Raw genomic sequence first — 72089 nt, forward strand, 5'->3', positions numbered from 1 at the left:
GCAGTATAAGAAATGGCAACCAATCACAGCGCAGCTTTCATTTTTACCTCAGCTGTGTAAGAAATGAAAGCTGAGCTCTACAACTAATCACAGCTCAGCTTTCATTTTACCTCAGCAGTGTAAGAAATGGCAACCAATCACAGTGCAGCTTTCATTTTACCTCAGCAGTGTAAGAAATGGCAACCAATCACAGCGCAGCTTTCATTTTACCTCAGCAGTGTAAGAAATGGCAACCAATCACAGTGCAGCTTTCATTTTACTTAAGCAGTATAAGAAATGAAAGCTGAGCTGTGATTGGTTGCTATTGGTAACAAAAATTACAAGGGAAGTCGGGGAGTTTTTGATTTTTAATTCCACTAGTATTGGTTGTCTGGTGCTGAAGAACGTTCATGCAAAATGTCACCCAAATCGGACCAGAACTGTGGATTTGTATACGACTCAAACAAACAGATTGTGCGTTTTATGTATAAGATACCAATCTGAAATCTATAGTGTGTAGATGTATTGAAAATCCACTTAAACATAACTACGTCTCACATTGTATTTCCACTTTGGATTCTATCTAGATCCTTCTATGTACGGGATAGTAGAAGACATAATACACTGTTTCTGTAATACTGCTTCCACATAGGTGCTTCTTTATTCCCGTGTGCACAAACACAAGGCAGACATTTACTCTACGACTACCTAATACATCGGACTTGAATTGAGCAAGTGGATTTCCACACATATATTGCATTTCCCAAAAGCCAAATAACACATTTTACATCATGCATGTTTTACAAAACCAACTTCTTCTGCGGCTCCTGAAGGAATGCATGAATCCATTCTCACTGTAGCTATTTTTCATCAGCTATTATACCTGATAGTGACAGATTGGGAATTAATTAAAAAGCTAATGGCATAATAGAGTTCTATGACAAGCAGATGAGTTTCAATAAATATTTTTAGATCAAATCCTACCCTAGCCATTTCTTTTCTTTTCACGCTGATCATTAACACTTTAGACACTTCACGTATTTCCTGATCTTAAGAAGGGAGACGTTTATAAATGGCTGAAGAGATCTAATTCATCAAGTCTATGGTATGAAATGGAACTCTTACATTCAACACTCCGCCACCTCCTACCATATACATTACGAAGAAATGTCCGCCTTCTCGAAATCTTCATTCTTGGTTTTAGAAACGGCATAACTTATCACAAAATGACGTCCTAAACCTTAACTTATATTTTGCCTAGATTAAGAATACATCTGAGCAAATGACCAGAAAAAGACAATACCTGAAACATGGGGCTCATGTGAACGAGGCCCAAGGCTCAATGCATTTCCATACACTAACTAGTCAGTTTTTCAAACTCTAAACTAAAAATAATAAACACCCAACTGATGTGATGATTGACACCCTGCTTAGATGATAATGCTACTGTGGGGGTTCCAATGGGAATATGGACATTGGGGTATATAAACCATAATATGGTTAACCCCGTCCCACATATTTATGTTTCAGGTATTGTCGTTTTCTGGTCATTTTGCTCAGATATATTTTTAAACTAGAAAAAATAAAAGTTAAAGGGGTTGTCTCGCGGCAGCAAGTGGGGTTATACACTTCTGTATGGCCATATTAACCCCTTCATGACATGGCCTATTTTGGGCTTAAGGACGCAACAATTTTTGGCGGATTTTCTTCTCCATTTATCAAAAGTCATAACTTTTTTATTTTTCCGTCGACGCGGTCGTGTGAGGGCTTGTTTTTTGCGTGGCGAACTGTAGTTTTTATTGGTGCCACTTTTGGGTACATAGACTATATTGTAAAACTTTTTTTTTTTTTTTATGATAGCAGGGAGAGAAAACGCATCAATTCTGCCATAGATTTTTTTATTTTTTTTTTACAGCGTTAATCATGCACCATAAATGAGACATTCCATTTTTTCTGCGAACCGGTACGGTTATAACGATACCAAAATTCTTACATTTTTTTTAAGTTTTCCCACTTTTCTGCAATAAAAACCCTTTTTTTTGGAAATCTTTTTTCTATTCTAAATTGCTGCATTCAAAGTCCTATAACTTTTTTATTTTTCAATGTACGGAGCTCTATGAGGGCTTATTTTTTGCAAGACGAGCTGTAGTCTTTACTGATACCATTTTGGGGTACATACGGCTTTTTTGATCACTTTTATTGCGTTTTTAGTGAGGCAAAATGCTAAAAATTAGCATTTTGCCTCAGTTTTTTAGCGGTTTTTTTGTGTGCACAGTCAAAAGCATGTGCAACTTATTGTACGCGTCGTTACGGACGCGACAATACCAAATATGTGGGGTTTTATTATTTTTTATCTTTTTTTATGCTAATCTGAAAAAAAGCATAAAAAAGGGGGGTTTTTTACATTTTTCTTTTCTTTTTTTTACATAATTTGAGTCCCTCTGAGGGACTTACATCACTGTACCGATGATCGCTGTCATAAGGCATGGCAGAGCTACTGCTCTGCCATGCCTTATCGCTTATACAGCGATCATAGGCATAGGCAATACAGGACGCCAGTGTCTGGCGTCCTGTTGCCATGGTGACAGGCCGGGCTCTCGCGATGACATCGCGAGTTCCGGCCGGAGACACAGAGGGGCAGGGAAGGGGTTAATAGCGGGGGGCGCATCTCTGATGCCCCCCGCTGTTGCAGCAGGACGCCGGCTGTGACTGACAGCCGGCTCCCGCTGCGGGATAGCGCGGGATCATATGTGATCCCGCGCTATCTCCAGGACGTAAGTTTACGTCCTGTTGCGGGAAGTACCAGGCTCCCAGGACGTAAACTTACGCCCTGCAGCGGGAAGGGGTTAATGCACTTTGTAATGTACATCGTGCATTAAATATGAGCCATACAGAAGTTATACACTTACCTGCTCCGTTGCTAGCGTCCCCGTCTCCATCTAATTTCGGTGTCTTCTGGCGTTTTTAGACGCGCTTGCGCAGTCCTTGCTTCTGCCTGGTGAATGGGGCCGCTCGCGCCGGAGAGCTGGTCTGCGTGTCGTCATCGTAGCTCCGCCTCTGTCATGTGGTGCCGATCAGCCAATTAGATGGCTGTATCGGCAGTGGAACGCAAGGAAGGAGAAGAAAATCCACGGTGCACCATGGGAGAAGACCCGTGGTGCACCGTGGGAGAAGACCAGCGGCGCCATCTTTAAAAGAAGAAAAGAAGAAGCTGCAGAACGCTGATGCAGGTAAGCGAAATGCTATTTTTAAAAACTAACCAATGCTTTCTTTTTAACAGGGCAGAATGCGGGGGTAAGTGGGGAAAAAAAAATTTGATTTCACCGCAGGACAACCCCTTTAAGATTTAGGATGTTTGTCTGTGACAAGCTCGCTCCCTCTCTCTAAGGGCTCATGTCCATGGGTGGGTTGGATTTCGCATGTGGGAGCCGGAAGCAGAATCGGCAGCAGAATCGACCCATATGCGGCTGGCCTCCCTGCATACCTGTCTGGGTCTGTACTGTGGATGTGTGCTGAAGTGACGGCCGTTGCGTTTTCTTTAAACTCCTGCTTTTTTGTGGAATTCACGGCCTGTCCGCAATGTCAATTGTGGTCGAAGAACCAATCACAGCCATCACGTTGTAGACCGTGGGAGTGAGAGATAAAATGACTCAAGGCGCAATGACTGCAAAAAATGGTGATGATGAGATATAAAGATTTTATTATATGAGGAGTAAGACCAGCAGAACAAATGCGTTTCAAGGAAAAAAACTCTTCTTCAGTAATGCCTGGGGCAAGACATGCTGGATGGCTACGGTGAGTATTTAGGTTGTCTCTACTTCAAACACTAGGGGCCACACCTGCAGCCTGGTCCTCTCCCTATAGTTTCCCTACTGGCAGTGCTGGCATAGCAACTTAAATACTCACCGTGTGTACACTGTGTACTTCTTGATCTATCTTGTACAGGTACACATCTGGCCGGTAGAACCTCCTATGTAGAACTGTACCACTATCCACAATGAGCTATATACATCCACCCATGGAGTAGCTCCACCACTTTACTTTCACCCTATCATGTTGTAGAGGCGGGTTTTATGAATTGACCAATCAATGTCACGGCTTGGCCAATTCATAAATCCCATCCCCACAATGTGATGGCTGTGATTTGTTCATCAAGTGCTGCTCAGTCAATCAATGCAGTGCTGGATAAACCAATCACAGGCTTTGCATTGGTTCATCAAGCTCTGCGTTGATTGGTTCTCGAGTGCTGCTCAGCCTATCAGAGCCATCACTTCCTGGAGGTGTAATTTATGAATCACGTAACCAGGAAGTGATCTTCTGTGGGCGTCCGAGAACTGCAGGAAGCCTGCTGCAGCTTTGGGGAGCAGTGGGAGGACCCGGACCGAGTCTGCTAGGTAAGTAAAATAAGACCTTGTGCCTCTTTTGGTGCAAAAATTTATATAAAACAAGGTCTTCGTTTCGGGGAAACTGTAGTTTTTTTGTTTTTTTTTATTATGGTGTGCACAGTGCAAGGTAGAAAACAATGACTTTACAGTACAGTCTGTTTTGAACGTGGTGATACCAACTATTTGGAGAGATTTTTTTGTATTTTTCACTTTGTAAATCATATTTTATTAGATTATACATTTTTGCATGAAAACATGTTTATTTACATTTTTTTACCACATTACTTGTCCCACAACGGAACTCGATCATTTGATAATACATATGTTGTGCAGTGTATTACCACAAGTTGTCACTTTCTTCACTGACAGTAATTCTATTACTGCCAATGAAGAAAGTGACCACAGTAGACCACTGCGAAAGACACACCCAGGGGCCATAATTTGGTCTCCGGATGCCAGGTCAACCATCAGCAAACTGTGATCCAATTGCCATTGTGTTGATGGGGTGAAGAAGGGATGCACTTCTCTCTCTAAATCCCCTAGATGCAACTATGTGCATTGCAGCAGCATCTATAGGGTTAAATGGCTGGGATCGGATCTAGGTCCAATTCCAGTGACTTCGCAATTCTGGCTGCTGCTGTTTGATCACATCTGTCAAATCAAGCCACAATCCTGCTCTGGTTACTGGGGGATTAGCTTCTGAGCCCCCTCAAACCAGCACCATACATGTACATAGGGATACAAGAACTGCTGTCCACTGTGGCATACATGTACGACACATGTCAGGAAGAGGTTCCCGAGAATGCCTCAGGTATTTTATTCTAGTTTTACTTATTAGATGTTGAAGCCAGTTTATCTGCTGGCCATGCTGCCTTTATATGTGACAAATTTGTTAAAATGTTGCCCAGTTTTAATGAATTAGTTGCAGCTTTAAATATGTCTAGAGATGTTCCTGCAATTTTTATGCCACCTATCTACTGGTGTGAGATCGTGCCAAAATGTTACAACAACTTTTTTAAAAGTTGCATTTCATACATGTCTTTAAATTTTGACCAAGCTGCCAGTCAGGCCTATTTTTCGTTCCACTTTTGAAAACTGACATGTATACTTTAAGTGGCTATAATTTTGGGTGCAAATGGTTAATAAATCTGTCCCACAATAGATTAGACATTGTTTTGGAGTAAACTACCCCAGAAAAAAAGGCACAATTACATCGATAAAAGGGTTTTTCCGATTATTAAATGTTGTTGCTATTTTATTTTTATTTTAAAAAATGTCAGTGGGATGGCCATATTGTGGGAACACGCGTCCTTCCTATATTGCTTGTGTAGGCTTAGTGGCAGCTGCCATGACTGTGAGGCCAAAGATACATACAGAGCCTTATCTGTGTTTTATAATGTGCCTATCCTGCCTTATCTAGGCCTCCAGCAGTATAATAGAGATGTCATTAACTCATCCACTCTTTAATGGTAATGAGGTGACTGCTCATCCATGTCACACTATATACAGCAAAGCTGACAAGCCAGGTACAGAAAACAGGAAGCATCAGTTTACCGCCCTAGTGGCCAATGTGAAAACTGCACCAAAAATTGAACAAGGAAATATTTGTATAATAGAACCTGATTTAAAAAAATTGTAATTTTCTTATGATACATTGTCTTTGGAAAGACGTGGACATGTTTAGTTAATGTAGTAAATCTATTATGTAATCAGAGTAACAGGTGTTGCTTACTTACTATTTATTTTCTTCAGACTTGCAGCAAATGAGGCTCATTAGGGAGAACCTCAAAGTTTTCCTTCAGGCTTTATTCACACGGGCATTGTGATTTTCGGCCACCAGCATCGTGTGAATGAGAGAAAGCTGCAACTAAGTCGCGACTAAACCTCATGTTCTCTTGCCCATTCACACGGCCAGCAGTGGCATATATACACCACAGTCCGGAATTCTGTCAGCCACTCAATCCCCCTCCCTCTGCCGGCTGATCGCGGCAATAGAAACTCCCATAGAAGCCTATGGGAGCTGCCGGCAAAGGGAGGGGGAGCTGCTAAAGTCCCTCTCTCAACCTTCCCTTGCCGGCAGCTCCCATAGGCTTCTATGGGAGTTGCTGGCTGATCGCAGCATAACCTATCTTTTCCGACCACACGTAAAAGTGGCCGGCCAGAATCGACAGCATATGTGCCATTTTTCTGGCGGGTTTTTACGCATCGGGGGAATTACCATCTGAACGAATGAATTAGAATCCAATGCTTCAGATGTCCACGATTTTCGGCTGACATTTTATCGCGGCAAAATAGTTGCGATGAAACGTTTGTGCGAATAAGGCCTAACAGTAACGAATTCCTAAGCCACAATATATCTTTGTACACATTATGGTTTTGAATGAATAATATGATATTGAATACACATTTGAACAGTCATCCAAATAGCTGGAAACTTTTACTGCCTGAGGGCCCATTTACACAGGCCAAGAGTTGGCCGCTGCAATAAGTGCTGATCAACAAAGCATGTCGATCAGCGCTTGTTCACACATGGTAGATGATCGGCTTTATGGGGATGAACATTTGTTAATACAATTGTTTGTTCGCATACATCCATCATTAGTCAGCTCCACAGCTCTACGTTTACACAGGAAGATGGAAAGCTGACCAGTGAGCATTCTTATACCCGCAGAAACGAGAACATTAGCCAAACAATTCGTTGGCTGATATTCTGCACATTCAGATAGGTAGATTATTGGGGAAACAAACATTCTGGTTAACATTCATGGCCAATTATCATTCTATGTAAATGCACCTTTAGGCTAGTCTCACATGACCGAGCAGGATATCTGGCTGTGAAGCTTGGCCTGATATCGCACTCAGGAACGTACAATGTACCCACAGATGTGTCAAAAACACCTTCCATCCCTTCATTAAAGCTGCGATCCTCTGGCGCAGCTCTCACCTGGGTCAGAGGATCGGTTAGTGTTTCCCATTGTTTTCAATGGGAAACCTCGCATTGCACATCGCACGCCATGTGGTGTGTTTTCTGGACCCATTGAAAACAATGAGCGAGGCGTTTCGAGGTAAGGCCCAAAGATAGGATATGCAACGATTTTTCCCACACCGTGATGTGATGAGGGAAAACATCACTTATGTATATGACTCCATTCTCACAACGCAAAATCTCGCGCAATTTGTGTGAAAGCAGGCTCAGTCTTAAAGGGCTGAAACTATCAAAGACTTGTGTAGCAAAAATAATGGGAACTTGTCAGCACCTTTGAGGCCTATAAGTAAATGACATTATGAGGCTCATAGGTGAGGGAATGGGGTTCCATGGAGCTGCTTTTTATACTCACCAGGTCCCCCGATCCACACAGTGCGACCAAGAAATCAATGCACATATCCAGCCAGATTGTTTCCAGATAGTTCTTTACATGCACTCTTCCATAGAGATCAATGAGAGAGCATGTGAACGTAGCCTTCTGAAAAGAGTCACGCTGTGTACGTGCACTAATTTCTCAGGGGCAGAGCGCTGGAATAGGGAACTCAGTGAGTATAAAAAGTAGCTCCCGAAACTGCCTTTACCTCACCTTTGAGCTACGTAATGTAGTTTATGAGCCTTCAATGTGCTGACAGGTTTCTTTTATCTAGTCTGGACAATCATCAAAAACAAGCTTGCCTGGAATTCTATTACCCACTGGAGATGTAACTGTGAATGTGCTGTCACGTTCCATAAAAGGTCAGTGGGAGGTATGGAAGCTTCTGATGATAGATAGATAGATAGATAGATAGATAGATAGATATTTTTTGTTAAGAGACTTAGGAGGTCTTTACACTGAGGAACTTTAATTCCGAAAAGTCGCTGAATCATTCAAACGACCGTTGTTTGAATGCTTTTACACAGAGTGCTTATTGTTCATTAATTGTTTGCTGAAATATTGTTTGTAGGGTGTACATACAGAATGGAAGGAATTGAGCTAAGCAGCAGCAAATGAAAAAGACTTGGGTATACTAATACATCACAAACTGCACATGAGTCAGTAGTGTGATGCCGCAGCAAAAAAAGCCAAACACAATTCTGGGATGTATTAAGAGAAGCATAGAGTCTAGATCATGTGAGATAATTACCCTCCTCTGCTCTTCCTTAGTCAGACCTCATCTGGAATATTGTGTCCAGTTCTGGGCACCCTTATTTTAAAAAGGCATCTACAAACTGGAGTAAATTCAGAGAAGAGTTACCAAGATGTTGAGCGGTCTGCAAATCATGTCCTATAAAGAACGGTTAAAGGATGTGGGAATGTTGAGCTGGCAAAAAAGAAGGCTGAGAGGAGACTTAATAGCTGTCTACAAATATCTGAAGGGCTGTCACAGTGCAGAGGGATCAGCCCTATTCTCATTTGTACAAGGAAAGTCTTCGGCTCTCGTAATTACTTTTCTTTTAGGTAGTCTATTGGGTACAGAGACATAAGAAACCAAAGAATATCAACAAATCATGACATGAAAATATGATTCCTAAGACCACATATTTTAATACTAATGTAGCTTATCCTGTTGTACAGTGTAATGATACCAGAAATAGAATTGGTGCAGAGAAAAAGCACCCTGAAAAGATTTGGATGTGGCTCACAAAGAAATGATGATTCAGTGACAAAAAAAACTCCTCTTCTCTAAAAAATGGGCATATAACTAATTAGTTGTGCAGTCATTGAATTCAATGAGAGGAGCGCCTGCAATACCAACTCAGGCCACTGCACTACAGACAGCAAGATCTGCTTCCTGTGCTGTCCGTACTGACAGCAGTGCTTTTTCGTGCATTTGTCCATAGTATATTTGGAACATCCAAGTCGTCTCCGCAAACTTGAAAAGACTTCCAATAATATTTTTGGACAGCAGCGGCTTCCTTCGTGGTGTCCTTCTATTAACACCATTGTTCTTCAGTGTTTTTCTTACATTGGACACATGGACAGAATGTTTTGTAGTTTGAAGAGTCTCCTGTAGGTCTTTTAGTGTTACCCTTAGGTTCTCTTTTACCGCTTTCAGGATTTTTGATTGTCCTTTTGGAATGATCTTAACAAAATGCCCACTCCTAGGCAGAGTAGCCACAGTTGTGAATTTTCTCTATTTGTAGATAATTTGTTTAACTATGGATTTATGCATAACCAGGCTTTTAGCAGTGCTTATGTAGTTCTTTTCAGATTCATGTGTCTCTATAACACATCTTCTGAAACTTTTTTGCATCAAGGCAAGTTCCACACTAACGTATCTCTCTTCAGAAGAAATGATTTGTCAGTAACCAGGCTTTGTGTGCCTTTATTTAATGTACAATGTATCAGTGAAACCTACACTTCCAATCTCATCTACTTACGGTGACTTTAAGTGATACTACTATCATCCGAATACTTGTGTGAAATAGTCACTAAAGTACATGAACAAATGTTGTTTGTGTAGTTTTATACAGAGCGTTTGTTCACTTATTGTTTATATTTGCTAATCACTGAAGCACACACCTTCCTGCAAACTTGTTGGCTAGTCATTCAAAGACAAACAATTGCCTGTTTAGATCTGATGATAATTAATCAACCAGTGACTACTTTTAGGTGAGCTGAGATGAAGTGAGTAGTAAGCGAATTCTTGCTTATCACCTGGTTAGTGGCCATGTTTACATAGAATAACTGTTACGTACAATGTCACTATTGAGTGACTTCAGATAGTAGTTATCCCATGTAAAGCTACCCTAAAGGCCCATTCACACAAACGTATTTTCTATCCATATTTGGATGGAATTTGCCCAGTAAAGTCTATAGGTGAATTAAAAAACGCAATAATTACACATTAGTATGCATATAATGATTGTAGGGGACTTTTTTGTTTTCTATGTATTGTGACAAAACTTGCATTACTTGGGATTACAGTGAACACGGATGCAATACGGACATAAAAATTGCATATACACACCCCTAATGCGCATCAAAAGCTCACTTACATATGCTTTAAACAGTGCATTTTTCACAGACCAAAATTGCATATGACCATGTGAATGACTGCCTGTTTACCGTGAATGGAGGCGGGCGGCTAGAGGCGCTTCCCAGCCCACTCTGCCTCCAATCCCTGAATTTTTTTCACTTCTGTATAAAATCACAGGAATGATAACGTTGGGACAATGCTTGGGCGTTTAAGCGCCTGACAATCCTCCTGTGTGAAAGGAACGCAAGGACTCATAAATGAATAACTTCCTGTTTACACGGGTTGATCATCATTTGTTTTTTTTTGCCGGCCTAAACTGAATGATAAGTGAATGAATTATGATTCATTCTTCAGTCAGTCACTGGCAGTGTTAACACTGAACAATTATTGTTTAATTTTGCATAATCAAATGATCAACTGAACACTAATCGTTCTGTATAAAAGGGTCCTAAGTTAAAAAAAAGTTTTGTCAAGTAGCTTTTGAAGAAGTCATCCAGGCTGTTTTCCCATGGGTGGCTACCCTCTAGCGAAATTTTTTCCTGCGATACGAGAACGAGTGAAAACACGCAATTATGAAACCAGTGATTTTCAATGGTTTCATATTCATTTGTAATGTTTACTTTTAAGGCCTCCCTCACACAGGCGTTTTTGTACAGCGTTTAGTGCTGCTTTTTCAGCACAGCGCTAAATGCTGTACAACACTACCATTCGTGTCAATGGGGCTGCTCACACAAGGCTGGAAATGCAGCATCTTCAATGTTGCGCTTTGGCAGGGGGAGGAGGCTGGAAGAGTCGGGAGCAGTGCACTGAGTTCCCACACCCTCTCCGCCCCTAGCCACTATTTGCAATGGTAGGGGCGGAGCTAAGTCTCTAAACTTAGCTCCACTCTATCCCGCCCCCTCCCATTGCAAATAGTGGTGAGGGGCGGAAAGGGGGCGGAAGATCAGTGCACTGCTCCCGACTCTTCCAGCCTCCCCCCCTTGCAGAGAGGGCACGCTGTATATCGGCCGGACTTGAAAAACCGGCTGATATACAGTCGCCTGAAGCTGCCCTAAACCTATTAAGTCAGAGTGTAAAGCTACTTTTACATGAGATAACTACTAGTCAAAAATAGCTCAAACAAGTGATTTCCAGCAATAGTTATCTAGTGTAAAAGTGGGACCTGGCAGAGTAGTGAGTAAGAAATCGCTCATTAGTGTTAGGCCGCTCTCACACTGACGCATGCGGGAGCCTGCAGTGTAATCCGGCCCTGTCCCCAGCCAGTGTCTGCATGTACCTTTGAATTCCTGTATTGTGGATGGTCACGGTGAGCCGCCGCCAGACATGCACAGTACAGAATTTTTTTAAATTTAATCTTTTTTTTTCCCGCGCTGTTGCTAGGCGATGATGCTATCTGCAATGTCAATTGCGTATGGGCCATAGGTCGGATGGCTTCATTGACTTAAATGGAAGCCGTCTGTGCAGAATTCACACAAGAATAGACCATGCTGCGATTGTATTTCCGCAAGCAGAAATCACAATCGCTGTCCACTCATATGAGTAGAAATGCGAATGTTCAATTCTTGTAATGGAAGCAGAATACCGTTAATTGTCTGCACGGGCGACGATCACGGATTCTGCAATTCATATCTGGTCGTGTGAGACCGGCCTTAGGCGCTTCACTTCAACTCACTGAAATAAAGTGACTAATGAGCGACTTCTCATTCAGTGTAAACAGGCAGTTGTTCATCTTTGTGAGTGGAAGTGAATGACTGAAAGAAATTCCTGGCGCACTCCACCTCCATTCACTGAACAGGTATCACTCCTGCGTGAAAGCATAGGAATGATAGTTGTTGGGACCGTTTAAGCCCTAGCTGCAGTAAAAAAACAAACAAAAAAATACATCACCTAAGAAGCGCTGTCAGCTCCACCGCAGGTCTCCTCTTTACCTCTGCATTTGTCTTCAGTCTTCTGCCAGTCTTCTCAAAATCTCTGCCTCCTGGAAGGGCTGGCTGTGATTGGTTCATGAACGCCTTGGCTCAGCCAGTCATTGCTGGCGCTCGATGAACAAATCACAGCCATTCATTCATTGAATGGCTGTGATTGGTTCAATGAGCACTGGCTCTGATTGGCTAAGCCACAGAGCAAATCAATCGATCACAGCGAGCCATTCCTGGAGGTAGGGAGTTTGATCCTTCCATCCAGCAAAGGTTGGCAGAAGACTTCAAGCAAGTGCCGGGGAGCTTCAGGGGAGAAGACGCACTGGAGATGACAACTCTGGAGAGGTGATGTATTATTATTTTTTGTATTTTTTCTGCTACTAGGGTTAAGTTTAGGGCTATGACAGTAGGATTTCCTACCTTCAAAGTTGCATCGAACCGCACAAAAATCGCATTTTCATGCGATGCAACAGAGAGGAAGCCTCCATAGGGAAACATGGGCTACAAAACCTTGCAAGTCACGTGCATATCGCGAAACCCACAAGGTTTTTGACTCGCAATGTCACATGCTATAAAACATCGTAAATATGAAGGAACTCATAGGAAAGCAAGGGCTTCACATACATGCGATGTGTAGCATTGTTGTAACGCGTGAAAATCGCGCGACTTTGTCGCCTGTGTGAAAAAGGCCTGAAAAAGATTTTCCGGGTAAATACTTTTGATGTCCTATCAGGTCCGCTGCTTGGGGTCCCAGTTACTCAGCTGATCTGGCGCCTGCTGTCGGCGGTGCAACACACGTGGATACAGAGCGGAAGCTGCTGCTCTACACCCTGTGTAGTGGCTGACGCTTATAACTGCAGGCGCAGCTGATTTTAATTGAATCCAAAATCTAGTGTAAATGATAGTGCACATATATACACCAGGTCATAGCTGGCATGATTTGACTCTGTGGCGCACGGACAGCTAGAGATGCAACAAATTTATTAGGAGGCATATGCCATGTTATTCCAGTGGCACTAAACTAATGACCTTTCACACGGGATGGAATATTCCACAAAAGCATTCCTCTTGTGGAATATTCAGCACCAAAATCTGCACTATAACGTGCAGGTTTTTATGCAGAATTGAAAAAAAGCAGAATTCTGCATCAAATTCCACTGTTAGCATTGCAGATTCTGGTACAGAATTCTGGGGTGGCGTATTCTACAATGCTGTTGTGGAATATTCCGTCCCATGTGAAACGTCTCTAAGGCCAGCGTATGAACCCCCAGTCAAAAGGCTTATCGCCACGGGCATGTTTGCACATGCAATACGCAGAGAACAGAACCCATTGTTATCAATGGATTCCTGCTCACTGTTCTTTTTTGCGCTAGCAAAATAATTTGCAGTATGCTCGATTTTTGTGAGCATTTGCGCACAAAAAGTTTCCCCAAAAACACTGCACATACACGCGAACACAGACAGCTAATTTGGCTTAAAAGCTATTTAAATCAGGGCAGGGGTGATTTCCCCACCCATGTCAACAAGCATATATGCACACAGTTTTTGCGTATGCACGCATGCAAAAAAACACTCCACTGCACAAATATGTTGCGCAGGAGCGAGCATTGTTGCACTTACGCTCGTATTGGGAGCCCCAAGTCTGGCAACACACAGCCGTATTTGCGAGCATATTTACACAGGCAAAATGTGCATACACAATACGCAAAGACTAGTACTCATTGATTTTAATGGGTTCATTCACATTTCTGTATTTTCACACGCATTTCAGTTGCACTATTTTACTGCGTATTTTCACGCCAAGGTTCCCCAAGGAAGTCAATAGGGTGTGCGCAAAATACGCAAGGAGATGTGTGAAACGCTGCGGAATTGCACTGGAAAAAGAACACATCGGAAACGAATTAGCCATTTTAATTGGTGCGTCTTTGTTTGCAGCGCTATTAAAAGATGCCGCTGCGCGCACAAAAACAACATTGTTCATTCCACAAATACGCAGCACTCAGATGCACGCAACTTAACTTATGCCGGCTTTGCACAGCATAAGTGTTTTTACACGCACACTTGCGCTGCATAATTGTGCATGTCTGTGCATATTTTACTGTATTTTTTAAACGAATGCCAATGCGTATTTGCACATACAAAACAACACGTAATCATGCCCCCTTTGATTTCAATGGTCAGTTGTGTTTCATATGGGCTATTTGGTGCATAATGCGCACCAAAATAGGACATGCTGCATTGCAAAAAATGCACCTATGACCGAACCCATTGAAATCAATGGGTTCTATTAATTGTGTATTGTGTGTGGAAATTTTGCATGCATTATGCGCAGCGCAAATGTGTTTGTGCAAATAAACCCTTCGGCCTTAGGGCTTATTCAGATGACCGTATATGGGCTGGGTATTCACGCCCGGCCGATATACGGTATCCCTCTGTACAAGTGGAGGAGGCTGGAATAGCCAGGAGCAGTGCACTGAGATCCCGCCCCCTCTCTGCCCCTCGGCACTATTTGCAATTAGGGGTGGCGAGACGGGGTGGAGCTTCGTTTCCGAGACTTAGCTCCACCCCATCACGCCCCCTCCCATTGGAAATAGTGCCGAGGGGCGGAGAGGGGATGGGAGCTCAGTGCACTGCTCCTGGCTTTTCCAACCTCCTCCCCCTGCACAGCCCTACATGCCCGGCCAATATATGGTCGTCTGAATAAGCCCTTATTCACACAAGCGTTTTTACGTGGCTAATTTAGCCACGTTTGAAAATTGCGACCATCTGAAGCATTGGATTCCAAGTTATTTATTCAGATGAGCAATTTTTAGCCATGTAAAAACATCGTACTTGGATTAATAGGACATGGGCGAGCGAAAACGGAGACCGATTTTATACAGTTCATGAAAAGATAGCTCTTGCCCTATCTTTTGCCAAGGTACACTGGAGGCTCAAATAGGCTTCTATGGGAGCTGAGAAAAAAGGGGGGGCGGGAGTTTAGCTGCGTTTAACGCTGGGAAAAGATTACAGCTGGCTCCATTTAAGCAATTGAAGCCATTCCGAGGATTTCTGCCGACCGAGGGATTTCTACGCTGTAGCGTATATTTTTGCTAATGCACCATAACCGCACATGTGAATGGACGAGAAAACGTGGCTGAAGCTCAGGAATCGATCGTGGCTATTGTTCATTCACATGATTTATGGCGGAGATACGACGAGCGTAAAAATGCATACGCTCGTGTGAATAAGGCCTTAGGTAAATGTGCCGGATTGTCTCAACAGTTATCAATGCATTATGCAGTTTTCTGGTGCATTTTACTCCCAAATAGTGTCTTATTTGCTACAGGACACATTTATTAACTATTTACTCCCGAAATTACAGCCATTGTTGCGCCATGAACATCAATTTATAAAAGTGCAGTGAAAATGGGAATGACTTGTTACTAGGTTTGGACTTAGAGATATTTTTTAAATGCAACTTTTTAATAAAGTTACAAATGAAAAAAAGTCATATATGTACCCCACACAGACCCTGCCATAGAACACTGAGATATTTGTAGCCAGTTTGAAAGTTAATGGCAGAGATGTGTGTTGTGAGAGATTTATCAAAGAAGGCAAATGTGGTCATAAATTTGTCATCACATAAGTCAATAAATCTTTACCTTTAAGACATTGGCTACAATGATGCCAGTTTTGATAAACGTAGACCTAGGACAGAGAGAATTACTTCTGTCCTGACCCACAATGCAGTCACCCACCATCACCCCTCCAGCTAGGCTGTCTTCTCTCCTGGGAACACACAACCCTCAGCACTGGCACTGAATGGGTTAGCACAAGGCAGAGCTGCCACCGTTATCAGCAGCCTGCAGATCCCCATTACCCACTCAAGGGTGACTACAGATGTATTTCCCACATTACCAGTCAAAATAAATAATGTGTGACATAAAGCCAATCTAAACCAGGGCCGGCCTGTGATAAGATGATTGCATGCAGAGAGGAACTGCAGCTCACAGCCACACAGACTGGGGAATTATACTGATAATTACACCAACACTGTATGTGTGTGTGTGTGTGTGTGTGTGTATGTGTATGTATATATATATATATATATATATATATATATATATATATATACATAATGATGCGTGTGTGTTCAAATAGCAATCCTGGAGTGAACACATGGGTAGACTTTAATATATATAATGTCTACTCACGTGTTAGGATTGCTATTTGAATATTTGGCTCATCCCTCTATGCCAACAAGAGATGCTGGTGGCTATTCTAATTGTTTGTATAATATTGAAGCAGATTGTCACTTGTACTGTATATGATTAAAAGAAATCATGATACACACTATAAAATTCTTCCAAATCAAAAACTTACACGAGAGCCCCCCCCCCCCCCCCACGCATTACCCCCAGTCACATGATGTGCATTCCAAATGTTCCTATTTTACATATTACCAGACAATCAAATGTGTGTATACATACATATCAGCTTTATATCCACTGTACATTGCATACTGTACTTTGTTATAGTATATCATATAACTGTTTATCAAGAACTGAAAGGGTTACTGAAAGGGTTCTAGAAAGGTACAAAGAAGACAGGGGGCCTGGAATTTTTAACTAATCCAGATTTTACAAGTCAAAAGGACAGTAGGAGGGGATACACTGCAGGGATCTCTTTCCATCCCAAACACCAATGTAAATAAACTTAGTATTTAGTCACACAATTAATAGACTCTTCTCAGGTATAACTCAATTAGAAAGCTGTTTCTCCACCCAGTAACCCTCCCAGGCCAGCCCGATATTTACCAGTATAAAGTTCCTTCAAACAAATGACAAGTGGTCCGGTGTGAGGCAGCTTTTGACAAGGATATATTAGCTCTATATTTGGTCCTTGTTTTGCCATCCGTAATACGGAACTAATGTAGTCTATGTATCTGGTTACATGGAGGTATTTTTCATGGACTTTTAAAAAAAACGCAGGAATGATCTATTTTTTCCATATTTATTCTCATATTGCTATTCTTTTATTTTATTTAACTATAGATCAGTATTTGCCCAGTGAAAATAAAATATATGGAGGCAAAAACAGAAGACATACGGTTGTAATGCCATCTGGAACACGTCCATAATACAAATCCGTATTATGGACATGTTTACAATTCGCTTATCTAAAAACAGCCTGAGAAGTGCCACAAAATCTGTCTGTCCTATCAAGAACATCAAATGGCAGTTCAATTACTAACATACCATACACATAAATACATGATAGATAGATAGATAGATAGATAGATAGATAGATAGATAGATAGATAGATAGATAGATAGATAGATAGATAGATAGATAGATAGATGTTCCTCCTTGATATGTTTAATATTTGCAATCATATAAATTCATAATAGGAAACTAGATCCTTGGGAAGCAATGCTGATGACCACAAGGTAAAGTTGTCCTGAACATGGAGGGGTTTTAGAAATGAAACTGGTAATTCTTCTTTTCTGCATGACAAATAGTGAGAGGTGACTCCCTGTAGTAGTGAGTGATCCATGTATTATTACAGTGAACTGGCTTTGAGCTACTCTTTCTGGGCTGGAGAAGAATGAATGCCATTGCTAGGTGAGCCGGCTATTTACTTTCAATATAGTCCTAAACAAATGAGCTTGTAAATGCAGACCTCAGTGTGTAGTCTTTGTAATGTAAAGCATGCTGTGGAGTAGCTCATGTTGCAGGTGCTCCCCCATGCATGCTATTGTACCCATATAGATCATTGCTACAGGTCCATATGGTGAAGCTTCCTAGTTGGTAGCAGCGGCAGAGTGAAGTCCTAGCAGTGCCTCAGCCATCCCACCCTTTTCAGTGCCAAGGACCATTCTCCAGCCAGTGTAGTCCTGATATAAATTAACTGGTAACCATAGCTACTGAACTTTGATTGGCTGCTAGGGGCAAACGTGCCCGTGGACGTCACCAAATCTGAATAAGGATGCGCGAACTGCCAGGCTTGGCACACAAAGCTGATTATGGGGCATAGAGGTGGAGTTCGGGAAAGTGTCATGTAGGAAATCTTTCTCCATCCAGGGAAGAAGTTTGCAGCTTGTCCCCGGTGTGAAGCTGAGACTGGGAAGAACATTGGCCACAGCAACAAATGAGGAGGACATAAAGAAAGCAATTGTATCCTGGGCACATTGATCGGGAGCATTTGCCATCTGTCAAATGCGGGCACAGAAGTGGGACTGAGGGTGCAGGGGGGCGCTGAGGAGTCGGGTGCATGTGGATTTATCTGGAGCGGTCCAGGTGTTCTGGGTGAATCATGATGGTCCATTGCGCTGGCTGTGAGAGGCCCATCCTGGATCGCTTCCTCCTCAATGTTCTGGACCGGGCTTGGCATGTCAAATGTGTCCAGTGCTGTGACTGCAAATGTAACCTCACTGAGAAGTGCTTCTCCAGAGAGGGCAAGCTCTACTGCAAGACTGACTTCTTCAGGTAAGGACACAGGATGCCCGCAGCTAAGGGAGCCGTGCCCACGACTGCCGAGGTGCCAGCTAGCTGCATTGTATTCTTTATGTGCACTTACTTCTTGTATGTGTCTAGCAAACATTAAAAACACATTATATGAAGTAATCTCTCCTAGACATTCTCTGTCTGTAAATATATATCCTTATGTATCTATAGCTGTAGATATCAGCTATCTCTACTTATAGATTTATCCTTTTATGTTTACTTATATCCACCATGTCGACTGCATAAGAATAAAATAGATCTCCAATTTATGTTTTACAGATAACAAAAACCAATATAAAACCCACACAATAATAATAAAGGCAGATTCCTGTGACCTAAATTGTTAATACATTTGGAAACTAAACGCGATTTTAATATGTTCTTAATATATCACATTAGACATCTTGCGAAATGATAAACAGGATAAAGCATATCTTTATTATTATTAGCAAGATACTATTAATATAATTATTATTTTCGTTACCCACTGTAACAATCACTCACACATATAATTTACACAGTAAAAATATAGACACAAAAAACACAGAGAGAAGCACACAAGAATATATATATATATATATATATATATATATATATATATATATATATATATACACACACACATATATAGATAGATAAAATGGTTGATAAATGTTTTAAATATCTGTAAAGCAGTAAACTGCCAAAAATTCCTGTTGAGTTCATATGTAAATTTGGTGCTGCTAATGTATTTTAGACACGGTGATATATACGTATTTTCTGGTACGGAATGTCCACAGGGGCCAGGCTATCAGCACTCTGGGACAATAGATCCCTCACTTTAACATCTGGGATGTTTCTTCTTCATATTACATTTCCGTCTATATTACTGAGCTAATTGGGCCTAGTCTGAATGGGGACTTAACACCTGGATTTGTAATTCACCTTTGGAGAGTTGTTCTCCTTTTGGCAATTTGATTGACAGATAGTTTTACAATTTATGAGAGCAAGGGTTAAATGAGTGATTCTCTCCCCCCACCCCCACCCCCCCAAATCATAAAACAAATGAGCACTTTCAGTTCTCCAAAGTTCCCTCCCAACTAATGTAAAAACTATTTAGAAGCATTTAATGATTTTTGATAAGGTGCAGGTGAGCTAATTATTTTTCTGGATAAGGCAACCATGACTTATGACCTGTATTACAGACACTAAATCAAAGTCACAGCAAGCCTCAGGTGAGCAGTGCCACAGCCGCTCACACACATGGAAGGACAGTGTTTAACGTGTATTATTATAATTATCTACACGAAATATATAAATCCATTATTTATATCTATTTATCTATCTTTATATAGATATATAAATAACAGTAAATATTGATTCATTTGTTTATTTATTTACATATAGATATTCTTTGTTTGGCTTGCATGGAAATATTTTGCGCTCAAATTGGGATGAGGTTTTAGTACTCATAAAACGATTAATTTAACACTAGAATGAAAAGTTTTATTCGATTCTACATAATTTGGTTGGAAATAGCATTCAAAATACTTTGGCATAATAATTCCCAAGTACTTTCTCCTAATATTAGTATGCCACTTTATTACTGATAGATAAATAAATAGATAGGTACTGTGCATTTCTGAGAAATACTGCCGCAAATAAACTCCACATAGAACAGTCTTTTTTGACATCATTTTCCTTATTCATAGTTATATTACTTTGCTATTATGCGCTTTTCTCTATTTTACTTGAATTGATAAAGCTATTAAAAAAATATTCATACCAAATATCTATCTATCTCTCTATCTATCTATATCCTATCTATCTATCTATCTATCTATCTATCTATCTATCTATCTATCTATCTATCTATCTATCTATCTATCTATCTATCTATCTATCTATCTATCTATCTATCTATCGCATACATATGTATACATGTGCATATATTTATATGTAAAGCACAGATAGATTAGATTAAATTAGATTAGATTCATATAATATCGGTGTAGCTTCTTCTGTTATGATGTGGATAAATACTACATGAAATGATCCGGCAATGAATCCGGCTAGTTGGTGAAGAGGATCGCAGACCGGGTTACAAACCATACATATTTCTGGTCTACACATTTTATTCCATCACTATATGCTTTTTATGATATAGTACAAATATAATACACCACAATTATATTTTCTCAATTTATATAACTTCATTTGTTATCTGTCATCCATCGATTGTCACTGGCGGTGGGATATAAAAACGTCGAGGATAAAATAATTCGTAAATTTCCAGTGACAAGTTATATAATTTGAGTCCTGATTGATGTCCTTTGGGTCTAAATGGACTCAATGCTGCTGGTATTATAGTATATATATAAAATTTCAATCCCGCCCGCTAACTGTACAGGAGGCGCAAGGCACCAGCTCCAAGTGCCCCTTCTGATGGGATTGCCGGCTTTCTATGTTCTTCCTGGTAGACACCTTGTACCGAAAGACCGCTGATCGCGCGATTAATGTTGCATTTCTCCGCGGTCTTGTGTTGTAGATCTCTCGCTCCGGAGTTATCGGCTCTTTTCTTTTCCTTGCAGGAGGTTCGGCACGAAGTGTGCGGGCTGCTCTCTTGGAATCTCTCCCAGCGATCTGGTGAGGAAAGCCAGGAACAAAGTTTTCCACCTGAATTGTTTTACCTGTATGGTGTGTAACAAGCAGCTGTCTACCGGGGAGGAACTCTACATAATAGACGAGAACAAGTTTGTCTGCAAGGAGGATTATGTGAGCGCCAGCAGCCTGAAGGAGAGCAGCCTCAACTCAGGTGAGGTCATCTCAGAGGAGTTCAGGTGGTACTGTGACGTCATACGTGATCAATAGTTTCGTGACTACCTCACTAACTTATGTGGTTAGTATGACTTTATACTGGGAGAGATTATGTTATTAGATAGATAGATACCCAATGTAATGTGTAATCTATGGATGGAATATAGAATACCACAACTCATATTTCCCTTATCTATCTCTCTGATAATTGAACTAGCCGCCTGCATGCCCATATGCCCACTCCCCCCCTCCCAAAATTCTAACGCTTTTACATGAGCCCTTAATAGAGGTCATGATTTGCTAATCTCAGACAGAGCCCTGAGATACATAAACACCCACCTCCCCTTTCCTCCATGCCAGCCTGTGGGTGGATCTGAAAGCAGTGGCTGCCCTATAGGCTGAATATAACCACAACTGGCAGACACACCTGCTTTTGTTAACCAGCCATAACCACAACAGACATCTACCAGGCATTAGAATAGGTCTAGTGCCCAGCCTTTCATCTACATCACAATACCTTATCCCATACACATCTCTTACCCAGCCCAACATAGTATCTACATGAAAGTGGAAGGTGTAGCACTAGTCATACTTCTGTAGACTATTTTTACTCTTGTAATCAATAATTATTGAGCTAGTTTCAGTTTTGAGCTCTATTCTGGCTCCCCATCAATAATTATGGTACTGGTCTCTATTGGGTGAGCCTTACCATTGGTTTACCATCTTTAGTATGTAATTCCCCCTTCTGTGGATGATTCTTTGTTTTATCAGAATAGAGACACTCCAAGGGTAATTTTAGACATTTGTGACATCCTATAGATCATTTCTTGCACCTGTTCAAAGCCTCATGGACCTCAGATTATAATAAACAATATTTAGACATGAATGAATTATGAAATGTTGAAAATCAGAGGTAATTTGATGATATCCCACTGGAAATTTCCAGGTAAACATCACCCCAAAGAACGAAAGTGACCTAGCAGAATAACATTAAACAACTTAAAATTTTTGACAGTATTTAACAAGTAGAGGAAATAGTGAAAAGTAAAATTGTAACATCTCTAATACATAGGCAAACTAATGAATATATGGAAGACATAATGCTGTTCTATCTATGCTACAATTGTTACAAATTTCAGACACAAATCGGTATTCACTAATTCAAATTAGTTCCTCCGCCAACATCAGTGAGCATATTATGTTAACATTTCTTGTTGGGTCTGGCAGATTAATGTGTTGGAGTTCTTGCTTTTCTATTGTGCACTGATCAATCAAATGAGCAAACCATACACTAGAGAAAATACAATGGAGTAGCAAGGTCGTGTGTGTATATGTTAATTTTGTAATTGTTTTCTTTTGTTGCACCTAAAGACACATTTTTTCATATGACTGAACCAGGTACATTTATAGAATTTTATTCCCTGTGAATACTTATTAAATATGTGTAAACATTTTTATGTAGAATATTTTGAGGCAATTTAATCCATATTTCACCATGAAACAATTTATATTTAAAAACATTTGCTAATAGCATTACAATTTGTATGGAGGCCAAAACATGTATCAATATTGTCGTCTATATGGTGGATTTGCTTTAATTATAAAACCACTGAATTTGGAACATGACAAGTTATTGTAGCTTGAAATAGAGGAATTTGTGCCTGACAGGCTAAGGCCTTCACCATGTCTAGCTGTTTTTGAAACTAAAGTTTAAAAAAAGATGAACCTTTTTTATGGGATGCATCAGTCATTAATCATCAGCTCAGCCAAGATCTAGTTTGAAGATCTGAAAAGAGCAATATTGGCTCTGAACATACTGTTAATTTTTTAATCATGTTTATCAGCATGGATACAAATGAATTCTTTCCATACAAACAATGGAAAGAAAGGTCAACATAGTATTACCATGCAGAAAGAAAAGTGTTTAGGGTAACAAGTGTACTGAAACAAAAAAGGGTACATAATAAAAAAGTCTAGAGAGAGGGAAACACACAAAAACGAAATCCCCAAGGTCTTATGATCCACAGTAAAGGGAAAGAAGGAAAGCCATGAGTAATAGAACTCATATGGGCTGTGATTGCCTACTCAATGGCATCTTGACTCATAGAGAGGAGATTGTTGGTGGTTTTAGGAATTGTACAGGTATGAGAACTTTTGCCACCTCATCACTAGTAGTTTTTTTTTAAAGGGGTATATTGTACAAAGGATTTTAAAAGTTGCATCTGTTTTGTGATCAAAGTTATGGAAGGGGGACTGATTTTAGATATGATTCGTTTAGTATTCTTCCAATAATAGTAAACATTGACTGAGAAAATTAATTAGTATATTAATGTTGCAACATTTAAAAAACTCAAATAATTCAAAAATCACAATATCATTTTTGAAATAGTTTTATGCAATATTCTTCTATTTGTTTGAACCAGTTCTCTTAAAAACTAAATGGACTTAAATGAAATCTTTAGCCAATTTTGAATCTATTTAAAGAAAACTTCTCAGTGCTCCTGATAGGTGTGTTTTAGTAAATAGTTGTATTCCTCATGAGTTAAAAATTCTAGAGCACCTTATTTTTAGAACTTTGTGTTGTATCATTCGCTTGCTTTTTCTCTTGAAAATGTAAGAATAAATTAAAGGGATTTTGTTACCAGGTCTATAAAATTTGACTAGGGGCCAAGCTTTTCCTCACCTGCATCATGCAGACTGACAGCTCTCTCCCCTATTGTGCATAGATAGAGAGAGCTGTCACTCAGTATACTAAGGTGGGGAGAGGCCAGTTCAGCCCGCCTCCATGACTCCGAGCTGGGCTCCTAGTCAAACTTCATAGACCTGGTAACTGGATCCCTTTAATAACTGGGCGTCACCATTCCCCTTGTTGATTGGGTGTGTCTCTACACAGTCTGATATTGTCAACAATGATTGGACAGCATGGAACTGTGTAGACACACCCATAACTGATAACACCCAGCTGTCAATTGATTCATACATTTCTGGAGGGAATAACAGGAACGGCACAATGCAGAATTTTAGGAAAAGATGCTCCAGAATTGTTGTTTCATGAAGAATGCAAGTATCTACTAAAATACAAAGGTCAGCAGATGCAAGGGGTCCTCTTTAACCATTCTTCTTGCTGTAGAAAAAGTAAACTATTGGAGCTGTAGGCACTTTAGACAAAGCATTCCTATATATGTTGGTGCTACATAAAGATGCTTCTTATTATTATTGATAAGAACAGCCCACTATCTCATGTTTTACAACATATTTGTATCATTTTGAATGCTCTTATAAATGAACATTGTCTCTCTGTAGACCTGGAAATATAGTAGATATCATGTTGATGGGAAATTAAAAATTAAATATGTATATGAAATGAAACCCAATAGCTTGGTATGTTTACAGGTCTAGGACAGTCACTTTTATTTTGAAGCACAGATTGAGAACAACATGGCAATATGTACCAATATGTAACTTTTTAATGTGTGTCTTTTTTCTAAAGAGAGCTGTACAGACATGCAAGAATATGCAAAATGTCTTATAGGTAGGTGTAGTCTGTAAATCTACACCTTGTATTCAAAGGTAAAATGTTTAGAACCTGAGTGATCAATGAAAGCATTGGAAGAATATCATCTTAGTGATTCACTGAATGTGACAGGGATATTTACAGATATATGACACACTGAGCATTATCCTGTAGGTGTCATTACATGTAAAACAGCAACAAGAGAGATATTATAATCTCCTTCTAATACCTCATTACAATTAGCCAAATCTCATAACCTCTGCTTTCCGCATTTCCTGGAATCTATTCTTCCTTGTTTTAGATTGTAAGCTCTTTTGAGCAAGGCCCTTCTACGTTTCTCTACAAGCCTTTCATCATCATATAAGTGTGTTGTCCTTTATGTTGCTTTGACACATTTTATGAAGAAAGACAGATCTCATTCATTTTTGTGAATGTAAAACTCAAGCAAAGGCTTTGTTTGCATCCATTCAGTAATAATCCATTTTTTACAGCATGCAACATCTGTGTCCTGTAATGATACTAGATCCAGAAAACTAAAGAACAAATGCAAACTGATTTCATCTTATGCATCAGTTCTCCTATCAGTTTGCACAGAAACTGTGCACATAGCTTCTATCTCCCCTATAGTACAGCACTGCGGAATACGAAGGAGCATCAAAGACAGAGCATAATAATGACCCAGGTCATTGGCTTGCATATTAATTATAATTAAGTTCTTTACCTGAAGGGTTAAGAAGATGAAGAAAAAATATATAATTATTTCTTTATAATTGACTAGAATTTTCTGTGTCTTTTCTTAGGCTATTTTAAATATGCATAGACAGATTAATTTGCTTTTTATTCTTTTTTAGTTCAAGTTCAATTATTATTCAGAAACTTCGGAATATATACAGCTAAATGCAGCCTCAACCACACTTAGCTTTCACACTAGCATCTTGCAAATCACTGTATGGACGCAGGATTTAATCGAATGAGTACCTTGTATATCTGCTGCCATATCTAAGGGTTGTAAGGACAAGTGCACATCACCAGGTCTGCCTCCGCTGACCACAAAGTCTCCTCTGCACTCTATGTCCAATAATCTTTATAGAATCCATAAGGACAATGAATGGCCATCATATCACTGCAATAGTAACAACCTTTATTTTAATAGCACCAACATATTCCACTATGTTATGCAATCAGGGAAGCAATAAACAAAACATGTTGATAAATATTGTGACGTCTATAGAATGGCTGCTACAATGAAACCAAAAACAGAGAGAATCTTGCCTATTATAGCTTACAATCCAAAGGGGATGTGAGAAGAGTGGGACACAGTAGGTAAAAATGGCTAATTATGTGATCATTAGTCTAGCCAGGTTGCATAGCAGAAATAGTGAATATTTTAAAGTCTGACTATAAAACAATATCCACAATTCTATATTTAACAATGCATTATGACCCAGAATGTATTAGACAAAGATTCAAAGATTCTATTGTTTTGGGCATCCTTTTGACATGCTTATAAGGACCCCCCTGGATCCATGTCCCAGCATGAGAGTATGCATGAAAAAAGGAAAGGTTGCATTGTGGAATTTCCAGTCTAACAGCATTGAATCTACACTATCACTGATCCTTCCACCACCTATGAAAATATAGGCCGCATTTAGTGGTCTTTTAAAATGTTAATAACACCCAGAATGAATTACTAATGTATTCATAGTAACACAACCTTAATCCACCTTAATCCATAAATGTAATACATGCTGTGCCCATATCAACCTGTTAGATATTGGCCTTGAAATTGTAAAATGAGATATACTATCATATTGCCTGATTGGTTGCCAGAGCCAGCACTACACTTCTTTAATTTTTGACAGAGCCCACATATTGTCTTGATTCTTATCTCATGAATAGCTATAGTATATAGTATATATCCATATTCATAGTTTTCCTTGTATTCTTTTCAGTCATGTCAATCATATCCTTATCTCCTCATCTAACCACTTATAATCTAAGAGTACACTTCTTGACTTTATCCTACCTATGTATATACATTGCATAAAATGTAACCTGCAAAGTGCTTAGGCAGTTAGTTGAGTCATTGTAGCTAGTATGCAAAAAGTAAGCCTGTGTACCAATAAAGGTGCTTAATGTAACCATTTCCTAGTGTCTCCATAAACTGTATTTCCATGAACACGGGACCAGATCACTAAATGACAATCACTGGTTCATGTAACTGAAAGAATCTCTTACCTTAGAATCCCTGTTTCTGCATTGAGGCCATGTCCAAATTTGCATTGTGTAAAGTTTGAATTAGTATTTTTATGTGCTGAAGGGATTGAATATCTGATGCTTTTGTCCATTCTATACACTAATGACTTCAATGGAGTTCTATACATACATCTTTAGGTGTTTAAGTAGCATCAGCTGTGCAATCACTTCCACATATAGTAACATATTCCATCTGATGTAAAATTCCTCATTACTTTCCTGGGACCACATTCTCCGCCTGCTCCTTTATTACTTGTTTCTTTATTTTATGGAAAAATATCATCAATGAGATATAGGGGCTTCCTAAATGGTTTAATGTCTATGCCTTATTCCATTTAGAGAATGGATATTATATTTCAGTCTTCTAAACATATGAGTTGTTTTACACTATGTTCTGTGTTTCTTAGTGTCCTCTTGTACAGACAGAAGTTTATCTCCAGATGCTCAAGATCCAACACAGGATGAAAGTAAAGAGACAGATCATTCCACCTCTTCTGATAAGGAGACTGCTAACAATGAGAACGAGGAGCAGAACTCTGGTACCAAAAGAAGAGGACCAAGGACCACCATTAAAGCAAAGCAACTAGAGACCCTCAAGGCAGCATTTGCAGCCACTCCAAAACCAACAAGGCACATTCGAGAACAGTTAGCACAGGAAACAGGGCTTAACATGCGGGTGATTCAGGTAAACCACTATTCAATATATATTTCATTTCCTCCAGCCTCTATTATTTCTTATTCTTCTCCAACATATGTTTATGATGCCATATCATTATTAGAGATGAGCGAGTACCAAAATGCTCCGGTGCTCGTTATTTGAGTCGAGCTTTTAGTAATATTCGAGAGCTCTATTCGAGTAACGAACCCCATTGAAGTCAATGGGGGACTCGAGCATTTTTGTATTGGACCCGCCGGGTGCCAAGCTTTTCTTTTTTTCTCGCTCTGTCTCTCTCTTTCTCTCATACTTGAACGAGCATATTCGCTCAACTCTAATCATTATTAATACTTCTGTCCTTGTATTTTCTCTTGGAATTTGAGTGATTGTATAGAAAATTCTTCTGATCACTAAGTAGAAAATGTTGATTAGTAAAGAACTATTTTGGGTGAAAGGCAAAGAAATGGAGAAGGAAGTTAAACAAAGAAGTTTACATTTTCTTTTTTCATGTGATTAGTAATGGTTGTCGGTTTACAAATCTATTCATTAATTTGTTCGTTTCACAACCTGTCCATGTACCTTGGTTTTCTCCAGAATAGTTTTGCAAGAATGGTGTTATACTTATCATTAGTGCTTGTGGAGAATATATTAAGCTGATGAATAATACCTTCAAGTGAATGTCCATTTTTTATCATCATGTTATTTTTAGGTTCAACATTATGTGCTGTGTAATTCCTTATCTTTAGAACGGTTAGAGCTCAATGTGTTCTGATACAGAGCATTAAATCCACTATGTACACGTTGGGTGAAAAGATAAAAGTCTTGTTGCCTTCATTTACCACTAGGAGGAGCTCAGGAGCTCACTGCATACTGTTTTATCATAGTGTTCAGTGTATAAACAGTTTTTGTGGATAGAAATCTCTGTATGAAAAAGTGGAACGCTCTGAACATTTCTTAGAAAATTGATCAGCACAGAATTTTAAAACCACGGATGCCACGGAAATAAATGTAGTTTTAGTGTTGTCTCAAATCAGAAGCACTGTTGCCATGATAGCTTTCCTAACAGATTTCTGAGTTGCTTTTGATTCCACTGTTACTTTTTCATTTGTAGAATCTTTATTTTTGACAGGTTATCATATTTTGACAAGCAATCACATATTTTGCACTAACTGATACTATCCTCACATTTTCTCTATGTCTGCATAGAGAATAGTAAACAATGCAATATGTGTGAATTAGTCATCACTGTGCCTTTAAGATCTTTAGTAGAGATGAGCGAGCATACTCGCTAAGGGCAATTGCTCGTGCAAGCATTGCCCTTAGCGAGTACCTGCCCGCTCGAGTGAAAAGGTTCGGGTGCCGGCGCGGGGGAGCGGTGCGGAGAGAGAGAGATCTCCCCTCTATTCCTCCCCGCTCTCCTCCGCAGCTCCCTGCTCGCTGCCGGCACCCGAACCTTTTCTCTCGAGCGGGCAGGTACTCGCTAAGGGCAATGCTCGCTCGAGCAATTGCCCTTAGCGAGTATGCTCGCTCATCACTAATCTTTAGCAATACTTTCCATTTCTGCCTTCTAGGATGGTGAATTCATTGCATTCCCCATATTTTAGGAAGTGGTTATTTACTTTGTAATGCTATGTGTAACTAGAATAGCATTTTATTAGAAACGCATATATTTAAAGAAAAGGATTTTAATTGTTAAAAATCATATTCCTGGGCCCCACACAATCTAGGTTGGTCAACAGTGAAGTATGACATTTAGCAAAGATTTGCATAGATATGCCACTAAAGGCCCGGCCATTGTCAAACATCATGGACAAAAATACATTGAACAGACTCAACCTAAAGGAGGGCTATTCTTCTATTACATATTCTTTAGTCCCCACTGTATGAAACAATGCAACTCTTCAATTCAGTGTAACACCAGGACCTAATTTAATTGGAATATACTATTTTCTAGTCTAGATTGTACAGCTCTTGTCCTGAAGGGCTTGTGTCATATGTTCTTTTTACACCATTGTGAAAATGAACTTGGACAGATTCATTGCACTCCATACACCACAGATGAGCATGTCATTGCCCTTTAGGACATTGCAAGCAATTTTATCTGCAGTCCATTTCTTTTTCTTTTCGACTGATCTCAAGTTGAAGCAAGAACACTGTGGTGATTCCAAGTCACATGGAATGGGGCCCAATAATAAACCCTCCTACAATCATTGGCCATTAACAGTCATAAGTGATAATGAGTCAGTCATAGTGCCCATTCATGACTTACTGCTGCTTTATTATTGGCGACATCACACAGAGGCAATATGATATGCTGTTAATATTCCCACTGGTGAGGAATCTTCTGTAATATATATACCACATGCTCATCTAAGACTTAAAAAAATTAATTGCCTCAAGAAAAAGGTGAACCGTTGGACTATCCCTGCTTGAAGAAACGGGAGAAATTATAATTATACATATCTAAAACTGTCAGGAAAACAAACTCTTTTTTATTAATTATTTTTCAATAATTCTGCGCTTTGCAAAACAAGATACAGTAGCATGAGGCAGAGATTAAATAACAAAGCTAATAAACAATTCTGTGATTGACTTAATTTATTTCAGTACACATTATTTATTCTCTAAACCTATCTGATAATCCGGAATATTTAAGTATGCTTTAATTCCTTTAGTCAGGTAACCACGGGCCCCGACAGATGCTGGATTATTAACCTGAACTACTGGTTAAAGTAGGCTTAGCATGACTATAATCCTTTCATATTAAAATTTTGTTCCAATTTCTTATACTTTTTTTTACAGTTTCAAGGCAAACTCCATAGGACAATGGCATGTACTGCATTTGCTTTTGCCAATCTGCCTGTTTAGATTAGACCTAATTAAAGAGTAATATGATTAAAACATAGGTACAATTATATTTATTAAGCCAAAGTAATGAGTTAAAGCAGAAAATATAACTATGAAGTACGGGTTTATATCATATGTGTTTAGTAAAGCATAATTAATATCAATTATTTGCACTAATTAAGACTAATTAACACGCATTACATTTTTTATATGTTTTTTTAAATCATGTTAATGAAACTAAAGCCAGGATATATTTTTGGTACTGTCCGTGTACTACATACATAGTAGTGGGATTGTCCATGTACATGGAAGTGATAAAAGATTGAATCCATCAGATTTTCCTCAGTTCAGTGAAGATGGTTTTTTTTGTGACAATAGACAATAGAATTTAGAAGCTGCTTAAAACTGAAGCAAACTGATATTATGCTCTAAAACTTTTGTCCCATCAGTTGTTAGATCAGCCGTTAATTTAGAGATAAAAATATATAAAAATAAATGCCAGTGTGAACAAAGCCCAAAGTGCTACCAGGGAGTGAAATGACCAATATTTTGCAGAATCTGTAATTAAAGGGACAGTTCATTTTGGGAAACTCAACAAGTAAGTGCCATAATCTTAATGCTTTATTTTATCTAGTTCTGTAAACCAGGTGTACATCCGTATGAAATGGTAGAACTCGATCTTTCTGGTTACATTTTTATGAGGGTCTTTCTATTTTCCTGTAGCTTTTTTTTTTTATCAAAGCTCAATACTTTTTTTTCAAGTCCCTGCCTATTATTGAGTTTGAAAAAAGATTGGTGTTTTTTAATCCTCATTTCACCGGCAAAAGAGTGAGGTCCTTCCCTTGTCTCTCAGAAGGGGGTCCCCATTCATCGCCCTGAAAGAGTTGTAATCCGGATCCTATAAGCCCTTTAGAGGGGCTTGTACAGGATATGATGCTTTTGATAAAGTGGTTTTCATGTTTGATGGTTTTCATGTTCCTTCTCTTACGGCTTATCCCAGTAAGAATTCCTCCAAAGTTCTCAGTAATCCCTCATCTTAGGGGTGGGACGCCATGACAGAACCAAACTTAAGGGATGAGCTGTAGACCTGCGGTTTTAAAATGCCATCATGGTTTCACTACTCTAAGACTATCACCGAGTTTGTAATTACCTTATCCTCTATAACAACATGCTGCTAAATTTCATAGTCTTTCATCACTGTGCATACTGAACAACCCTAGAATCAACGGTCTGCCATTTTCATATACGGAGTCCTTGTACTGTAACTTTATGAGTTCTATCACGCGCTGTGGTAGGGGGATACATTTTCTACAAAAGTGTCAATAGTCACATGGTGCAGTATAGTGTTTATGCTCTCCTGCAACATTGTGGCTTCACATTGACACTAGATCATGCTTACCCACAATTGATTAGTTGGGCTGCATTGATAATTTAGATTATGTTTGGTTAGTTGGTATTCATATTTAATAATTTCTAAAGTATATTTTTTATGTAAAGTATATTTCTAGAACATTTAAAACACAGCAACCTGTTTTTGCGACATTCTCACTGTAAAGCTATCACTGTAGGCAAATGTAAATGGCTATATGGTAATTATTCATCTTTATTAATGTAGCCCAAACATGGTAAGCAAGGCTGCACAGATAGGATTTATGCATTCATGTCAGGTCCATGTCCCAATGGAGCTTACTATCTAATTTTCGTAGCACAGGCAAATAAACACACAGGGGTCAATTTCATAGGAAGCCAATTAACCTGCCACTGTGGTTTTTGGATTGTGGGAGGTAACCAGAGTGTCTAGAGATGACCCATGCAAATACGGGGTCGTTCATTCAACCTGCATGCAGATGGTGCGTGATTCAAAATAAATGAGAGCTTCTCAGCAGTGCAAGACAGCAATACTAACCATTGTGCCGGTATATTGGAGACAGATAGTTGAAAATAGTTGGTATTTACTTAATATGTAGTCCTTGCTGTTGCTTAGCAACTCTTGTTGTAGATGCTCAACTTTGTCTGACAGTTTGTTTTAGCTAGATACCCCATTGTACATTCTTTGTTGAATACTATATTAATTAATATGCATTATTAATATAGCTAGATGTAAAGGTGTCATTATAAGCTAAATGAATGCACATAGATTGTTTTAATTAATTTCCGTACATTCTCATCACTAATTAATCAAGCAATATTCATACTTCCTAAGTGTCCATCCTTTGGGGGGGTGCAGTCCCCACCTTTCACCCAACTTTACCTGTCACTCTTCACTCCTGAAATGTTCCTATTTTTCAGTTGACCAACAGAGGATAAATTAACTTTTCTAGGCAGTAGACATTGGAGGAAATGTACAAAGCTAAATGTGAGAGAATTGGGGCTCAGTTTACTAAACACAACTGCCGTGCATGCCTTCTGCCATATTTATTATGTGGTGCAGACATTTTTTTTGGCTCACTTGACATGGAGGCGTGGCTTAGTGGAAAGGGGCGTGGCTTGAAATGGGATAACTTGGGCTACAGTTGTACCAAGATGTTGTTGATAGATGTTGGTATAAACTCAGCCAACCAATCGGTAGTATAAATGTGGCAAATGTATAATACACCATAAGCGACTATGATGAATTTGGCACATATTAAGACTGTGAAGTCTAAATTTATGCTATCTGAATATTAGAAAGGATTAGTACATTTCACTCATTATTCCATGATTTATCGCAATTTGGTGGTCCTTCTAAGACCAGCCGCATAACAAACCCCTCTTTTCAGAACTACTCATAAGTTAAACAGTAATAACCACTTTATGTACACCTTTTCTGGATGACCAGTAAGACATTTGCAGTGCATGTCTGCATAAAATGGACATCTGAAGACTCATTAAATATTAATTGTATCATTATAATACATAACCTTCACTCATCTCCATTGCAGGCAACTTTGATGAAAATTCCCCTCCTAATCACATTAGGTAGGATGTGTCTGAGTACTTTTATTAGATTGGGGTTGATTTTAATCCACACAGTTCTACAGAATTCTTTTTTTTTATATGATCATTTCTCTTGGAAAACATTTTGTGGTGTGTTTTGAGGAAACCTTCTGCTACAGGGCCACATGCAAGGGATATTTCAGAATTTTCTGTAACTGCAAATCAGTTCCATTCATCTGAATGGGATTGTGTTGGTGGCAAAGAAATTAATTGTCAAAATCTCGATTTAGATTTGGCCCAATGACTCTATCCTCATTTTGTTCATACTCCCCTCCCTTCACCTGGATGGGCTCTTCTAAGGTCTGACTCCTGATGCAGTCAATGTGTCAAGTGGGTGGTCCCAAGTGCTCACTCTTAAAGGGTGACACCAGACTTGTTTGGAATAAAGAGAAAAAAAAACAGTGATAGAGTCAGCAGGACCACAGCTGCAGAGCCATGCAGTAAGCCGCGTTGACTACATCCCATCATAGATCCTTTTAAAGGGTGCCTTTACACAGACCATAAATGCTGCAGATTTCTGCAGTAGATTTTGCAATGAAAGTTCTGCAGCATGTACAGTACGAGCCAGGTGGAGGAAACTGTTACAAATCTGTTTCACGCGGTGCAGAAAATTTCCACAATGAATCCATGGCATTTTTGGGAAACGCTGCAGATTCTAAACGGTGTCTTTTTATGTTGCGGATTTCTGCTGCAGAATTCAACTCTTGAGATACGAAGGCTAAAACACAGCGAAATCTGCACCATTTAGGTGCGAATATGTCCATTTAGGTTTTCCAGCGTAATTGCTGCAGGTTTTCATGGCGGAATGCCCACAGCAATAAGGCCACAGGGGAAGGTGACCTAAATCTTTCACACTGCTGTAAACTACCAACTCAATGGTAGGCATTTTGCATTAATATTGCTAGTAAATAGAGATGAGCAAGTATACTCGCTAAGGCACATTACTCGAGCGAGTAGTGCCTTAGCCGAGTATCTCCCCGCTCGTCTCTAAAGATTCGGGGGCTGGTGGGGGGCGGGGAGCGGCGGGGGAGAGCAGGGAGGAACAGAGGGGAGATCTCTCTCTCCTTCTCTCTCCCCCATGCTCCCCGCCGCAACTCACCTGTCACCCGCGCCGGTCCCCAAATCTTTAGAGATGAGGGGGGAGATACTCGGCTAAGGCACTACTCGCTCGAGTAATGTGCCCTAGTGAGTATACTCGCTCATCTCTACTAGTAAACTTTATTACACTAGTTTGTGAGTCCAAACCCACTGTTGTCACATCTGTAATATCATTCATTATCCTTTGAGTGAATTACATTTTTTTCTAGTTTGCCCCAGGAATGAAAATAAGAATTTGGACTCTACCTCATGTGACCGATTTAGGGCACTGACAAAGAATTCTAGGCATTCCATACTATTTTTCCATTTACCAGCAATTTGGCAAAACATATATATTAAGAACTGGAAGTTAATAAGGCTTATTTATCTAATACTAATGTAGTAGAAATGGAGATAATGATCTTAAAGCCCTGTGCTCATTGTAATATTCAAAGAAAACTCGAATAACGATAGCTGGAATCTGATTGCTTACATAAGTAAGCACAATTGAGCATTCTAAAGCCAGTTTACTCATAGTCAATATAGCCAAAGCTGTCCTGTAAAAAGTTATGCCCTTGATCATCATACTAAGGAAGTTCCATCCAAGACTCCATTTCTAGGATGGTTGGAAGGGCTAAAGTTTCTCCTTAGGGAGAGCACCTAGTAGGTATGAGGAGACATATTACTCTGGGAAATTTATGCAAATGGCAAGATTCCTTTTGGGTGCCACCTATTAGAAGGCAGCATTCCTGCAAATCAATGTCAGACCCATTAACAGGCCTTTGAACAATGACTGGGAATATAAGCCAAAGCTAGAGTCTTCTCCACAAGGAAAAGATAAACCATGTACAGACAGACCGTTTTGGGGTTTTTGCCCTTCATCAGTGTGCAGTAGGTTGTTGGCTGTCTGGATTCCCAAGAGTCATGTAATCATCATGGACAGTAGGGTTTCCATTGCAGATCCAAAATGGAATGAAAAGAGATTTCCTGTGAAACACTCATCTCAAAATGGGTCATAAATTTTATTTTTTTTCTGCTTCTTCATTTTTTATGTATGTGATATTATGCTAAACCTCACACACTGTTCCTTATATAAGGTCCATAAATTTAGTTTTGTTATTAGGATATACTGTACATCATCCATTTCCATGTCACTATTGCTATGCTCTGTTAGTCAGTGACCTTGTATGGACCAGTGGAGTGTGATGTCACCAAGTCCTTTATCATATTGACAAGATGACAAGAAGCTGTTGATAGGGGTTTTGCAGGTCTGAAACATGAAATTAACTGCAGAGGCTGCTGCAAACTTTTAATGTAACAATAAGAAGAAAACGATCATAAATAATAATCCTTACAAAGACTTATCTGTACCAATGTATTCAATATGTAGCCTTTCCTTAATCTGTTGGTTTTTTGTGTTTTGTTGATGGGTGGGTAATTCCAGAAACGTTAACCATTGATTGCAAGTTATTCTGACATGGGGGAGTCTAATGGGGGCATGTGTGACATAATTAAAATTCTTTAATTAGAAATAGTAGCTTGACCTGAACATAATAATGATATCATTGGAAGGAATGCCTTAGTTTAAGATACCCCAGTTCCTTTCGTCAGTAGTGGTAAAGAAAAACATAAGATGGCCATACCTTATCAGATCCTGCTGCCAACTTTGGCCAACGTGTGGGTCACAGTATTTCTGTCAAGCATATTTGGAATTCTAAAAATCTATCCAGTTTGAAACTGAACAATCCAGAATGATTATTGGACCATGAGGCTTCCCTTGAATTCATTTTTTTCTGTATTTTTTTTTTCTAGCCTGTAAAAAGTGCCCTCAATTTCATGCATTTTTGCATTTTTTTTAAATAGAGAAGTCTATGGGAATATGTCTAAAAAAGAGCATACTGCAATTTGAAATAAACACCATGAACCTAAAAATCACACCAAAAGTGAGGAAACCACCACAAAAATGCTCTGTCTGTAACTACTGCAGGGTAACACCTTCCTGTACCAGATGACATGTACCTGGCATCTTTAAAAAAAAAAACTATATAAGTTTTTTTTTTTCCATAAATGCTAATAAATATGTCTAGTGGGTAATAGTAATAACTTTGCCAGAAACCATATGGCTAATTTTGTAACTTCTAATTGTCTTTATTCTAGGTTTGGTTTCAGAATAGGAGATCCAAGGAGAGGAGAATGAAACAACTCAGTGCTTTAGGTGCTAGAAGGCATGCTTTCTTCAGAAGCCCAAGACGAATGAGGCCATTAGGTGGAAGGCTTGATGAGTCAGACATTCTTGGGTCTGGCCCTTACAGCTACTATGGAGGTAACCTATAGCCTGAGTGTGATGTACTTTTAGACAGATGCTCAGCTGATTGGGACCTGACCTGTGAGATGGAAGGCAGGATTGATCCTTACTGGTTGGAATATGGATATGCAGTTATGTCAGACCGGACCATAAATTGTCTATTCAACAGATCCACAGTGTTAATGTTTCTGTACCTAACTTGTTTTCCGCAGTTTTTTTTAACAAAGATTTTTTTGGGGGGAAATGAGTTTTTGTTCGCGAACCCTTTGGTAAATGGGGTCTATATCTCACATTCATTCATTACACAAACCCATAAGAACATGTAAATTGGGTTTCTCTCATTTACCAACTTACACCAAAGTACATCCAAGAGACAATTATGCCTTTGTGTACCTTATCTAGCTATATCTGAACAGCAAGTATCAGAAGATGTTTCTTAAGATATGTTACCTGTAGCGACCTGCTGCTTGTTTCTCTTGTTGTTGATTGGTCATTGCCTTCGAAGTTTAGAATCCCACCTGAATTTTGTTCTATATTAGGATTTGCAATTAACTTGGGCAAAGGGGGCAAGGAAAAGAAAGGCAAGTATTGGAAGGGTAAGCCTGGAGTACCTACCAGAGATATTAGATCAAATCAAAATCAAATCATGGTATTTGTATAGCGCCAACTTATTCCGCAGCGCTTTCAGGTAATTATTACTTATTACCCCCCACCAAGCTGGGTTCTCATTTTACCGACCTCGGAAGGATGGAAGGCTGGGTCAACCTTGCGCCAGCTACCTGATTCATGCGGGGATCGAACTTGCAACCTTCAGGTCGTAGGCGAGAGCTTACACTCTGCACCACACGAGGCTCATTAGATGGCATGCTTTGCCTGGAAGTGTGATTGTTTTTTTGTTTTTTTTTAATTAAAGTAACTTTTTAAATCAGACATCTTCTAGTGAAAATTTCATGGACCCAAGCTCCTTTTATATGGAGCAGTAAGTCATTTGTATGAGTAACTGAGCGAACGATGACAGAGTTTGCTGATTCGCTCATGCAGGCAGAAAAATCGTTCGCAATTTCATTGAGCCGTTCACTAAACTAGTGAATATGACTGTCTAAACGGTCGCTGTTCACACACAACGATGAGCGAACTATTATTTTTATGCCTGCATTAAATGAACGACGAACAAGAAGCAAGAGAATTCCCGTTCATGGCTCAATCATTGTCCACGTTTACGCTCAACAACTATCATTCAAATTCACATAATCCATCTATTTTTTTTTAACCATAATTGTTTCGTGTAAAAGGGCCTTAAGCAAAATATACACTATGCTGATCAAGATAGCAACCGTATATTATGCTCAGTGTTCTCAGTCTCCATTTTTGGAATATCTCAGAGAAACATTTGCAACCCTTGACAATGGTGTTAGCACTATGTTCTCTTTATGCGTGAGCAGAGCATACAAAACTGTTCAATCTGTTTTTTGCTTGTGGCACTAGTGGACTCACACTGAAAGTATGTTCCATACCAAGCTCTGCGCAGTTTATAAAGTTATCCAGTCTCATTACCTTCTTTTTTTTTTAGCAAAAAGGTCAACAATGAAAACTCATATTTTGCTTAAGATGTATGACATTCCTTGTGTTGACCCCTATCAGTGCCTATTTAAGGAATAGTAAAGGATTTTAGTTTTCTTTATCCCTAAAATACCTTTGCCCTACCCAGAAACCTCATTTTCAAAGATTAAATGATTGCAAAGCCTCCAAGAGAAGGATTTTCACAAGGTTTCTTCCTGAGGTCTCTTTAATCTCCTTTTCCTTCTCAATCCTCTAACCACCATCACCACCTCCTCCTCTTACTGCATCCATCACCTCTTAAAGGTCTCCTTCCTTCTTCCTCTAAACTTTTTACTTGTGCAACAAATAGAAACTAAAGAGACGTGTCATTGTGGAGGTGACATGCCCCTCAGGGTTTTCCCCACTACGTGCTCCCCACCTTCCGTCTCCCCCCTCTCCCTACCTCCCCTTCTTACTCTCCCTTTACTCTCCCCATCTCTCTCTCTCTGTAGTGTTGTAGGGGACAATAGCACAGCTGCTTTCTTTGTACCTTATTCAGACAACAGTTGTTCCAATTACCTTCACATTCTTTGAACATATGGAGGGTGATTGGAAGAGAGCAGGGTACCCTGCCTTTCTCTGTTTGTTTTCTCCTTCCTCTGATTCACAATTTACCCATTGCAATTATTATGTGTGTCATGTCCCTTGAATCTCAGATATAAATAATAATCGGAGAGCAATAAAACGCATCTGTGGATTATATCAGTTTCTCCCTTTTACCTAGCATTTCTGCATTTTCTTTCGTCTTCTTCTCCGTTCCTCTGTTCACTTCCTTAAGATACTACTGTCATTTGCATATAACTGTATGTTATTCGGCTGGTTCTATTCACTCTAGCTAATTTGGATTAATTTGATTTTCTTTTTTTACTATGCCATCTATAATATACATGTTGTAAGATATCCAGCCTCTCTCGTAAGCGTATGCTATTGATGTCAATCTTTTATATCTGTACGTCTTTCCCTTCCCCTTGCTTGCTCTATTACACCTCCCTTCCCCAGCTCCCCTTCTTTCTTTGAAGACATTTTCCATCCTTGTACCTAATATATATTCCTCCTTCAATCCTTTCCACATCTCTGCCTCCCTCTCCCGAATCTCAGCTTTTCCCTTCTCCTCTATACATCACCCCCCTTCCCATGTCTTTGTGATCTGTTACAAGTTAGATGTGTCTTGTTTCTTTGAGCTGTATGAATGGGGATGTCTGTTTACCAAGAGCTGTGCATTCTGTGCCCTGAATAGATTTGTATGTCAAGAGATTACAGAATCGGTTCTTTCATTCTGAGCAAAGAGCAAAACAAAAGAATCCAAATACATGGCTTTATTCCTTCTCCTCTAGGTGATTTAGTCGCAAATTCAATTAAAAGGATACTAAATCTGACCCGTGGATCCTTTCACACAGGTTTCTTTTAACATTTATATTTAGTGCCCCGAAATCAAGAATTTTATTTTAGGTTTTTCCCACTTTTTAATTAAATTGAAGTATTTTTTTGAACCAGAGATCTATTTTAACAGTATGATCCTATATTTCTCATTCGCTATGTTTCACATCTATCGTTTATATTACATCATTTTTATTCAATCTTAGTACATTTTTTCATTGTGTAATAAGTAGCCTAAAAAGTAATTATTTCCCCATCTGCTCCCTCCCTACATCTTTGTATTCTCCTGCTTCTTCTGACGCAGCCCAGCATACCCTGAACACTTAATGCCTTGCCACACTTACAAATGGGTTTCATTCTGCTAGCTGTGTGATTTATTTCTAGTAAGTGTTTGGCTTATTATTTACCATTAATTAGGGTATGAGTGCACTGACCCCAGACATGCTGCTATTGTGGGAGGTGTTTATATCATTGCATCAAAGAATGCCATTGTTGGAAGAAATGGGGCTGAACTTTGTCAACACCACAATAAGACACTTAGCCTTTTAAATGATAGATAGTAATAAAAAAAGTATCTGCATCCATCTAGGGCAAATCTAATATGCATGCTGAAAAACTGCAGTAACTTAAGTCATATGCATTTTATGCAAATGCCACTACCTGTTATTGGTAACGTACTAGTAAAGATTAGATATGTATAGAGCTCTATGTTGGGCCTCTGATTTTTTTCTATATACACACATGAATGTAAATGCTATCAGTTTATGGGTAAAGCGGAGCAAATTTTGCTAGATGATGTCAGCATTGCCCCAAGCAAATCTCTTCTCGCCTAAATTGTTTCATTTTTTAAAATATTTTTATCGAACAGTTTTTCCACCTAAGTTAAAAACTTGTGAGAAAAAAAATGAATTTCACACCGTTGCTGTCTTGGTCTTAATTAATGCAAAGCAAGTTCTGGTTTCACAGTGACTTCTCTCTCCTTTCATTCTTTTTGTCTTTTCTTCCACTTGTAGTTTTCATATGCTTGTCATCTGCTTTTTAATCCTATGGCGGGTTTTATCTGCAGCACTCTCCCGCATTGACAGAATAAATTATATATTCACAAGAAAACACACAAAAGAGCGGCTTTCTGGTGCTATCTCATGTACCACAGCCACCAAGACGAGCTTACGATTCTTCACGCTAGGCACTGTACTGCACTAACATGTATAAAAGGCCAAATGTAGAATTTCTGGAAACAAAATAGGTTAAAAAGTGATGCAGACCAGGCCTAGGCATCGTGGACGAGTCTATGTACTGATGTTGCCCTTCTTACTGACAATACCATAGACATTTAAGTGTGAAGATTAAGAATTATAATGTATAGAAACACACTTTTATTCAAACTGCCTTTGTGAATGTTGCTTTATTTTCCTCTATTTTTAATCTATTTTCCTATTTTCTCTAGATTACCAAGGAGATTATTACGGAAGTGGAACCTATGATTTTTTCCCTCATGGTCCTCCGTCCTCGCAGACACAATCCCCAGCAGATTCCAGCTACTTACAGAATTCAGGGCCTGGTTCTACCCCTCTTGGTTCTCTAGAGCCACCACTAGCTGGCCACCACCCTTCAGAAAACCAAAGATATGCGGACATGATATCTCACCCTGATACACCCAGTCCAGAGCCTGGTATAACAGGTTCACTTCATCCAATATCTGGGGAAGTCTTCAGCAGTGGTCCAAGCCCGCCATTTTCTATGTCTAGCAATAGTGGCTTTAATGGTCCTATACCCCATCAAAACCCAGACATTAATGAGGCCACAGTGTGGTAATCATTGGAAGCTTGGGGGATAAACTCACTCTCGTCATTGGTCACTCATCAAGCATTTGTTTTTTTTATTTCATCCTTTCAGAGTGATAGGACAAAGACTTGATCCTGCATAAAGTAGAGTATAAGCTGTCCTGGAGTACTTCCTGCTCTACAACACAATGCCCCATGCTACGCTCAAAATGAACACTCCTCTGACAAAAAAGGGACAAAGTAAAAAACCAAAATGAAAGAGTACAGACACAACCAAAAGTCAATTCCCTGACAGTAGACCTCCAGCCTGTCTCCTTGTATCTCATCCTGAAATACTGGACCATTATATCAGGATAAGATTCTTCATTGGGACCAAGATGGCACTGAAACCAAAATTCACCTCCATGGCTGTTGGATAGACTGCCTCCTCCCTCTTATTGGAAAGCTACTAGTTTACCACATGAATTGGGACCAATTTTCCTACGATAACTTTCTATTACTAGTGTCTTCTGAGTCAATTCCAAAAGATGATCAGAAGAGGAAATCATTTAGCATTGAGTTCATCAGCAAAAAGCTTCTATTCCAAATAATTTATTTCATATGTGGTTCGCAATCCTTTATAGAATTTTCTATTGACAACAATACAACAGAAAATACTGAATCAGATGCCAAACCTCACTGTCACTAATGGGTCATTTGCGACAAAAACTACCGTTTTATTTCTTATGCATCAGCTGTGATGCTGGACAGTACTTGCAGCAATAAGAAATGTTAGCAGACCTGTACATGCTAATGTGATGGATTGGATTTAGATATTGCTCCCACTCTTGAGTTTTTGCATTGATTAAATTCTTAGCTGGTATTAACCCAGTGTGCTTAAGAAATGGGTGTCAAATATATAACCCTTATGTTCTTACAATCGGATGATAAAATGCTATGAAGAAAGAAAAACCTTTAAAAATAGTTCTAGAGGCTTAAATTGATCTGTTTGATGTATACCAACAATGTGGTGTTAGGATGTCCTCTAGTGGCAAGTTTGTAGGATTTGTTTTTCACTGATATTAGGCAAAACGTCACCTGATCTATTACTCATACATCTCCAAGAAATTGTGCAAAAATATAATTTTTTTTTTATAGCCTCCCAACCCCCCCCCCCCCCCCCCCCAACAAAATAATTTATGGGAGATGAGAGGAGGGGGCAGTATGGAAGCCCCTCTTGCTGTACTATAATTTGAGAAGCTTCGAAGCTTACTTATTTTGTATAAAGAAATGAGAAAATAAAGTACGTTTTGTGTTTCCTTATTTATTGTACAATATTCACAGCCTTTTCTTTTCTGACATCTTTGTAGTTGCATTCTGTTAAGAAATCTGTATCTGTTGCACACAATGTGTGTCCATTATCTTTTTTTGTCTCGAATGTAAAATACAGAATTTTCATTGGCAGGAAATCTTTGCCAAACCAATCAAACCGTGTTGTTTAAATATTATGTTTCCATCCTAAACGGACTCTCTTTTTTTTTTTTGAATTCTACAATATTTAGTTTCGAATCGTTTATTTAAATTAAATCTTGTTGAAATCCAATTAAATGGAAAAGTAATAATGGTCTAAAAGCAATCGCCGTCCAAAGCATGTCCCTGGTCTATTGATGCTCTCAAGCATTTACTGTACTTTCTTGGCGTCCAAGTATGGAAAATTGTACGCGAGAAACAAAAAGACAGGTATAAGGGAAACAAAGTGGCTAAAAGTATTTGGACACCTGACATCACACCTATTTGACTTTGTTGGACATCGGATTCTTAAACCATGGCTGTTAACATTGTCTCTCTTCAGGGAAGGCTTTCCACAGGATTTTGGAATATCTCTGTTGGAATTTGTGCCCATTCAGCCAAAAGTGTGTTTGTGACACCAGGCACTGATGTTGGATGAGAAAGTCTGGTATGCCATCAGCTTTCACATTCAGTGAGGTTGAAGTCAGCGCTCTATGCAGGCCACTCGAATTTCTTCACACCAAATTCATCAAACCAGGTGTTTATGGGCCTCTCTTTGTCTATGTGGAACAGGGGGGCTTCCCAAATGGGAAAAGTATATAATGGTTTAAAATATATTTGTATATTGTAGCATTAACATTATCCTTCACTGGAAAGGAGTGGTCTAGCCCAAAGCCTGAAAAACATACCCTTATTATCTAACCAATTTAAACTACCTATTTTAGGCAATGTACATTGCTCCTGGCATCCACCAAACCCAATTCTTACTTCTTATAGTCAGACAGTAAAACGTCATTAACCACTCCAGAGAATATATCTCCATTGTACCATAATTTAATGGCAGCTTCACACCTCTCTAGCCGATTCTTGGCATTTCACTTCATGATCTTAGGCTTTTGTACAGCTGCTTGACCATAGAAATCCATTTCATGAAGCTCCCAATGCACAGTTCTTGTGTTGATGTCATTTCCAGAGGCAATTTAAGACTCTGTAGTGAGTGATGCAGCAAGGAATAGGCCATTTTTATGCACCACTTCAGGCACTAGCCACACACTCTGTGGCTTTGCATAGTCTACTGCTTCATGACTCAATTATTGTTATTCCTACATGTTTCCACTGCACAGTAATAGCACTTACAATTGATTAGGGCAGATCAGATCTTTTACCAACTGACTCGAGGCAACGATGGCATCCTATTTCACATTTAAAGTCACTGAGCTCTTCAGAACAAGCCGTACTACCGGCTATCAATGTTTATCTATGGAGAATGCATGGCTGTGCATCTGGGTTTATGTACCTGTTTTCACTGAGTATGGACGATATTCTAGAAATCAATAATCACATATTTTTGACCATATCTCCAAGTTCAATCTCAGGTAAGTGATGCCAAGTAACATAACCCTAAATCCAGGAAAAGCAATTACTGTCAACATATCTGAGATTTCATTACATTGTGAGTCCTTAGTTGCCTTTCCTGGATCTAGGTTGTTTTAGGCACATTGGGATGCACCCCTGAGGCAAATTTGTAGGTCCTTAGTCATGTTAATTGAACAATGCTGTTCCCCTATTCATATTGAAGTCAAAGAAAGAACAACCTGCTACCAATGGAGCATGCAATGTAATTGTGTTGGGAAGCTAAATTCAACTTAAAGAGTGCCTACACTTTTTCCTTTGGAGCACTTCTGCTCTGTTGACTGTTTTTGGAACTCCGGCTGGCACATTCGCAGCAGAGGAGGCCGGGTCATCGCCATAACGACAGCGCAGCGTCCTCTGTACTACGTATGTACCAACCGGTGCTCCGACCGTCACATTTGCAGCAGAGGAGAAGACGCCGGACAGGTAAGCTGGGGTCACCGGCCGGGTACAGAGTTGAACTCCGCTGCGGGAATCCTGCATGAACCTTGAATAAACCAGAGGGCATCATTTATAGTGTAAAACAGTAATGGATCCCAATAGATGGTAGAATAAAAACGTTGACAAAGGAAAACTTTGGGTTTCTCCTCTCTATTTTGATCCATTCCCATAAATCAAAAGGAAAAAAGTTTTTAAATAAAAAAGCGTGAACAAGTAGCAAATTACAGTAACAAAACTATATAAGTGGTAGGAAAGCAAACCCAACAAAACTAGGAAATACTGAACATTATAGGGCAGTTATCTAAATGCAGAAATAGGTAAATAGGCTGCACCAAAAATGTATAATCAATAAAGAAAAAGGTGCATTTTGCAAAATTCATGAAAAAAAAAAAACTTTATTAGTATCACATATTAAAAACCGAGATAAAGTGCTGATAAAAAATGATATTGCATGCATCCAAATCCATAAGAATAACCAATATGTAATAAGTATCAAGATGAGAAAACGCATACAGAATGCAAGTGCTAAAAACTGAATTTAAATATCAGTGTTACAAGTTATAACAACTACGATAAAACTTAACACATATGAAGAGTTACAACAGTCTGGGACGACCCTTACCTCGACGTGCATTTTGGTTGGAACAGGGGGTGATGACATGGTTGTACTATCCACTATTTAAATTACCTCCAACCAATCAGAAATGCAGTCCCAGGTGAAAGTGAAAAATAATTTATTACCAGTATAAGGGATGTTTATGGAGCATGATGCCAGTGCACCACCAAGACACAGAGAGATGCCAAGCCACAAGCACACAGAAGTAGAGGCACTGGCACATGCGCACCCTTCAATTACGTATCTCCTACAAATCTATCTGCCATACCTTGCCAGCAGGCATTATAAGAACACGTATAACTGAATCATTATCAAAGTGGGAAGCTCACACAATATAATGCAACCATGATACACACCCAAAGGGGTAGTCTGGTTATGGGTGACCCCTTTACAGTAGGATCATCTGTGTGAAAATAATAAAGACATATACTTACCCATGGCCCCCACAATGAGTTACAGGCCCCCTTGCCAGAATTCAACACAGGCCCCCTTCACTCCGTATGTTTTTCCTTTCAACTCACCCTGTTACCCCCTCCCGCAACCCTCCCTTATTCCCAACTAGGTATCGTGTTTATTTGATTAGTTAAGAATTAAATCTTAAAATTCCCATTTCTATCCCCTTGCACTGTGGAAATTACTTGTTTTATGTATAGAATTAATATAGTTAGATTAGTTACTAGAGTTGAGCGAACGTACTCTGCCAAACTCGATGCTCGTTCGAGTATTAGCATACTCGTGTTCAACCCCGCCCCAGTTTCAGCCTCTCCCCGCCGCTGACGTGTGAGATTTGACCCCTCCCCGCTGCGACGCTGTGCACGTCAACGCTAGTTTGTGGCTGGCTTGGGAGAGAGAGAGAGAGAGAGAGAGAGAAAGAAAAAAAAAAAAGAAGCTCGGCAACCAGCGGGTCACATACAAAAATGCTCGAGTATCCCATTAAAGTCAATAGGGTTCGTTACTCGAATAGAGCTCTCGAATTTTACAAAAAGCTCGACTCGCATAACGAGGATCCGAGCATTTTGGTGCTCGCTCATCTATATTAGTTACCCATGTAAAAGGCAAGTTTCTAAGTTAATTATTAAGTTTGACTAAGTTTCAGCTGAATGATTACATTTGTTTATAAATAAACATGATTGATCAGAATTAGAGATGAGCGAATGTACTTTTCGGGTGTTTTTGCACTCGAGCACCGCTTTTTCCGAGTAACTGACTACTCGGACGAAAAGATTCGGGGGGCGCCGGGGGTGCGCGGGGGGTTGCAGAGGAGAGTGGGGGGGGAGAGAGAGAGAGCTCCCCTCTGTTCCCCACTGCTACCCCCCACCCCACCACGCCACCCCCCCCCGCCCCCCGGCGCCCCCCGAATCTTTTCGTCCGAGTAGTCAGTTACTCGGAAAAAGCGGTGCTCGAGTGCAAAAACACCCGAACCGAGTACGCTCGCTCATCTCTAAATCAGAATATATCGTACTTCTTGACCAAAATAAAATCTTGACTCCAAAACTGTCCTTAATAACGCATTGTGATTAAATAAAAATCTTATTATTTTTTAAGTGTTATATAGGAGAAAATTTGGAAAAATAGTTTGGAAAATGCTAAGTTGTTTTTTTCTTCTTTGTTCCATATATTACCATAACATAATTAGTTTAACAAGATAAAATATTAACACAAAAAACCATGTACTCTCCTATGTATAACAACACCAAATATGTGCACTGTGCCCCACCTACATCATTACTATAATGCACTAGATAGAAAAAAGTCACAGTTTCTTTCTAGAACATCAACTGAGTTTAAAGAGATTTTGTCGCCATCTTTTTGCACCCCTCTCACAGCAGAATAAAATTGTGCCCATTACGTTCATATATCTGCTGGGTGGATCTGTGCAGTAGTTTTGGAGAAACTTGCATTTTATTAGCAGCATGTGCATAGAGGACTACTGCTGAATATTATTCTTGAGCTGCAGTCTAGCTACACCCAACCTGCTTTCCAGCTAATGATTGACAGCTCTCTGCCTTTTACTGTGCATAGAGAGATTATGGAGGACTAGTTCTGTTTCTGTGTGTTACTAATAAAATGCAAGTTTCACCAAAACTCCTGCACAGATCCACACAGCAGACATATCACTGTAATCAGTATGACAGGCACTACCTTATGGTGTTCTCAGTGTGGGCTGCAAAAAGATGCTGACAGAGTCTCTTTAAGTTCTATGTGGGATCTTAAACGAGCGCAAAGGATCTGTGTACAGAAATGTATATTGTTAACATTTTGTGTTCACTTGATATAACATAAATTCTGTGATATGGATGCATTACTTATATCCGTCCATGTACTATGTATCCATATGAGGGGAAATGGTCCCTGACAGTGTTGGTTGGGGGTTAGGAAAAATATCCATTATACAGGTTTTTTGTATTACATTTTTATCATTTTTGTCTTTAAACACGTAAGTTTCAATCAAGAAAATTACTGTAACATTGTAAGTGTCTGCCCCTTTACGACATTCACAGTGCCACTCATTTGTCTTTCCTTCTGATGTGTTTTTCCTCTGTACTCTGTGTGTATAATAGTGCACTATTTGCATGCAATGCTACTTCTCACTGCTAGATGCCACTGTAATTACAGAGTCTATTCCTGGGGAAGGAGTTCCAAATGGGACAGGAAGTGGTTGCACAGAGTGTTCCTGAGAAAGACTAGTGTGTAGAGAGCACATAGAGAGGTCCAGGGTCTGCAAAGTGCGGTGATGTGATCCAGCCATCAAGTCCTCTGCAGCTTTCAGACAGAAGAGTAAGGGGGGAATGCTGTCCTGCTCTTCTTCTTACAGAAACCAGAGCCTAGTGGCCAAGCTAAGTCCTGCCCGAAACAGAAAGAAGAGGCTTGTTAAAGCTGTTGGGAGGAGTGATGTCAGTGCTGAAAGACCCACCTAAACCTGACCTCTAGTGACATCATCTCGCTAATCCCCACTCCTAGAGGGTCCTCGAATTTTAGGTGGCCCAGGCACCATATAATGTGTTCAGTGTTGCACCACAACTCTGAGTGGCAGCAGTGGAAGACTCAATAGTAGCAGCTGTGATGCAGCAGAATAGAGCCCGGAGCAGCCAGTGAAGCACCCTAACATGTGAAGTGGTGGAGGCGGTGTCTCCATGCTGGGAGCAGCAGAGAAGAGGACCAAAAGGGCCCTGATAACCAGAAGTTAAATGTGGAGGACCTAAAATGTCCCTGGTGACTTGGAGCTGAAGTTAAAAGCTGACCAGATGGAACCTAGGAGAATGAAACTGGATTGGGGCTGCTGCAAACAGTGACAGAGACTGTAAGTGAGTCCAGGCTTAGTAAAGCCGTTCAGTGTACACACTGTCAAACAATCAATAGGCCTGCTGTCAGTGTAAGGAGGATGCGGACATTTATGGGCAGTGTTGGTAGAGTTTGAGAAAACTGCTTTTGAATACAGCAATACACAGAAGATTATTTCATTAATGATGAACTGTGTGATGCTGGCATTGTGATTATTCCATATTAATGTTTATGACTGATGTAAATCTGCAACAAAACACCTGACGCATCAACAAAGAAGTGTGTCACAGCAGGGTAAACCTTAGGTAAAGTGACATCAACGACTTTGGGAATCTTGTGAATAAAGATGCAGCAAAATAAAAATGAAAAGCAGAAATGCAACTAAAAAGGAACCCGCAGCAACTTATCTGCAAGTAAAAATACACCCAGCACAGAAGAGCTCCAAACTCCAGGGACTCCACTATGGAAGGGAATAAGCAGCACTGAGCAAAGGGAGGGGTGAGAATATAAAGCCACTATGCACCTGGGTACTGGCAGAGTGAATGTAAAACCACACCTCCACCCTACTCCCAGGCATGACTAATCCAGCATGCATCCATGCAGCAAAGACAGACAGCACCAGCAGTTTCTGCACATGGTGCATTAACCCTTGTCCTGCATAACAAGGTGACAGATCTTGGCCTGTGTCGAGGCCACCATGCCACAACGCTGTTGCGACTGACAAGCTGCGACACATAGCTATGTGATTCCACAATGACTGAGAAATCGGCAGTGGATGTAGTAAACCAGCTAGACGTTGCTGAGAAGGTTTATTTCTGGCATAAATTTCACATACAGATACATAGTCCTTTACATCTTGGTGGGCCACCAATAGTGACATAACATTAACTCAAGTGTCTCTTGCGACCAGGTGAACCTGTTAGTTTGAAGTCATGACCCCAAGAGAGGATGTGTGCCCTTTTGGAAACCAGGACAAAGAATTTTCCTGGGGAGAATATTATGGAGGCGAGCGGAATTTGCAAAGATGACTCTTTCAGGATCGATGATGGATTGGGACTTCAGATTATCATCAGAGGCGTCAAAGGACCTGGACAGTGCATGTGTTTTGCTATTTTTTTCAGCAGAAGGAAAATGCAAGACCAAGGTAAATCAGATGAAGAACAGTGACAATCAAGCTTTTTGGGAGTTCAGACATTGAGCAAACTGAATGTAGGCAACATTTTTATGATCCATGTAAATATGAAATGGGTGAAGCGAACTTTCCAACAGAGAAGAAAGTTATTTTAATCTATATAAAAGAAATATACTCAACATAGCGCTGGAGCACCAATTCGGTGGCTTGGTACTGCGGCATCTGATGTCACCCAGCTATAAGGCCTGGTGACATCACATAAACCTGTCACTTAGGCTTCTACCCACGTGACCACTGCCACCAATGTAAACAGACAACCAGCACGCAGTCAGAGGTGAGTATGTGTGTTTTGTTTTTTTTAAAAACACACTTCATCCCCTCTTCACTGCCAGCAATGTTATAAATATTAGAAAACCCCATTGTAGTCATTGATGGCCCTGCGCCATTTTCTCTTCTCCTGCAGTGATGGTGAGTGTGACTGGCTGGATGTTTACATAGTTATTTCTCTTGCCTCTGACTCGCTTTGCTGATAGAAGAAAAGAAAATGTCACTGAGGCCCCATTCACATCTGTGTTGGAGCCTCTAGTGCAGATCTGGCAGAAAATCCAAGGTGAAATATTGCACCAAGCTGTGCTATTTAGTTTGGTAAAGTGCCGGTTGGATTACTGAAAGCCAGATGGACCCCATTATAGTCAATGGGATCCATTCAGCATGAGCATGTGCTGGATCCAACAGTTACAGTGTTTACATTGTTCAACCCCGAGGACATAGCTGAAGAACAGGAACGTCTTGGAGTCCCAGACATAGATATGGACAGGACTGACGCATTCCGTGACATTTTCTTTTATGCTGTCAGCATCAAAGACAATATTGTGGTGTTAGTACGATGCTTATGTGGAGCTATTTTGCGCTGCACTATGGTATTAGGCACTTCTGGAGAGATATTTTGCGCTGCCCTCAGAGGTGTTACTAGGTACTTAGGTCCAGCACCTGTGCTTAGGATCAAAGGTGCCACTTAGGTCCAGCACCTGTGCTCAGGATCAAAGGTGCTTTTTCTGAACTTGTCACCTGCTCAGCGCTGCGATGACTTCAATCACAACTTACGGCAGAGGCGCACAGAACCTGAATTGGTGCGGACTTGCAGAAGTATGTAGTTAGCTGATTCCACCTCCTGTGTCTCTTCCCGCCCAGGCTGGCACCTGTCTTCCTGCTCCTTTCACATCACAGCTTTAAAGTATGTTTACACGGTGAAATCGTGATGGAAATGGTGATTTCTGTGTCAAAAAAGTATCAATCCCACATCCTTCTGCTGCAGGTTTTGCTGTGTATTCACACACTGAATTTGCCCTGTCAATGGGCAAAATTTGTGTGCAAAATTGTAGCGCAGAAATAAGAATTTCTACATCAAGAAGTTGTATGTTGCATTTGGATCTGCAACAAAAGCCACAGCAGAAAAGCACAGTTTGATTCCACTGCAATTCCACTGTGTGAACGTACCATTCGGGTACATTCACACATTACAGATTTTGGCTCGGATCAATACCAAAATCCACAGCATAATCTGAGTTGCCCCCTCTCTCTGTCAAGCCATTTAAATGCCACAGTCAGCACCAATTGCAGCATCTAAATGTTACTGGGAAGGATTAAGGTTATGAAAGGGACGAGACACAAATTACTTATTAGAAGAAACTTTCTGACAGTGAGGGTGATCAATTAGTGGAACAGGTTACCATGGGTGGTAGGGAGTTCTCCTTCAATGGAAGCCTTCAAACAAAGGCTGCACAGATATCTATCTGGGATGATTTAGTGAATCCTGCACTGAGCAGGGGGTTGGACCCGATGACCCTGGAGGGAAGGGACACAGGAGGTGGAATCAGCTAACTACATGCTTCTGCAAGTCCACACCAATTCAGGTTCTGTGCACCTCTGCCGTAAGTAGTGATTGAAGTCACTGACTTGCTGAAAAACGTGTCCACGCAGCACTGAGCAGGCGACAAGTTTGGAAAAAAGCACTTTGGATCCTGGGCACAGGTGCTGCACCTAAGTGCTTAGTGCCAGCTCTGAGTGCAGCGCAAAATACCTCTCCAGAAGTGTCAAATACCATAGTGCAGTGCAAATTATCTCCACAGAAGCACCATACGATCCATGGCCTAAGCAAATTGTCAGGCAGGTGGATGTGGATCCACCTTGCCACACACCGGTTTGGCTGTGGGCTATCTGAGGTGACGACACTCAGTTTTCATACATAACCCCTGCAAGTGGGATACCAGCTTTGCTGCGAGATACCCAAGCCATAATGCACACAATTAGTCCCAGTCATATGGCTGCTGACGCTGCACTGGGCTGAAGCGCAGTACCTGATGGTGTGAACAGGTGCTTATCTAGAATCGTAGCAAAGGATGGACTGGCCACGCTGTAGCTTTAACGAGGTCCAAGCAGAAGGTCAGGGCAGGCAGCAGCAATAACAAAGTCCCGTAAACAGAGTCCAGGTCCGGGAACACAGAAGTCAGAGTTGTCAGAAGTCAAGCAGGAGTCGGAACCAGAATATACAACTAACAGGGTATTTGTCACAATAGCTAATGAGACCAATTGCTTAGACATCCACCCTTGGGTGTGGGTGCCTAATACAGCCCTTGCAGGGACAAGATGGTGAGGGGAATGAGTAATAGGAGTGTGCACTGGCTGAAGCGTGAATGAATCCCTACAGGCAGAATTCAGGGAGCGAGCAGAGGAAGAAGCAGCAGCATGGGCCCGATACCTTGTGGCTGCAGGAGCAGGTAAGCCACGATGGAAGTGCATCGTGTCAATAGCACAGCCCGTTTGCATGTTTCTGTAATCCCGGCCAACCATGGCCATTATATACAGCCAGGCCGAAGAGGACAGAACTTGAAATAGGAGCAGGAAACAGAGGTGGGACACATATCTATCAGACTTTTATGGTGTGTACAGTGGATTCACCATAAATGTTTGAAATGGAAATACCTTCTTAGTCAATCAAAAGAGAACAGAAAGCTGCTTATTAGTTGTTAAAAGGTTTTTGCAGCAGCTGAAGAGTCTATGATACTAATTGAACCCTCTACTATAAATTATAAGATTAGGCCGCCTGCACACAAACGAGTCGGATTCTGCATGCGGGCATCCACAGTAAAATCCTTCTCTGACCATGGCCGGTGACCCTGTGTACCTTCTTTTCCTGGACTGTAAATGACCGCGAATGCTCGCTGTCGGTCATGCACAGTACAATGTTTTGTTTTTTTAAATATTTGTTTTTCTCACGAAGTCGTTAGCCGATGACATGGGTACCTGCAGCCTATCCATAATGTCAATTTTGAATGGGCTGCGGGTCAGATGGCTTCCATTGAATTGCAGACTCCGCACAAAAGAAGAACATACTGCGATTTTTAAATCGCAATCACTACCCGCTCATCTGAGTGGACATGCAAATGTTCTATTTTTTCAATGGGTGCGGAATATTGTGCATCATCCACGCAGATTCCGCAATTCAAATCCAGTTGCGTGCAGGCAGCCTTACTAGAAGTCATATCGGAATTCCATGACCTGTATAAATGTATTTGGCTTGTGGTCTCATGCTTTTATATTGTAAAGTAGGAATAGGCACTACATTGGTACTTGCACTTCCCGGTAGGGTTAATAGTACACTGCATAACCATAGTTTATATATGGGGTAGGTTCCAATAGAAGTTACTGCGCTATGCACATTTCATAATAAGGTGGTATTCAACAGCATATGGAGAGCCACCATATAAGGTCTCTGTACATGACTTTGTCATATCTTTAAGGCTTAAGGCAAATAGCTCAATAGGCATAGCTAGGCTTTCCTTTAAAAAGATGTAATGCCCCAGCTGTGTATGCAAATAACTTGACCGAGACCAAGTTGCTTGTTGGCATCTCCCCTGGCACCTAGCCCTTGAAGCACATGCACCTCCAGCTACCTCTAGTTGTGCCCCTGGTTTGGTAGTATAGAAGTTTGATCTTGATGGATGGATGTTTTCTTTCCAGTCACTACATAACATTTTTTTTAATGATGGGCGACCGAAAACATTTCTAACTCTTTAAAAATGTATAATGAGGTCGAGGATATTACAACAAACTCTCCTGGTTATTTGTAGCGTTCAAACATCAGGTTATTTGACTGGAGGAAATACAATCCCGATATAGCCTCATTTTGGTGGCTTTCCTAGATAACACCAAAATGTGAGATGCACACATAATTCTATCTTAGTAATCAGTTAGCCAGTGACAATCATAATGTAAATTCTTGTCACCAGCGTGCTGTGGAGTATCTGTTGTAAGCAGATAGTCAGCTCTGCCAAGTCCAAAACAGCTGCATAATAAGACGAGTGTTAAGTAATGTCAGCCAGGGATCCCCTTGATACAAGCAGCAGCCACTTTATCTGATTTTCCTCCTGCCTCCTCAATGAAGTATCCTGTAACGCGACTTACTTTTGTCCACTGATTTTCTTCATTTTCTTAAATGGCAAAGCTTGTCAAAACAGTGCTGTCCTGTCACTTGTAACTTCCCCTCGGGACTGTCTATCAACATGTTTTCTCGTCTATTTTCTGAACCCACAGTAAAGAAAACTCTAAAGATCTGATAAGTTATAATTAGATTTTATTTTGTGGAGTCAAGTTCAGATTTAAGACTATAATTAGGATTATTCAGTGAAATTCCTTCTATCTGATAGAGCAGAATTGAAAGTTTTACACTTGTTTCCAGCATAGAAATAAAAGATAGACGGTTAAAGTAGGATCTGTTCATATTAGCTTCCTTGGAACAAGACTGTTTAGAAATCCAGTAGCTATGGGCTGCCATTAAAGAACTTTTCACATAGCGTTTTTATCTCCAACACTGGTTCCATTTTTATGGAGAAGCCTGCATAGGGATGGAAAATTGGACGGAAGTGGGCTGGAACAATAGGATTCAATATGTGAGACAGAGACCTCTTCGGTGTCATCGGCTCATTTCTTTAAAGTTAAAAGAACTGACAGGGATGGAAACTATGAGAAACTCTCTGTAGCTTAATAACCACGAGAGATACTCTTCACATATGTAGACCAAGATTGGTGGAACTTGGTCCATTTAATAAATGTGATAATCTGCTTTTCATATCTGCCTTTTCTATTATTACTTTAAAAAGAAGTAATCAGAAATGAATCTTTGAAACAAACAAATTTCTTTTAATTTGTTGTCAAGAGACGTCTATAGGAAGGAGATTTAAGAAAGAGAAAGGTAGGAACTGCATCTTTAAAATGCCAAAGCTATGGTTTGAACATGAGAAGCGTCTGGAAGTGTCTGAAGTAAATGGATGTCCTAGAACATATTGAGCAGCTTATAAAGTCACTATAAAACAACCAAGAAGCAACAGCAAGGACAGCTTATGGAAACACGGATTGGTTCAGAATTGAGAAAGACGTGTATGGCAAGGCTGCATTCTATCACCAGTCCTATTCAATCTGTATGCAGAAACGATCATGAGACGATGCAATCTGGACGAATTAGAAATCAGAGTCAAAATTGGTGGCAGAAATGTCAACAACCTCCAAAATGCAGATGAGACCACCCTGCTTGTGGAAAGTGAAGGGACCTGGAATATTTATCCAATGAGTGCAAAAGGAAAGCGAATGCATGGGACTGTACCTCAACAGCATGAAAACGAAAGTCATGACTGCGGTAGGCAACGGTACAGTGAACATAAACATCAACAACGAAGAAGTCAAGACGGTCCAAGATTTCATCTTCCCTGGATCCAAAATTGATTGCAACAGGCAATCTGGATCTGAGATCAAGAGACGGATTACGCTTGGTAGGAATGCAATTCAAGGACTAGAAAAGATCTGGAAAAGCAAGGACACTAGCATTGCAACAAAAACCAGACTGGTCAATGCAATTGTCTTTCCCATAACGACGTAGGGTTGTGAAAGTTGGACGCTCAGAAAAACAGACAGAAGGAAAATTGATGTGTTTGAACTCTGGTGCTGGAGGAGCGACTCTCTTTTTTTGGACATGTGATGCGCGCCAACTCACTGGAAACAGTACTGATGCTTCGCAAGGTCAGTGGAAAGAGAAAATCTGGACGACAAAGAACAAGATGGCTAAATACAATCAAGGCCGCCACGAACATGTCAATCACCGAACTGAAAGAAGCGGTGAAAGACAGAAATACATGGAGAACATTGATCCATGGAGTGACCGAAGGTCGGATGCGACTGAACCGATAATCATCAAATCAAGGTTTCTTAAGAGTTTCATACACAGAAATATGGTGCAGTTGCATTTATTCTGCTATTATTGACTCTCTATTTTATACCCCCTTATTTTATCTAATCTAATCTATCTATCGCACCCCGGGAGAAGAAATCCTTAGTTTGAGTATTGTATTGGCAGTTCTGTATTATCCAGGACTTCAGAAGAGTTATGGGGTTTGGATTTCTGACAACTTTATAGTGAGTCACCAATGCAGCTAGGCAGTCTGGAAAGTAAGTAGGATGCTTGGCTGCATAGTCCCCACTATATAGGGCTCTAGTGAGACCACATGTGGAATACTGGAGACCTCACCTAGAAAAAGACGTTAAGACAGAACTCAGCCTACAAAAATGGTGGAAGGTCATAAGCATGTAACTTAATTTGTTAAGCCTCAAGGAAAGAAGGGAGAGGGGACAACATGGCTGAAACCGTTATATACTGTATGTTAAAGGTTTAAAGAAGTTTGCAGGGTGTTTTATTAGGAAATTGAGCACAAGAACAAGAGGGCATAATCTGAGATTAGTTGAGGAAAAATCAGAAGCAATGTCAGAAAGTATTAGTTTGCTGAAAGAATAGTAAATGCTTGGAACAAACTTCCAGTAGATGTGGTTGGAAAACCAACAGCCCGCGAAGTTAAGCATGTCTGGGAGAAGCATATACCTTATCTACACTAAGTGAGAAATAACAGGGAAATAATATAAGGGCAGACACTAACCAGCAGATTCCCAGTGGCCAATCTTGATCACACCGTGGACTGTCCATCCTGTCCCTCTTAAATTCCATCACTTATTTCTTACATTTTCCTTGTCCTGGGCCAATTGGGCATACACTGTCTTGATGCTGCCAACATCAGGACGTTTTGTGCGGAGCCCTCAGGAACCCGGCTCTTTTGCTTCCCTCTCTGTGCTTTACTTCACTGTGCTTTGAAGTTTAAAAATCCTACTTCTCCTCTGCAAGCACCTGGCTCCTAAGTCCCGCAGGGGGTGCAACTAGGCGAATCAATTCAGCAGTGAATTAATGTGTAATAGACTCACTAAGGGTCTGTTCACATCAGCGTCAAAGGTTTGGAACCTCTGTCGCTGATTTCTGCTAGAATAGAGGACAAAATAGCGGCAAGCAGCGTTATTTCATCTTAATTCCAGCAAAATTCCAGACTCCTGGACAGAAATCGAATGGACCCCCATTTTAGTCAATGGATTGCCATTTAGTTCCGTCATAAGACAGAACCATTTGGCCATGGTTTGCCGTTTTCCTGGTCCCTGAATGGAGCAGAAAAAGGGAATCTCCTAACACTGATGTGAACGAGCCCTAAGGAAGTGCCCTCTGCATTTGGATATCTGTAAGGGCAGCTAAAAAAAAGGTATGGCTAGACAACATGACTAGCCTTGGTCTGATCAAGACTGTTTACTTGTGCATAGGCATACATGATTCCATTACTACATCCAGACCCAGGCTGGTAACCTGCTTACCGTGTGGGTCGCCTGCCAGGGGTGATACGGTTTGTTAAGTAGGTTTTTTAATGCATGATAGCTGTTATTTGCTTTGTCCAATGGATGACAGACGATGATACTTACCCTCCAGACCTTAGGAACCCCTTCTTCTTCTGCTTTAAGAGCTCCTGCACAGGGACTTGATGCTGTCCAGCAACCGTAAGTTATATGTAGCAGCCCACACAATGTCTTGACGCTGCCGGCATTAGGACCCACCTCGTGGCAGCACTCAGATGAACCCAAAAGCATGGAGAATAGGTATGAATCTGCTCTGAGGTCTGAATCTCCCTCTGCATTCCCTTTATTGGGGTTAATGCATTTCTATGGCATTGTATGTGTACATACAATATAGAGAATGTACCATGAATTGTATTGTAAATTGGCTGATTTTACTAAAAGTCCAATGCCCAACTTTTTTACAAAATCTACCTCTCCATGTTGCTATATTAGTGTGGTGCTTACTTGAAATGCAGGTATGGTGCACAATTAACTGTAGACTGTGGGGTTCTCTCACAGAGGTTTCAATATAAATTATATGGAGAAGAGTTTAGTAAACCCCTTATTTACTGTTGTGTAACTGAGTTTCTTTCCACCCAGGGGCTAAAGACTCAAGGGCTCTGATACAAACGTTTAGCTTGGGCCAACCCTCCTCTACAACTACTTTTCATAGTTGCTGGTCATGGCCTGCCCAGAACATGGTTGCATCACTGAGTCTCTTAAGTGATCCCATTAATGCAGCACTAGCAGCTAAGGGTGTTGCCCTAGTGTGAAGAGATTAGCGGCATGAGTCCCAAGACATGTGTTTTGTCTACCCCTCACCCCTCCCCCCCCCAAAAAAAACCCCAAACTCTATATGCATATATATGACAACTTTTATAACATGGCACAGCAAGCTTAGATACAGTGGCTCAGTTCTAGAATACTTCTAAAAATTGCAGACAGCAAATAAAAGATATCAGTTCTACATAGTGATAGTGATTGTAGTTACCTCCAGTGATGTCTTCTTTGACTGCAGCTGTCCACTTTCCAGTTTCTTATCTACCCAGGTCAAAACCGCCATTAAGACTTCTTTCAGCCATGCTTTGTTTTTGTACATTCTCTCCATACTGCCCACTGCATTCAATTCCCCCCATAATCTCATAGTAATAATTCCCCTGTACAGTACAGCGGTAGTACCACCTTTTGTGGCCCACAAAGTAATAGTGTCCCCATATAATTCTCTAAAAGTGCCCACCCGAAGAAATACCTCCTTTACACCTTAATTAATAATGTGCTCCCCTGTGTCTTATATATTAATTTCCCTTTGTGCCCCCCACTAGGTCATAATGTCTGTTTTGTGCCTCTGAAAAAAGTAATAATACTCCCTCTGTTCTCACAAGGTAATTCAGGTCTCTCCGTGCCCTGACAAAGTATTTGTGGTTCCTTTTGTGCACCCTCAACAAAGTAATAGTGGTCCCCCTATTCAAGAAATAATGGCCCTCCCAGATACCCCTTCATCAAAGTAATGTCACCTCGCTCAAGTAATAGTGGCCTCCCTTATCAAAGTAATAGTGGTTCTCGCCTGCCCACCTAAACAAGTAGTAGTGGTTCCCCCTGAAAGTAATAGTCCCCCCCCCCCCCCCCTCTCTGCTATTCCCCTCTGCTCAAACCATCCGTGCTGACTTTGCTGTGACTTGTGTATATTGCATTTTATCTGCCTGCATTGGTATGTTTTACTGGCTGAATGAAACTTTACTTCTAGTCATTTCTGCCATCCACCTCCCCCAAATAGCATCTTTCACCCATCCTTGCTAAGATGCTTGCCTCATCTAAGGAGAGCAATGAACTCTCACCCTCAACCTTTAGGTCAGTAGGTTTGCTAAAGTCAGCTGCCTAGTCAATTGGAACTTGATTAGCCACTCTCAGCTGATTCCTAGTTGCACCTTAACTTTCATTATAAAATCAGTGTAAGCATGATAGCCACGTGAGTATGAGCTATATCAAGTATGTTATGCAGTTTGACCATGGCAGTTCGACAAGGTAGGAAACAGGTAGGCCACAAACTCTGCCTAAATGCCTTACACTTCAAAGCTATCACTGATGCTGTCACCTCTGTTCTCATGCTTGCTGTCAGTTTCAGAACCTCTTTCAAATGTCCACCTCTGGGGCATTCTATTCACATCAGCCCCTCTCTCCTATCCTCACCCATGCAAAGCTCTCATGCATTCTTTACTTTCTTACGTAGCCTTAAACCCCCTAACGCCACTAACAAACATAGCAGTCGCCCTCATAAACCGCCTAACCATCTGCTAACCCTCGCTATCTTGCTGCTACTAGCACCTGGGGATATCTCCCCCAATCCTGGCCCACACTCCCCTGCTCCAAACTATTACCCCCTACCTAACTCACTAAGACAACCCTCAAGCCCAGCCGCTAGCCCATGCATACACTCCCCTGACTCCTTTAAATGTGACCCCTGGAACTGCCAGTCAGCATGTAATAAACTCCCCACCATCCACGACTTTTTTACTGCTAAATCTCTAAATCTGCTAGCTCTCACAGAAACGTGGATACAACAGTCTGACACGGCCTCCCCTGCTGCACTGTCTTATTATCTCTTATCTCTCTCCTCTCCTGCCCCAACCTGGCTGCCACACACTACAACACCGCTCTCAAATGTGCCCTGGATGAAACAGCACCTCCCCATGACCAAAACCATCTGATGCAGACCTCGGCAACCCTGGCTCACGCCTCAAACACGTTTTATCTGGCGGTGCTCGAGAAGTGCTGAACGGCTGTGGAGAAAGTCGCAAACGTCCGTAGACTTTCTCCACTACAAATTCATGCTCAGAACCTACAACCTCCCCCTCCACCATGCCAAACAAGTTTATTTCACCTCTCTCGTCTACTCACTATCGCACAGCCCTAAACGGCTCTTTGATACTTTTCACTTTCTTCTCAGCCCTAAACTGCAGCCCTTTGGTGATGGATCTCAGTGCTGAAGAGCTGGCTGCTTACTTCAAAAAGAAAATTGATGACATCCATCAGGAAATAACTTCCCAATCTCAGACTAGCCCTGACCCTAGTCTCATCAATACTGCATCTAGCTCTTGCTCACTGTCTGTACTCAGACCAACAACAGAGGAAGAAGTCTCCAAATTGCTTTCCTCTGCTCGCCCCACCACCTGCGCTAGCGACCCCCTCCCCTCACACCTCCTCCGGTCCCTCTCCCCAGTGGCTATCCCCCATCTCACCAGTATATTCAACCTCTCTCTGACCTCTGGCATCTTTACCTCTTCTTTCAAACATGCCATCATATCCCCACTGCTAAAGAAGCCGACTCTTGATGCGACTGATGCTGCCAACTACCGACCCATTTCTAATCTCCCCTTCATCTCCAAACTATATGAACACCTGGTTTACTCCTGCCTTGTAAGCTACCTATCAGAGAACTCTCTTCTCAACCCTGTACAGTCTGGCTTTCGACCCCTACACTCGACAGAAACTGCCCTTACAAAGGTGTCAAACAACCTCCCGACAGCCAAATCGAGGGGCAATTACTCCCTACTGATCCTCCTCGACCTCTGCGCAGCATTTGACACTGTTGACGACGAACTCCTACTCAGTATGCTTTGTTCCATAGGCCTAAAGGACACTGCTCTCTCCTGGTTCTCCTCCTACCTATCTGAACGTTCCTTCAGCCAAATCAGGAGATTTGGCTTCCAACACCACCTCTACGCTGACGACACCCAGCTATACACCTCTTCCCATGACATCTCTGCACCTTTCCTCCAAAACATCACCGACTGTCTGTCCGCTGTCTCTAACACTATGTCGTCTCTCTACCTAAAACTAAACCTCTCTAAAACGGACCTACTGGTGTTTCCACCCTCTACTTACTGACCTCATCCTGACATCTTCATCTAAGTGAGTGGTGCCACCATAACTCCCAGACAGCATGCCCGCTGCCCTGGGGTCATATTCAACGCTGATCTCTCCTTTAACCCCTACAGCCAATCTCTGGCCCGAACATGTCAGCTGCACCTCAAGAATATCGCAAGAATCCGCTCTTTTCTCACCGTAGACACTCTAAAAACACTCACTGTTACCCTCATCCACTCCCGCCTTAATTATTGCAACTCATTGCTGATCGGCCTCCCCTGCTCCAGACTCTGCCCTCTCCAATCTATCCTGAATGCGGCAGTCAGGCTCATCTTCCTGTCCAGCCGCTACTCGGACGCCTCTGCCCTGTGCCGGTCACTGCTCTGGCTGCTCGTTAAATACAGTATTCAATTTAAACTCGCTACCTTCATCCATAAAGCTCTCTACAGTGCAGTGCCACCCTACATTGCCTCCTTCATCTCAATTCATCACCCAGCCCGGACTCTCCACTCTGCTAACGAAATCAGACTGAGCGCCCCTTTAATTTCAACCTCTCATTCCTGCCTCCAAGACTTCTCCAGAGCAGCATCGGTCCTCTGGAATGTACTACCAAAGGCTATCTGGGCAATCCAGGACTCACAAAACTTCATGCATGCTCTAAAAACATACCTCTTCAGGGAGGCTTACCACATTAAACCAAACCCCTCTGCTGACAATATACTCCCTGACCTACTGACTGCAATCCCTGCTAGCCACCATCAACTGCCCCTGCAGTCATACCAATCCTGCCATCACACGGCTGAATGTCTGACCATTGTCTATGTGTATAGCATCCCTCACTCTCCACCTCGCCATACCGTGCACATCTCCAGCCCCTTCACCTTCTGTATCACCCTATTATTTGTAGTATGTAAGCTTGTTGGAGCAGGACCCTCACCCCTATTGTTTCCATCAACTGATTACTATGTAACCGTGGTTCTGTAATTTTTGTACTTTTGTCTTTCTGTATTCCCCCTGTCTATGTAGGCGCTGCGGAATATGTTGGCGCTATACAAATAAAGATTATTATTATAATGCTTCTTCATTGCCTGTCGGGCCATGCAACTTGGTGCATAGCATAGCCCGACTCCTTCCCCTGCCTCCGGTGCTTAAAGCCCATACTGAGCAGCAGATGGGAGGTGTGGGGCTATGCTATGTAGAGAGCTGCATAGTCTGACAGGCAATGGAGAAATCTGTAGTAAGAAGCTGGGGATGGCTGCAGGAGTAACGAACCAACGATATCTTGGTAGGAAACTCTGCAGTCATCAGGAAAAGTTACCTTGGCGGTCTACAACACATGGAGAAAAACAAGAAAAAATATCCAGAATCAAAGATAATGTCACTAGTGAATCACTGGCTATATTATGAATCTGTCACCTCCCCTGCCATGTCTGTTATAGTAACTACAGCACTTGTATTTCTTATGAGAAAACAGTCATGGAGCATGTTAACTTGTATTGTGAGGTTCCTCTGGTATTCTTCCTGGAAATATATTTCTTATGGCCTGGCTTACATGGAGACTTTTTGTGCATTCCTACATAGTCTAATGTCAGGATTGGACACTATCAGACTGTGTACGGACCTGTACCGTTGACAAGGAGAATGGTAACTATCAGTCATCAATGTATTCATTCTTTCCAGAAGGAAAATCTTAAAAACTGCACAATTCTAAGTAATGTTTCTCCAGAGTTGTTATCCCATGGGTAATACAAGTCTGATCTGCAGACTGTCTATGTAGCCCTGGTATCTGACTAACATATGGTAATTGTATGGTAGTATTGCTTATATCGATGCTTGTATAGTGGTAGTGTACAACGTGTATGCCTGTCTAGACCACATGATTAGAGGTTTCTATGTCCTATTTTTATTTCTATGTATTGATGGTGTGGTTTACATATTCAGTGGAGCAGCAAGAGAGATGACCAAATAAAGCAAAATTTGTAGCAGAAAGCATTGCACATTGTTATTTTCAGCAATATGGGAGAGGGAGGGGGCATCAGATGTGAGATGGTGGGGTTTATGTGCCAGGGCTGCTCTTAGTCCAAGTCTGAAAGCAGATTAGATGGACCATTTGGTCTTCTTCTGCCGACAATTTTCCATAAAGCAGCACTGTATCTTTGTTGTCTGTGAACATGTCTTCGGACTTTGACCAAGGGTCCAAACAATAGCAAAAAAAAGAACAAAATAGCATTAAAAACTAAGCAGCAATCAAAAACTGATGAAGTGAATAAAAAGGGGGTCATCTCTTCACCTGTATGTGAAGAGATGACCCCGTATGACCAGTGTTCCCTCTAAGCTGCATCCTTTGGAAAGGAAACAGTTGCTGATTAACAAGTCCAATAACAGCGCTACCTGTCTGCAGAGTTTGGAATTTTTAACTCCATCAGTTCCAGAGTGAACAGCAATTTTGGCGTTCCTTGCTGTTCCTTTCGTTTCCTCCCAGAACATCCGCCTAACGCTTCCAGCGTTGGTGGGCACACTGCTCACAGCTCACTCAGACCACCCGGATCCTCTTGGACAAGGTGAAGTGGAATGATCGCTGATATTGTACAAGCCAGCCAGAATCAGTGCACAAGAAGCAGCTTATTTTCACCAGCTGGACACATTAGGTGAAAGTTCTTAAAAGTAGTCATAAGAACACCAGGGGGAGCCATAACAACTACATAATCTATGCACAGGAGCGTTCCGTTCGAACAAATGCTATTGAAAAGTTGTTACATTTTAGATGATCTAAAAGGAATAAATGAATACTTAATGGTGGGACAACTCATTTACACAGAATTACCTATAATACCCATGGGCAGATATACGATATGTACAACCTGTGCAGCTGCACAAGGACTCGCTAGGTAAGGGGGGGCTACTGTACTCAAACACAACTAGCAGCTTCCGACTCAAAGACTCTTAGGCTGCGTGCACACAGGCGGGTTGGATTCCGCATGTGGAACCCCGCAGCCGCGTCCTCGTGTACACTGCTTTTCTTTTCCTCGATCTGTACTGCAGATGGTCCGCATGGCTCCCCGTCGAAAATGCACAATAGAGATGATGCGGAATCCGCAACCTTTCTGCAATGTCAATTGCAGAAGGGCCACAAATTGGACAGCTTCCATTAAAGCCATCCGCGCAAAAATGGAGCATGCTGCGATTTTTCCTCCATGAGTGTAAACTGCAATTGGTTTTCACTCGTGTGCACAAATAATCACTTTTCCATAGCATGCTATGGGCGGTATTTGCTGCGGAATCCGGAGGCGGACGTCCGCTCCAGATTCCGCAATGCAAATCCGCCTGTGCGCATGAGGCCTAAAAAGAGGACAAAGAAGTAATATCTACTGCAAATGTAAAAAATGACATTCTTCCACATTGTTTATGCACTAAAGATTGTGTCATGTATATTTGCTGCCTGTTTGGGTTGTAGTTTATTTTAGCTGTATGCTGAACTGATACAAACATGCAACATCTGTGCCATCTATAGAGGATACATTTCAAAAGGCTACCCCAAAAATACAGATCTGGTAATTCTGTGTATTATCCTTCTGCTTTGGGAAACACGGGGTTAAAAACCTGCTAAACCAGTTGTCTTTGTGCTATCAGGTAGAGCTGCACTCCGATGATTTGTGATTGGTAGTAATCAGTTGAATGCAGGATACTGCAGAAGTTATTTTCTCCCAGACTACATTACAAAAAAATGAGTCTCCAAGAAATTGCTTCTTAAATATACACTAGCTAGGAAAAATATGGTGTTAGAGAGAGGAAGATGCAGCAAGGCAGACCCAGAAAAGGCAGAGAGATAACAGATGTGGAAAGTGAAAGGACAGAACATTATGGGGGAGAGGGTCAGGGAATGAAGCAAAAAATGCTGAAAATGTATTTATAGATGGCTAATCACAGAATAAATGTATCAAATGGAAAGTATATGACGCCCGATGTGACTGCGGTAGTGTAGCTGGCATATCTTGGAACACATTTGCATTATAGGATGAACTGCCCAATTGACCGTCTCGAACTTTTAGGTCATACATGCTCAAAGTGTAGCCATGATGTCATTCTATGAGACCCAATCAACGTGCAATGACTTTGACTCACATTGCTTCTTATCTGTAATATTTTCCTAGAAATTAAGCCCTATAATAGCAAGTACTATTACGATGTGACATTCTCTGTTATTTTAGGGACAATTAGTTACATTTATAAGAAAACGCCGAAAGATCAGAAATAGTGATGAGCGAGCATACTCGCTAAGGGCAATTCCTCGAGCGAGCATTGCCCTTAGCGAGTATCTGCCCGCTCGGGAGAAAAGGTTCGGGTGCCAGCGGCGGGCAGGGAGCTGCGGGGGAGAGCGGGGAGGAACGGAGGGGAGATTTCTCTCCTACTCTCTCCCCTCGCTTCCCCCTGCTGACTGCCGCAACTCACCGTTCCCCCGCGCCGGCACCCGAACCTTTTCTCTCGAGCGGCCAGGTACTCGCTAAGGGCAATGCTCGCACGAGCAATTGCCCTTAGCGAGTATGCTCACTCATCTCTAATCAGAAAGAATGTGAAATAGTTTCACATACCTGTGTGTATTTCTGTAAGGGCTCGTTCACATCGCCACTTTTGGCTTCCGTTTTCCTGTTTCCTAACAGAGCAGGATGCCTGAAGGTAATTGTTATGTGATGGAACTAAGCAGCGCAGAACAGACCCCATTGACTATAATGGAGTCTGTTTGGGTTCCGTTTTACAGAATGCTGCGCTATTTCATCTTGTTTTTTAACAGAATTCCGTGACAGAACCAAACAGAACCTCCAACACTGATGTGACCCTAAGTGGAGGGGCATTCACATGTGAACACTGCACTCAGAGTAAAAAGTCATGTAATCATAAGTCAAGGGCCTGCAGGTTTACAAAATGCACAAGTGTGGGGGAACTATGGACAAAAGTGTCTTGTGACTACATTATGTGAGTGCTACTTCACCTTATATGCACTCTTAAAGAACCTATATCCCCAAATTGTTTTTGGATTAATTGAAACCAGATAGAAACATGTTACATTTTTCAAATCTGTTTTTATTTTCTGAGTGTAGAACTTTTTATTGTGTTTTATATGTATGATTATGTAGGCTGCCATCTTCCCTGAGCTACATTAAGCAGCATTTAGAAGATATGCTTTACAGCAGCTTCGTGGGCCATTCACACAATAGACAGGAGGGGAGTGGACCCATTGACTTGTATAGGAGATTGTTCTAGACATGTTCCGTCACTTGTACAGAGGTCATTTTGCAGGGAGGGGAGTAGATGGTCACAGCTGATCACCTATTGTTAATGGTGGATCCTGTGTTATCTAGATATAAGTGTTACGCAACGTTTATCACTCAAACTTTGCTCAAATGAGCGAAAGTGCGCGATAATATTTACATGTAAATGCGTAGCCATCATGCACTATTCATTCACTTGTCGTTTATCGCTGAGTTTCAGCCTGCATGAAAATAGTCGTCAGTTCGTACGCTAGTTGTTAAGCTTAAATGGCATTCGTTCAGTGGTTCAGTCTTTCAAACGACTTGAGGGGAGAGGTGATACTTTACCCAGCTAAGCACAATGACTCATGCCTCAGTAGACAATGGCTTTTCTTTGCACTAATTAAAAACCTCCTGCCTAGAGATTCTTCGTATATACACACGCCCACATTAGCAAACAACATATACAGTGTTTACATAGCTAGTGAAGTAAAGGGCGACGATTTTAAATGATTATCTTTACGTGTAAACTTTCAGAATCTGAAAGCAAAAAGGTTGTTGCCGTTTGTTTGTTCAAACGACAATTGTTGCGTGTAAATGGGCCTATAGCTTTCTGTGTAATCCCGCCTGTGATGTTAGTGAGATGACTACTCTAAAGCTTTATCTACAAGAACAGGAAGTTTCAGCCTATTATTAGGCTCTATGGTCGGTGTGAAAAAGGTAGGATTTTATCATTAAAAAAAAAAAATTGATTGTGACCGGAAGTTTTAAAAAACAATCACCAATAATTTGTAAAAAATTATATTTAACACAAAAATGTGATTTATATACTTGGTTATTTTCAGATGACACATTCCCTTTAACCTCCTTCTCCTTGACAAGCTCTGTGAATTGAGTCAAAAATCACATGAACAAGCGCACAAATGGCAGAATGTTCAGATGGACTGGGTCCAGTGCATATACATCGAGCCCAGATTGCTGTCGGGCGACAGTTTAGCTATAAGTTGCCTCCCCCTTTCCGCTTCTTCATCGGTTCTTGGCAAGGGGGCGGGATGGGGCAGGAGCTAGTGTGCTAAGCTCCCGTCCCCTCTCCGCCCCTTGTTGTCTGCCAGCAATGGGAGGGGCGGGAGCTTAGCATCTAGCTCCCACCCCCTCCCATTGCAAACAGCCGGAAAGGTGCAGAAAGAAGAGGGTGGGAGTTTAGCATACACATTGCTAAACTCCCTCCCACCTCCCTTCTTCGGCAGCTACCATTGGCTCCCATAGGAATCTATGGGAGCTGCCGCTGTATTCCGACCAGGAGGATAGTTCCTGAACTATCTTTCCTGGCCGACATAAAAGTGCCCGGCCAACATGTGATCGTATGCGCTATCTTGTCCAGCCCGGCGCTTTTACGCCGTGGAAATACTCCCATCTGAACTGATGCATTGAAAACCAATGCATCAGATGGGCAGCATATATCGGCCGGGCGTGAAAGTGCAGCCGATATACGCTCATGTGAATAAACCTGAGAGGAAGATGGGATAGTTAATTAAGATTGAAAGAGTTTAAAAGGGTCCTGGATGGGATGCTTTTCTTGACCACTACAATATTACATGTTATAGTCACTGATTACTTCAGAAGGGTTGTTGATCCTGGGATTTATTCTGACTGGCAGTTTTAGAGCCAGGAAGGAATTTTTCTCCATAAAATGAAAATAATTGGTTTCTATCTCACTGGAATGTTTGCCTTCCTCTGGATCAACATTGCAGGATACAGGCTGAACTGGATGGACATGTCTTTTTTTTCAACCTTCTAAAGTATATGCTACTAATTTACTATTACTGTGTGGCAATTCTATGTTTAATTATAATATTTATAGAAATACTAAATGTAGACTGAATTAGCAGCTACACTTCTTCCTTTCAGCTATTGTATGACATACATTATTAGAGTCACACAAAGGCGGCTACTACTTGTAGTACGGCTTCTAAGATTAGAATGTTGGAGTAAGAACACAACTGCGAAGTCAAGCTTGCCATCACTTATGGACCAGACATTTGGTTTCCATTTTTTTTACAAAGGCATATGATGTCATCCTGTCCACAAGAACAGTAGCAAAGAGGAAGATGTCCAAGAAAAGTTGACCTGCGCAACTGTGTTTTATTTAGCCTGTGAATCTGGGGACATTGCATTATTTTACAGTATTACTGCACTGCACCACATTGTTTTAGTTTAAAATAAATAGATCTGCAATACGCATTTAGACTCAACATTCTTCTTTAAGACAGAGACTTAAATGGTTGTCCAGGGTTACAAAGCAGCCTGAGTTTATCTACAGAAACAATGTCACTCTTTTCCATAGACGGTATCTGGTATTGCAGATCATCCCCATTCATGGACAAGAATGGCGGTTTGTGACAAATAAAGCAGTCACTTTTTTCTTATCATGTACAACCCCTCTGGATAGATTTTAGGGGGATGTAAAGATGAATAGTAAAAAAAACCAATAATCTTTATTGTTGCTACCTCTTAACAAGTCACTTTACAGAAATCTGAGATACTTTCATATATTACAGTTGATGCAAATATCTTGAAATGTCATTCCAAGTCATTGCTATATTATTCTAAAATGTGATCCCTTCATCAAAGGTGTAGGTAGGTAGGTAGGTAGATAGATAGATAGATTAGGAGATAGATAGATTAGGAGATAGATAGATAGATTAGGAGATAGATAGATAGATATATAGATAAATACTGCATATTGGTGGCTTAAATATTGATTTCTTTCAAAACATTTTCTGCACCCCTCCAGCCGTTTGAGTGGGGACGGCCACTGCCTGGGCTAAAGGGGCTGTAGATAACATATTACAGCTGGTGGAAAAGCTGACTTGCAATAATTAATGGTGCTTCTGGTAATAGGATTTCCCAGCCCCGAGGTACATTTTTACATAAGATATTGGCTAGAGAGTTATGATTTATAGAGGTCTGATCCCAAAGAGAATCTGTAAGAGGACTCAAGCTATAAGGAAATTCATCAGTAGAGGCAAGGGAAGACAGAAGCAGAGGGCTAAGAAACTGGTAAGTCTTGGAGGAGAAAAATGAAAAGACCAGAAGCTATAGAGAAAATGCAAGAGTGTTGTATAGATCAATAGCTAGAACTGAGGACAAAGGTTAATAGAAATCTTGCAAACATTCTGTTCTCATCAATGCAGAAGGTAATCGTTGGTCTCTGGACTCCCTCCAGTGGAAAGACCATGTATACTCAGTTAGTTGAATCTCTGCAAGTGTTAATAATTCACATGACTTTATTCAGGCGGATTAAACCATTCCCAGCTGGGATTTGAAATTTTGAAGTTCAGATAGACTTATTGAACTTCCACCACAAACTATCATTATCAACGGCCCTACTAACTGTTCCAACTTGCCCTCCTTTTGCAAGCGCTGGATGTGTCCTGAATATACTGCAGCAAGGGCAGCTCCACAGGCAGCTTCTACTAACATCAGTTCATCCTCTGTAATAGAAAAGAGTAGCATTGAGGCGAGTGTAGATACAAGTACTAGACTGGTACAATGAAATACACAAAGTGTAACACAATGTATAAAAACAGAACATAAACAGATAAAAAGGCAGTGAGATTTTATTATCCATTATTTATCGAGCTTCAACATATTACCCTCCATTATACATATTAGAGACATGGGTCTTCATGTGTGAGGAAAATATACATTGTAGGAGAAGAAAGCCCTGACCAAAAGAGCCTGAGATCTAAGAGGAAAGAGAACGCTTGACTCAAAAGATAAGATAGAGACGGGTGGTTTGAGACTTGTCTAATTGTAAGGAGGAATTAGGATGGAAATGAAGATGGATGGCCAATTTTAAAGAGGTGGGATTTGAAAGATTGTTTAAAGAGTTTAAAGGCAGCAGCGAATATAATAGGATGAAGAATAGCACGCCAGAGGATAGGAGTAGCTGGAGAGAAGCTGGAAATGAGAGAAGACAATTTATTAGTTCATTTTTATAGAAGTTTTTTATATTTATAGAAATGTCATTTTCTCACAAACAAATGTGTTAGTACAATTAAAAGGGTTACCTCAGAATGCAACTACTGTCCATATGCCTTTTTAAGGCATAGAGATTAGAGATGAGCGAGCGTACTTGGTTCGGGTGTTTTTGCACTCGAGCACCGCTTTTTCCGAGTAACTGACTACTCGGACGAAAGATTCAGGGGGCGCCGGGGGGGGGGGGGGGGGCGGCGTGGTGGAGCAGGGGGTAGCAGTGGGGAACAGGGGGGAGCTCTCTCCCCCCCCCCCCCACTCCCCTCTGCAACCCCCCGCTCACCCTCGGCGCCCCCCGAATCTTTTCGTCCGAGTAGTCAGTTACTCGGAAAAAGCGCTGCTTGAGTGCAAAAACACCCAAACCGAGTACGCTCGCTCATCTCTAATAGAGCTGTCATAGAGAGAAATTCTCTGCTAAGGATTCAAAGCAGAACTGCTTGTTACTCATCATGTGAGTGGATGCCACACAATAACAATTGTCTGACCTACTGCAATAGCTGCAGATCACTGGGGTTTCCAGAAGCTACATTTGTGCCAACTTTTTGGATTCAGTCCAGATTAAATCTAAGGCTATAAAAGGCATCAAAAACTGCAACAAACTGCCTTTTATGAACCTACCCTGTTTTTCCTATTAGCTAGTACAAAATATCCTAGTTTTATTTGCCATGCTTTTCCCAAATCCACAAAAACTGAAGATAGTATAGATAAAAACTGCTATCTTTGAAAATAAAAAGTAGGACATACACTGGATAGTGCCGCCAATGTGAACTTAAACTTTAAATAGTTCCGCATGCTAGAAAATAAGATAATATTGGATCTAGGCATAACAAGGGCGCAGCTATATGGGTGCAGTTCAACTATAGGGGTGCAACTATAGGGTAGCATTTGTATCCAGACCCTGGTGCCATCAGGG

At 40.8% G+C, this 72089-nt stretch overlaps 2 protein-coding genes across 3 annotated transcripts in view; one reads left to right on the forward strand and one right to left on the reverse strand.

Moving 5' to 3' along the window:
* Nucleotides 1–18245: 18245 nt before the first annotated feature.
* On the forward strand, nucleotides 18246–43052 carry LHX5 (LIM homeobox 5). The gene is made up of 5 exons (XM_066601965.1): nucleotides 18246–18700; nucleotides 21289–21512; nucleotides 27692–27969; nucleotides 36997–37162; nucleotides 41568–43052. The coding sequence occupies exons 1-5, from the start codon at nucleotides 18528–18530 to the stop codon at nucleotides 41933–41935; spliced, it is 1209 nt and encodes a 402-aa protein (XP_066458062.1). The 5' UTR covers nucleotides 18246–18527; the 3' UTR covers nucleotides 41936–43052.
* A 26595-nt stretch (nucleotides 43053–69647) lies between these two features.
* Nucleotides 69648–72089, reverse strand: part of SDSL (serine dehydratase like) — an 18803-nt gene continuing 16361 nt past the window's right edge. For both annotated transcript variants that reach the window (XM_066601966.1, XM_066601967.1), the window contains exon 8: nucleotides 69648–70632. In XM_066601966.1, the coding sequence (XP_066458063.1) occupies nucleotides 70439–70632 (194 nt within the window). In that variant the 3' untranslated portion in view covers nucleotides 69648–70438. The remainder of the gene's footprint in view (nucleotides 70633–72089) is intronic.

Source organism: Eleutherodactylus coqui, chromosome 5 (genome assembly GCF_035609145.1).
Source record: "Eleutherodactylus coqui strain aEleCoq1 chromosome 5, aEleCoq1.hap1, whole genome shotgun sequence".
NCBI classification, from domain to species: Eukaryota; Metazoa; Chordata; class Amphibia; order Anura; family Eleutherodactylidae; genus Eleutherodactylus; species Eleutherodactylus coqui.

What these genes read in the sequence shown, in the direction of transcription:
- LHX5 (XM_066601965.1), top strand. Translation starts at nt 18,528, where the DNA reads ATGATGGTCCATTGCGCTGGCTGTGAGAGGCCCATCCTGGATCGCTTC. An exon ending in TGCAAGACTGACTTCTTCAG is followed by an intron (nt 18,701 to 21,288) that starts GTAAGGACACAG and finishes TTTTCCTTGCAG; the next exon opens with GAGGTTCGGCACGAAGTGTG. An exon ending in CCCTTACAGCTACTATGGAG is followed by an intron (nt 37,163 to 41,567) that starts GTAACCTATAGC and finishes TATTTTCTCTAG; the next exon opens with ATTACCAAGGAGATTATTAC.